Source organism: Nothobranchius furzeri, chromosome 4 (genome assembly GCF_043380555.1).
Source record: "Nothobranchius furzeri strain GRZ-AD chromosome 4, NfurGRZ-RIMD1, whole genome shotgun sequence".
NCBI lineage: Eukaryota > Metazoa > Chordata > Actinopteri > Cyprinodontiformes > Nothobranchiidae > Nothobranchius > Nothobranchius furzeri.
This window is the reverse complement of record NC_091744.1, coordinates 74,917,280-74,989,368: the sequence shown is the minus strand read 5'-3', so window position 1 is coordinate 74,989,368 and position 72,089 is coordinate 74,917,280.

Here is a 72,089-nt window from a genome sequence, read left to right as displayed (position 1 = left end):
CAAGAGAAGAGAAAAAAAGAGACCAGTTATCCAACACTGTGCATGCTCCTGCAGTAACTGGCAGCAGCAGCATCTGACCAACCAGTGATCAAATGCTGTGACAGGCAGGTGGATCCATGGCGATGGAGAAATGACATCCAAATGAAAATTTAGACCGAGAGTGGGCATAAGAAAGGAAAGTCAAAACAAGAGGAGTGTGCTTCAATGGCATGTTGGAAAAAAAAAACTGTGGTCAGAAACATCTCAGATGTTGCTAATAATTACTGAAAATTACATTTTAAAGCAGCCCTGATTATCATTTATTAAAGGCCTTGTTAAATGCATAAACTTTCACATGTCTATCAGTCAATGCAATGAACAACATTATTGTAATTGGTGTATGTATGTGTGTGTGTGCGTGCGTGCAAGTCTGGATTGTGGAAGTGCTCATCATACCATCGGTGGGGCGGTGACACGGTTCAACCACAGAACTGTGAATCAGGCTCACCGTTTTTTCAACTATGTTCACGATGACAGATTTTTCTATGATGGCTGAAAAATGTCCCAGTTAGAATGGCTGTAAACAAAATTAAATTACAGTAAACAGAGAGTGTGTTGCACGTAATCAAAGTTACCTCAATAGGGATATGTAGACATTGCTGTGCAAAGAACAGCTGGTAGCTCTTTTGGAAAACCAGCAAGAAACAATACTTGTTTATAATATAATTAGTTTGTTTCAGAAAAGATGTCAGCTAGTAGATTTAAACTGGGGAAAAAAACTGTGACTTTGTGCACTTTATGTTGTGATATAACAAACATAGAAAAGATGCACAAACCCAGTCAAAGTGCACCATTATGTTATTCACATGATCTGAGATTTTCATTTTGTCTCCAAATGAATCGTTGATAACATTTGAAATGTTGTGACATACAATTTGTGTGTGTGTGTGTGTGTGTGTGTGCGTGCGTGTTTGTGTGTGTGTGTGTGTGTGTGTGTTTGTTTGTTTGTGTGTGTGTGTTTGTGTGTGTGTGTGTGTGTGTGTGTGTGTGTGTGTCTGTGTGTGTGTGTGTGTGTGTGTGTGTGTGTGTGTGCGTGCATGCGTGCGTGTGTGTGTTTCCTTTAGGAATAAAAAGGTATTTCATATTGTAATTTTACTGGTTGAAGAACATTAAGCCAGTAAAACCAATGACTTTTTGTAGCTATATAAATAAGGTGCATGAGGATTTTGAACTTTGTCACTTCAATTTATCACTAAGTGGCCTTTAGCTTACTTCTAAAACTAGACTTTTATAGCCATACACTGTTGTGTAAAGTTGTGCATGCTGCAAATGGTAAGTGCACATTTGAAGGTCAGGCCTTAAGAGGGAAAAACTCCTTCCAACTGTGCCATTTCATTAATCTAAGGCTCAATGTAAGAACAAAATGTATTGGGACGATGAATGTCCAGATCAAAGGCGTTTGCTGCCCCAAAAGCATGAAATTAAACCTCAGTAAAGCTCTAAGTTCTTTTTTTACGAGTGTAATGTAAGATGGATGCAGGTTTTAGCATTTTTATTTCCTATTTTTTTTAAATGTCACTGAAGAATGTTCAGGAACAATATTTGGAGTAACGCATAAAGCATCAGCAAACTGAAATGATTCCCACAGGGAGACGACAACAACAGAGGAGCAAAAACACAGAACATGAATGTGTTTTCTACAGGTTATTGTTCTAAAGTCTTTAAAACCACAAAGAAAAGTTTGAAATGAACTGAGAGTTGTAACTATACTTATGAAGTCAGATCAACTAGAATAGATTTTCTGTTCAAAATGTTCCCCAACAGAAATCCCGCACATAAACATTAACACTAGAAAGACAGTCATTCTGACCGTTGTGCTATTTGCATGTTTAATTGCTTTATCAAATAAATTATACATTGGGGCAAAAAAGTATTTAGCCAGCAACCAATTGTGCAATTTCTCCCACTTAAAAAGATAAGAGGCCTGTAATTTTATACCTCAACTGTCTTTGAAATATTCTTTAAAAATCAGACAATGTGATTTTCTAGATTTTTCTTCTCATTCATCTCATAGTTGAGGAAGCCTATATAGTCCCTGAATAAGACTGGTGGGTATTTTACCAGTAAGTACTGGTTAACTACCCATTAATCCCTGGTTCAGACTCATTTCCTCCTGATCACAGTTTTGCATCCCTTACCCCCTACTGCACACTGGAAGCAAAAGTGGCGCGGAACGGCAGCGGAGACTCCTGAGTCCCGGCCGCACTTCCTCCTGGCTCAACTGCTCACCTGCTGATTTGCAACATTGGCGCTCGGAGCCGCTCGCCTTAAAAAAAAAGAAAGAAAAAAAAACATCCTCCTCCCCTTTCTCCTAGTTATCTAGTGAAATGAAAGTCTAATTTCAGGCCCAGCTTTCTATTTGCTTTTCTTTCTATACATTACAACCTTGACCTGGCATGGAGATCCCAAATACAAACTGCTGAAAAAAGGCCTTCACTGGAGGGTGGCCAAGCCCAGCCTATAAAATAAATTATGTGGAGTTCTGTTATCTGAGAGAGCTCCTCCACACCAAAACGAGTAAGCTGAGGTTGTACAGCCATCAGATTAGGGTCACATTCATACGGAGGGTTTCCCAGGTATGAGGCACTTAGCCTGGGAATGCCATGGGATCTCCCAGGAGGTGCTAGAGACTGTTGCCAGGGAAAGAGATCTGCTGGTGTTCCCGGTGTCATGAATCCTTCCATGACATCTATTCTTCGTTACTTATCAATTCTTATGAGTGGGCAAACAATTTAACAATGTTCGATTAGATGGTTCTAAATTAGGAGGAAGAAGTTTGGCAAGATGATGCCGATTTGATTTAGTCGTATCAGACTTAACAGGATGTCATTAAAACATTCTATCATCATTTGAGCATGTATGCATAGTTTGTATTTTGCAGTATCTGACAGTTTCTATAATATACTTTGGTGGTTGTTAAACTGGATCCCTGAATGCCCGGTGAAACCTTAAACATCCACACAAAACCCTTAGTAAGCCCTTTTCAAACAGTCAAGCCTTGTCTTACTAGGATGCTGTTTTCTCTGAGTGGAGACAAAACAAACTTCTGCATCAGTGGAAGTGTATTTGATCATTGCTTATCATACTTCTGCTGTTTGTCTACAGTTCAATGACCAAAGATGTTGCTAGGTACTCCAAAAGAACACTAGACAGTTTGAGCAGCCATAAATCCAACAGGTGCCTTATAGAAAGTCAAAATGCCAATAGCATTTGTTTTTCTTTTTGGTGTTTAAACATGTGTGGTTTACATATCTGAATGTGTTAGTGCATGACTTTGAAGCCACAATAAAAGCTTGAACATTATGCTACCCCATCATCTGTTACAGAAAGCATTAAAGTGGCTTTTCCAAGCATCATAAATGCAGAGTTTGACTGCCCCAGCACCCGTAGCCTTTATCACACTTTTTACAGATCTGTGCATTTAAAGGATTTTGTTTCAGGCAATTATTACTCTAAGAGTCAAATGCTAGAAAGAGAGATGAGGTGGAACAGAAACTTGAGACAACATTGCCCAGAGCAGGTTTGCTACAAATACGTGGATCTACAGAAGAGAAGAAAAAAATCATGAAAACTGAACAATTTCTGGGTTTGAACAGCTGTAATTTGATTAGAGAGGATTCTGGCCTTATGGGACTACGTGGCTTTAGAGGCTTTCTGACTGTCTCATTATAGGTTTACTTTTTATATCGTCATTTAATGCCAAACACCCAAGGTTCTCAAGAATGACTCATGGCAAGTTGTCAGGAAGTTAAAGCTAATGACATGCCTCCTTTAGGGCTTTTTTCAGCAAAATAAATAATTATAACAAATGCTGCCCTGCTGAATCCCAGAACTGCTTATGGTTATACTATTGGTGGTTAGCAGTAGCTCAAGAAGTTGAGCGGGTTGTCCAGTAATCGGAAGTTTGCAGGTTCCATCCCGGCTCCGGACAGAGAATTCTGCTTTTGTGTCCTTGGGCAAGACACTTAAAGGTTGGTTTATGCTTGACGCGTCCGCGAGGTCCGCACGGCTCCGCGCGGAAAAGTTGCGTCATTTTAACAACCACGCCCCTCCACTGCGTCTCCGCACGGTCCAAGATTTCCGCAACGCGCACCTCGGAAAATTTCTAACCACGCGGACGGACGGACGCGGAAAAACATGGCGGACCGGCAAGAACTAGTATGGCAGAGGTTCGTAAATACAGACATTTGTATGACTCAGCTCTCAGAGATCACCGGGATCAACATGTTGTTAATCATTCTTGGAGAGAAATAGCTCGCACTGTCGGAAAAGACGAGGACACTGTTAAAAATGCTGAAATGCCATGTTGTAAACAGTAATTTCTACATCTACTATGGTGTAGTGTTGGTTGCATGTCGTAGAGCTCCATGCTGCCCCCTGCAGTTTGGGAGAATATTGGCTCACCGCAGAGACGAGCCGCACGAACCATAAACGCTGCGAGTTGTGAAGCGCGTTCCATCCGCAAGCCGCATCACCGCGCGGAAAGTGAATGCTTCAAGCATAAACCAAGCTTAACCCGCCTTGCCTGATGGGGGTGGTTGGAGGGACCGGTGGCTCCTGTGCTCAGCAACCTCGCCTCAGTCAGTGTGCCCCAGGGCAGCTGTGACTACAATGTAGCTCATCATCACCAGTGTGTGTGAATGGATGAATGCTTTGGAGTCCTCTGACTCTGAAAGGCGCTATACAAGTGTATCATTTATTTAACCCTCCCACTGTCCTAATAGGTGTGACCCCGCGAGGAAAGCTGACCATTGAGCAGGGTTGATGGTTTATCCCTTGGGTCCATGTGGCAGGGGTGAGGAGTGAGCACCTCCTCACCCCTGCCATGTGAACCTCAAGGGATAAACCATCAATCCTGCTCAATGGTCAACTTTACTTGTGGGGTCACCCATAAAGACAGTGGGAAGGTTAATTAATTAATATTTCATTAAATACCATTATCACATATAACTAGGCTGAGTAGTGGAAGCTCGAGCTGAAAAGAACCTCAATGCCCCCTAGCTGCTGGCTGAAATAAACATTATATTATTCAAATACAATTATAGTCTGTGTGAAAGCATTTTTGGTCATTTATTCACTTATGCACTGATAATCTGGCACCAGCGTGGACACAAAAGGCATTTGAACTATTACACAATGAAGTACCACAATAATGACGTTAGAAACACAATGTATTAGTTAGTGGATTTGAAACAGTAAAAACTGAATATCTGACAAATCTAACGACAAAAAAAAAGTGTACAATGGATTATAAACTATGCCTGAGGTCTTCACCCAAAACTGAGTTAGAATTTTTTTAAATGAAAGGGATATTTTGCTACTATTTCTTATTTTTAAATAATTTTCTTGAGCCAGTATGTGCTAAAACGACCCTTTACAGGGTTATTGAAAGGCCACCCTGCCCTTATCGCCCCCTGTGGCCAGAATATCACACTTGCAACATCACAGTTGCTGGTTTTCTCTGTTGGGACTTAGAAAACATTGAGCTGACCTTACTGGCACTGCTGTCTGGCTTCAGCATGTTCCCTGCATATTTTAGATCATGAACACAGCTGATTTGTTTAATTCACTGATGAGTCACTCAACAAGATGCCTAGGAAGGCTGGGAGACATTTCAGCTGTTCGATTAAGGTGTTAAAAAGACAAACGCACAGTGAGAAGATTTTGAAGGTTTTGGTTTCATTTTGGACAATGGGGGTGCTAAAAGCAAGAAAAATTGCCTAGTCTCCCTTTAAAGGAAGATGAGGCAGCTCAGGCTTGCTTTTAGCATGTAGGAAACATGCTGGAAGCAGACTGCAGTACCTGACAGACCAGACCGGCACTCTGAAGTTGCAAATGCAGTATTCTGGCCACAGAGGGCAATGGGGGTCTGAGTGACATTTCATTAACCCTGTAAAGTGTAACTTTAACACATACTGGCTCAAGAAAATGGTTTAAAAATATGGAAAAATTGCATATATATATATATATATATATATATATATATACACCACCTTTTTGTAAACCAGCTCTGTTTTTTATGCGGAAATATTATTTGACCAATCAAATGTAGCCCTTCTTATATGCGGCCAATCAGATGGGTCCGTTCACGTAATACGCCCGCCCCCTACGTAGACCCTTAGGATGGGTGGAACGCACAACCCGAACTGAGTTAGCGGCACCGTTCCCTTGTTCGTCATGCTGGCTCAGAGCAACGAACGCACTTTGTGCTGAGGTTTCTGGAATCAGCGCTGCTTTCAAACGTGAATGTGAGTCCGCTTGGTGTCTTTAAGCAGCTGATAGTAACCGGGCTGACTCCGACACGTGCCGGTGAACCAACCCACCTTCCTCCATGTCGCTAGTCTTCCACCGGGTGGTGATGTTAGCCCCAGGCTCCGGTTAGGTTCCAGCTAAAAGGCTACAGCACTCTCCTCCCAGTCCCACCCTGAGCTGTAAAAAGGGCCTGGAAAAATTCCCCCACACATCAAAGTGATTTTTCATTTATGAGCTTTTATAACCTTGTTAATCAGGATAGTTGATTTGCTGCTGCACATAAACTGTCAGTCAGAAGCTCTGCTAGCCGGTTATCTTAAGAGGAGCTAGTTCAATTTGTTAGCTTGTTATCAGAATCATAGTTGCAGTTTCATCATCTGAGCTGCTTTTTGAGGTATAGGTAAACTTGTTCAATTTGGGGTTAAAAACAAACATTTTCACATATTTTCCATGTAATTTTTTTGCCAGTTCCTCTTCTGAAAGGTAGATAATTGTTTTTCTCTTTCCCTCAGAAAATCTTAATTTTCTCCTAGTTTGGCCCAGCACAGTTCACTTCCCAATTGCAGCAACAGCCTTATATCATAACCACATAAGTGGAGAAAATGTTCAGTAGCAATGAGAGAATTTGCTGTTGCATTTAAGTGATGTGAACTATTATTTAACATTAAAACTTATTTTCTGATTTTTTCATTTATTCCAAAAACCCTGGTAAGGGATGTTTTTCTGTATTTGGAGCATCAGAAAAAGTTTTATGGTGGAGGTGATGTTTTAAAGTCACTGAGAAACTGCATGCATGCAGTTTGTTGTTTTGCTGCTAATACAGGAGCAGGTGCAGCTGCATATTTTTGCAATAAAAATGTTATGTTGTAATGGAATTCATGCATTAGTTTTTGTTTACTTTGAACCCAGAACAGACATCACACGCCAGACGTCATCAACACTGCATACTTTAGTATTTGTTCATTTATCGTGAGTAATATCGATATCGCAATATTAAGCACTGTCATCGAATATCGCAAGTTTTCCTAATATTTTCCTGCAGCCATTATATATATATATATATATATATATATATATATATATATATATATATATATATATATATATATATATAGAAACTCGCACTCTAAGTAATCACTTAAACTTTTGCACTTAACAAAATTTCATTTAGCTTGCTTTTCAGTTTTCTGCCGTCCTGAGAGCCTCACCATGTTTGCCAGCGTCATCTGGAAATAAACTGTGTTCTGGACATATCCTTGTTTGTCTTCTTCACTGTCTGAATTATTGCAGCCATCTTTGCTGTTTGCTGGCTTAAAATGCATTGACTCTAGGCATTTTGGATCGACTGTAAGCATTTTGTTTACCAATAGAGAATAGCCCAGATGGTTGACATGCTTTGACTAATCACTTGAGGCTATGTTGGTGTTTGGATGAAAATATTTGTAAGAGCCTCATTAATGTAACCATAAGAATGATGGAGAATGGAAATAAAATAACTGCACTCACCAAATTTGAAAACTCACCTTCACTGAGTATAAATGTCCACATGTTTAACAAGTGTTTTTGTTTTTTGTTTCATCCATTGTTTTATGGATTGTCTGGGTCTATCCATCTGAGTCCATATCTCGTCTGTCTTAATTTATAATTTGTGTCAGAAGAAAAAAATATAAATAAATAATCAACAGCTGCCTTCCAACATTTGTTAGTTCTTTACTAAGTTTAAATCTAATTGACTTTCGGCATTTTTACAATTTGATATCAGTAAATCCCCCATAAATGGTTAAAACTAACTTCTTCTCATCATCTCTTCAAGATTGTGGATATTATTTCAAAGCTACTGCAATACAGCAGAGTTCAGCTTCAATGCAGGTTGTTTAAATTTTTTTAAGTCAATTTAGATAGAAAAACAAACAATATTGTGTTTCCTCTACCAATGACACATTCATGATATCTCAGTGTCTCTGAATCCTTAGTGTCTGTGACATGATGCATCATTTTTGGCAGTAGTTGGACCGGATAACAACTGCTCCAACAGCATGCCTAATTGTGTGCCTCACCAAGCAGCAACGGAATTGAGAGGCATCTGTCTGCAGGTTACAAGGCCAACGCACACAAAACCTCGGTCCAGGAAGACGTTGTCAGCAAATGTCAAATCATGTGGATAAGTTGGATTAGTGAACATGAACTTGGACTTATCTGTCAATTACTTCAACAACTGAGAAGTCTTTCCACAAGACAAATAATTTAAATAACTGGTTCAGTCGTATGTAGAGAGAATGAGCACTAGAAATATACTTTCAAAGGTTGGCATTGTCTCCTGTATGTGGATGACACTTCATGGTTACTAATCTTGTTGTGCAGATGGTCCTTTTTTAGGAGTTAATGGACTCAGTGAGATAGGGATATGTTGAGTTGCTAAATCTACAAAAACATAAAATAGACATTTCTGCTGATCTCTGGTGCCATCCTTTTAGATGTTGTACACTAGGTATGAAGGGCATGCTGTGATATACAATACACACCAAATATAATGCAAAACTTTAAAGGATAAGAGTAAGAAAAGCATGTTAAAAAGAGTGATCAACATTTGAACATGGAATTAATGTTTATTATAACTAGTTCAAATCACTGTGTGTACATGTTAGTTTTGCAGTAAAGCTCTTTGCTTTTGTATGATTTCTAAACTCAAAGGAGGGGCCATCAATCTAATGAACACCACCTGTCACTGCATGAAGCAGAGAATCCGAACCTGTAACATTGTCTCATATTTCATGTTACTAACGCTCTTTCATTCATCTCTTCTCTGTTGTGAACCGGTGTCCTGTGTGCCACCCACTCGGTACGACTGACTCTGAGTGATTAAACTATTTATTCTCTCGATGTTCATTGATTTTGTTCAGACATATCTAAAGCCTCTCATTTTGTTCCACTTCCTTTTAAAAGTTGTTCCTTCCGCTGTGTCAGATTTTAAGTGGATACAATCTTTATGCAATGGTGTTTTATCTTGTGAACCTTTAGAGGTGCCTCCTTTTGGACTGAACGCCCCTAAAACTTAAAGACGTTTTGTAAATTCAAACTTTATGAAAACATTCCACTTGATATATCTGTTAAAAATAATAGATGAACAGTGCAGAAGAAAATAATTTGAAAGAATCTGCTAACAGAACACAAATATGTCCTCATTTCATGACATTATATCTTTTTTTGTTTCTGCGTTTTCTATATTTGAAATCAGATTGTTCTCAAATCGCATCTGTGTAAATCCCGTCATGTTTGCGTGAAATGTGTGTGTGTGTTTTTATTCCACTGTGAGGACACATTTTGACTTTTAACCTGTAACGTTGGGACATCTTGAAATTATGAGGACATTTGGCAGGTCCTCACAGTGAAAGAAAAATCCCTAATAATTGGTTTTAGAGGTAGGCATCAATTAACTTTTAATTTAGGTTAGGGTTAGGACTAGAACAGCAATGTTAGGGTTAGGGTAAAGATTAAACATAGTGGACTCGCTAAAATGAATGGAAGTCAATGGAGTTCCACGCAAGCGTGTGTCTGTGTTCAATTTTATTCATTTATTTTATCTCTTTTGACCATGTTATGAACTGCCAATCTGTCCAGGATGTATCCTGCCTCTCTCCCGCTGATTGGATGTTTTCACCAATCCACTGAGCTGCTTGGTGCTTATTTCCCTGACAAAGGACAGCGTGGCATCTGGAAAAACAATACTGGTGTTATTTAGATCGTTGGCCAAACATTTTCTAATTTAATTGTTGACCAGAATTTTTCTAATTCAGTCAAAAATAACTTTTACAACTATTTTCAACATGCCTCTTTACTGACTGTGTAATGTTGTGACCTGTGACCCTGGTGGTAAGGCGTTTCCTGTTTCCTGTTTTCAGTGTTGCACTACGTGTAGCTGTTTAGTGTTTGTGGCTTGCTAAAACTGATTTAATTTCTCTGTACTAGGATATCTCTGAGTTATTGTAGCACATAAGCATGCTAAAACACACATTTTCTGTTGTTCCACCTAGCTTTTAGGGAACCATTTGAGTTTGCACACAGTTTATTTGGTGTTGAACAGTTTACTGTCCAGTTAGCTTAGCCTCAGCACGGCTATGGCTACTTCTGTCTCTGCTTCTCCGTCTCCTATCTCTTGCTCTCTGTGTCAGATGTTAAGTTACTCCTCTGCCTCCTTTAGCGATAATGTTATGTGTAATAAATGTAGCATTTTTGTAGCTTTGGAGGTGAGGGTGTCGGCATTGGATGCCCGGTTCTGTGCTGTTGAAAAGCCCATAAACAGCCGTAGCTACTTAGCTAGCGCGGGGCTAACTAGCTTAGAACCACCCTGTAGCGACCCTCCAGCAGAACCCGAGGAGCCGGGACCTCAGGCCGGCTGGGTGACGGTACGCAGGAAGCATAGAACTCAGCCTGTGGGCCACCACCAACCTGTCCACGTTTCTAAGATTTTCCCCACTCAGTGACGCACCCACTGACAAGCCGACTCTGATTATTGGCAGCTCCATAGTCAGAAACGTGGCATTAGAGACTCCAGCAACCATAGTTAAATGTTTACCTGGGGCCAGAGTGGGTGACATTAAATCTTACCTGAAACTGCTGGCTAAGGATAAGCGTGAATACAGTGAGATTGTTATTCACGCTGGCGGTAATGATACCCGGTTACTCCAATCGGAGGTCACTAAAATTAATGTTGCTTCGGTGTGTAAGTTTGCCAAAACGATGTCGACTCCGTAATGTTCTCTGGCCCCCTGCCTGATTGGACCAGTGACAACATGTTTAGCCGCATGCTGTCCTTCAACCGCTGGCTGTCTAGGTGGTGTCCTGAAAACAACGTGGGCTACATTGATATTTGGAAAACTTTTTGGGGAAAACCTGGTCTGATGCGAAGAGACAGCATCCATCCCTTTTTGGATGGAGCAGCTCTTCTTTCTAGGAACATGGCCGGTTTTATTAGTCCTCCATGACAACCCAGGGTCCAGACCAGGAAGCAGAGTCGTAGTTTAACACACTCCTCTGCAGCTTCTGTACTGTTACCCACCCACTACCCCATAGAGACAGTGTCCTGCCCACGGCCAAAATCACACAGATTAAATATCAGGCTTAATAAAGCAAATCGTGGAAATCTCATAAATATTAGAATAAATTCAACTGAGCAGAAAACTAGAAAAAATTAAATGTGGGTTATTGAACATTAGATCTATTTTTTTCTAAGACAGTTAATGACTTGATTTGTGATAATCAGATTTCTTTGCTCTCTCTCACAGAATCCTGCCTGCAGCAAGAGGACTATGCTAGTTTAAACGAGTCGACTCCTTTTAATTATTTAAATCATCATATTGCTCGAAGTACAGGGTGAGGAGGAGGAGTAGCAACCATTTTTCATTCGGACTTATCAGTCCCTTACCAATTAATAGCTACAGTTCGTTCGAACATCTTATTCTTAGTTTTCCTGATGCAGATTGCAAAACTGTAAAACTACTCTTGTTTGTAGATTTATATCGTCCACCAGGCCCTTACTCTGAGTTTTTGGATCAGATCTCTGATTTTTTATCTGACTTGGTGCTAAATACTGATAAGGTCATTATAATGGGGTATTTTAACATATACGTGGACACTGACAATGATAGCCTCAATGTAGCCTTTAGTAATATCTTAGACTCAATTGGTTTTACTCAAAGAATACATAGCTCCACCCACTCCTGCCATCATACATTGGACCTTGTGCTGACTTATGGCATAGAGTGTGAGGAAATAACAATCTTTCCACATAATCCAGTCCTCTTGGACCACTTTCTGATAACCTTTGAGTTTTTTATAACTGAGTTCTCGAGACATGAAAGTAAATTTCACTATAGTCGTTCTCTATCTGACAACGCTGTTGCATCTTTTAAATCAACTATTCCATCTTAACTGTCCTCTGCATCTCAGAGGAACGTAGCAGAGGGCAATATTTTCATTTCTAGCCCCTCACAAATTGATGCCTTAGTTCATCATGTTAATTCCTCTGTATGTGTGGCATTAGATGATGTTGCCCCTTTAAAAAAAGAAGGTAATTAGGGACAGGAAGTCGGCTCCCTGGTTTAATTCTCGTTTACAAGCTTTAAAACAAAACTCTAGAGAATTGGAGAGAACATGGCGCTCTACGCACCATGAGGAGGCCTACCTATCCTGGAAAAATAGTATTGTGCTTTATAAAAAATAAGCTTCGACAAACTAGAACTGCTTATTTCTCAGGGTTAATTGAGGAGAATAAGAATAATCCTAAATTTATTTTCAGTACAGTTGCCAAACTTACACAGAATCATAGTTCTGAACCATCTATTTCCTTAGCCCTCAGCAGGAATTACTTTATGGGATTTTTCAGAAGTAAAATGAATTCTATTAGAAACAAAATCTTTAGCATCCTCCCTAATGCAATTTCTTCTTCCTCAGTAAGTGAGGCAGCATCAGAGGTAACTGTAGAACCTAATCTGTGTTTGAACCGTTTTGATCCAGTTGAGCTTTCAGAGTTATCAAAAATATTAGATTCATCTAAACCTTGCACTTGCATTTTAGATCCAATCCCAACCAAATTATTTAAAGATGCATTTCCTTTGGTTACTGCCCCCATTCTAGATATAATCAATCTATACTTAGTAAATGGATATGTACCACAGGATTTTAAGGTTGCTGTAATCAAACCTTCACTTAAGAAGCCTTCTCTGGATCCAGGTGACCCAATGAATTTAGACCAATACCTAACCTTCCATTTTTATCCAAAGTCCTAGAGAAAATAGTGGCCATCAAAGTATGTGAGCATTTAAACACTAATGATCTGTTTGAGGAATTTCAGTCTGGTTTTAGAGAGTATCACAGCACTGAAACTGCAATAGTGAGAGTTACAAATGATATTCTCATGGACTCAGATAAGAATCTTGTGTATGTTCTAGTCTTGTTAGATCTCAGTGCTGCTTTTGACACAGGAGATCACAAAGTTCTTGTAGAAAGGCTTGAACATGTTGTAGGGATCAAAGGAACAGCACTAGGCTGGTTTAAATCCTACCTGTCTGACAGATTTCATTTTGTAAATGTACATGACAAATCTTCTTCATACTCCAGGGTTACTTGCGGAGTACCACAGGGTTCAGTGCTTGGACCAATTCTTTTTACTATATATGTATATATATATGCTCCCAATTGGTAAAATCATTAGGCAGCATGGGATAAACTTCCACTGTTATGCTGACGCTACTCAGTTATATTTATCCATTAACCCTGATGAACCTAATCGGTTGGGTAGATTACAGGCTTGTCTTGAGGACTTAAAAAAATTGGATGACTCTAAACTTTTTGCTTTTAAATCAAGACAAGATGGAAGTTCTCATCTTTGGACCAGAAATCCAGAAAAGGAAATTGCTTAGCGAATCGCCTGACCTGAATGGCATTACATTAATCTCCGAGAACAAAGCAAGGAACCTTGGTGTTATCTTTGACCAGGACATGTGATTCAAATCCCAGGTTTCACAAGTTTGTAGGATTTTCTTTTTCCACCTTCGGAATATTGCTAAGATTAGAAGCATACTTTCCAGGAGTTATGCTGAAAAACTAGTTCATGCATTTATTAAATCAAGACTGGATTACTGTAATTCATTACTCTCAGGAAGTCCACAGAATGTAGTTAAAAGTCTTCAGCTTGTCCAAAATTCTGCAGCTAGAGTTCTGATGAGAATTAAAAAGAGAGATCATATCTCTCCTGTCATAGCTTCCCTACACTGGTTACCTGTTAAATTCTGAATAAATTTTAAGATCCTTCTTCTCACATATAAAGCTCTTAATAATCAAGCTCCATCATACATCAGTGATCTGATTGTTCCAACCGTTCCTAACCGAGCACTTCGCTCCCAGACTGCAGGTTTACTGGTGGTTCCCAGAATAACTAAAATTAGGATGGGAGACAGATCTTTTAGTTCTCAGGCTCCTCTCCTGTGGAACCAGCTCCCAGTCTTAGTCCGTGAGGCAGACACCTTGTCTACTTTTAAGAATAGGCTCAAAACATTTTTATTTGATAGGGCTTATGGTTAAAATCTGATGTTAGCCTAGATCTGGACAAGTGGGCGAGTAGAGGGAGGTGGAGTGTACAGTTGGTAAAGACGGCTCTCCCTTGCCCTGCCTCCAACATGCCTCCATCTAAAAAGGCTAGGTTATTCAGAGTTATCTCTGTAGTTATGCTGCTATAGGCTTAGACTGCTGGAGGATACACTGACCACTTTTCACACTCTACTTCTTTCTTCTACAATCTGCTCTTTTAATGTATCATTTCCTGCTACTTCAGCTGTTAACTTTATTTTTTCCCTAACTGTTTTTCTCCCCATAGGAAGCTACGGTAATGTTCTGCTGAGCTGTGGTGGCCTCATGGAGGGGGCCATCGTCTTGCACAGTGCTGCTAACCACTTAAACTTTCTCCCTCTCCTGATAATAACTTTTTTTCCTTGACCTTGGATGTGCTACTGCTAGTTTACCCGATTAACAATAGATTCACTAGGATAAATACAATAAAGTTTATCTCTTGCCAAATAGAATATTTACTAAGCAATCACGGTGTAACCATGCACACACTGCTTGGTGTGTGTGTGTGTGTGTGTGTGTGTGTGTGTGTGTATGCGTGTGTGCGTGTGTGCGTGTGTGCGTGTGTGTATGCGTGTGTGCGCGTGTGAGTGTGTGTGTGTGTGTGTGTGTGTGTGTGTGTGTGTGTGTGTGTGTCTGCTCTGTCTTCTCGATCCCCAGTGAGTCGTGGTGGATGGCTGCTTATACTGAGCCAGGATCCTCTGGAGGTTTCTTCCTGTTAAAAGTGAATTTTCCTCTCCACTGTTGCTATATGCTTGCTTAGTATGAGGAATGTTGTAAAGTTACTGACAGTAGTCAGTGACTTGATGCAATTTGCTGGGTTTCTTATATAGGAAACATTTTTTCTGATTGGCTTAATGAACTGACCTGTATTGGAATGTTCATTATGTGAAGTGCCTTGAGATGACTCTTGTCGTGATTTGGCGCTATATAAATAAAATTGAATTGAATTGAAATAAATTGAATTGAAGTGATGAATAAGAAGAAGAAGAAGAAGAAGAAGAAGAAAGAAGAAGAAAATATCATTTCTATAGCACCTCTCAAGATAAAAATCATGAGGCGCTTCACAAAAACAAAACATGTAAAAATATGAAAAATAATTTAGAAAATGGTTAAAAATATATTTAAAATGTGCAAAAAGTAGACAATTGTGATTAAAAAAATGTTAGGAAAATAAAGAGAGTGAATAGGAAAGAGGGAAATCAGTGGACCCTGAGGGAGGTGGAATAGGTGGGTAGAGCAGAATAAGGAGAGAGTGGTGAAGGTCATACAAAATCCAGCTTGAACAAGTGAGTCTTCAGCTGCTTTTTAAAGGAGTCCACTGAGTCCACTAATCTCAGGCTCGGGGGAGAGAGTTCCAGAGTCTGGGGGCCACAGCAGCAAATGATCTGTCACCTTCGGTCTTTAGCCTGGTGCTGCACAACCAGTAGGCTTTGATCACTGGACCTCAGGGACCTGCTGGGGGTGTAGGGACTAAGAAGATCTCCAATGTAAGATGGTGCACATAAGGCCCTATAGACCATAACCAGGATCTTGAAATTAACCCTGAAGTTGACTGGCAGCCATTGAAAATGGAGGAGAAGCGGGGTGGTGTGGGTGTGTTTGGAGGACTTGGTTAGAAGCTGAGCACAGGCATTCTGAACCACCTGTAGACGGTTCAGGGAGATTTTGCTCAGACACGTGAAAAGAGAGTTACAGTAGTCTAAGTGTGAGGAGATGAAGGTGTGGATAACTGTCCCAAGTTCAGAGTGGGGCAGAATGGGACTCAGCTTAGCAATGTTCCTGAGATGGAAGAAGGAAGTGTGAACAAGAGAACTGACATGAGAATCCAGGGTGAGAGCTGGGTCATAGGTCACACCAAGATTCCTGACAGAAGGTTTGGTGTGGGAAGCAAGCTGACCAAGAGAGTCTCTGACTTTGGGAACCAGCTTGTCTGGGCACAGATGAGGATCTCAGTTTATCTTCATTCAGCTGCAGAAAGCTCCCAGCCATCCAGGTTTTAATAGAGTCTAAGCAGGTGTGTAACAGCAGCAGCTTAGACATCTCATGGGGCTTAAAGGAGATGTACAGTTGGATGTAATCTGCATAAAGATGGTAGGAGATTCCTTTGAAGGAGCTCAGGATGTGCTGAAGAGGGAGAAGATAGAGGAGGAAGAGCAGAGGCCCCAGCACAGAACCTTGTGGGACACCATGAGTAAGAGAGGTGGTGGAGGACCTAAACTTGGAGACGGCCACAGAAAAGGAGCGCTCGGAAAGATAAGAGGAGAACCACTCCAGAGCAGTTCAAGATAGGCCTACACGGTCTCTCAGCCTCTCCAGTAGCATGTGATGGTCAACGGTGTCAAAGGCTGCAGTCAGGTCCAGCAGGACCAGAACAGAACAGTCCCCTATATCACTGTGAGTCAGAAGGTCATTAGAGACCCTAAGAAGAGCTGTTTCAGTAGAATGAGCTCTACAAAAACCTGACTGTAAGCAATCATAGATGTCATGTTCATCAAGAGCAGCTGTGAGTTGTTTAGCCACAACCTTTTCCAAGATCTTGGAGATGAACAGAAGTTTAGAGATGAGTCTAAAGCTGCTATGGAGAGAGGGGTCAAGACTTGTTTTTTTTAAGAAGCGGGTGGATTACAGCATTTTTAAAGCAAGCAGGGACCTCACCAGAGACCAGAGAAACATTAATTATAGAGAGCACGCTGGGACCGATCGACTGAAAAGCACTTTTAAACAAAGATGAGGGTAAGATGTCGAGGGGGCATGCAGAAGTCTTCATAGAGTTAACTAGTTTGGTTAACTCAGGCAAAGAAACAGGAGCAAAGCTATCTAGGATGATGGGCCTGGTTGGAGTCGGGAGAAGCAGAGATAAGGCTGAGGGGGAGATGCTAGATCTAACCTTATTGACTTTGTCCACAAAGAAAGACATACATTTCTCACAGTCTGCAACAGAGTGGATGGAGGCTGTAGGAGAGGCAGGAGAGACAATACTGCTGATGGTGTTAAATAGCACCTTGGGGTTTCCTTTGCTCTGGGACACCAGGTTAGAAAAATAGGTAACCCTAGCGTCTCTGACTGCAGAGTTAAAGGATGTCAGAAGATCCTTTAGGTGCAGCAGATGGACGTGGAGATGGGTTTTCTTCCACAAGCGCTCAATTTTTCTGCATTGGCGCTTTAGGCTACGAAGGCTGTCATTAAACCAGGTAGTAGGGTTCACTGCAGGAACTGATCTGCAGGAACAGGACAGGCGTTGTACATAATAGAGAGGCAGTGCTCGTTAAACTGAGAAGTTAAGGAATCTGGGTCGTTATCACAAGAACAGGGTGGATCAAAAGCAGCAGAAATATTGCTAGCTGTGCTCTCATTAAGAAAACAAGAACTAACCATACGGTGAGCAGGAGGTGGGGACGCAGAAACTGACAAGTTAAAGAAAATGCAATGGTGATCTGAAATATAAACGTCCTCAGGAAAAACACTGTCAGCATTTAAACCCAGGGTAAAAACAAGGTCCAGAGTGTGCGCCCTGGTGTGTGTGGGGCCAGAAACATGCTGGGTAAAGCTGAAAGAGTCCATAAGGCTGGAGAAATTCATGGCAAAGTGATCAGAGGGATCATCAACGTGGAAGTTAAAGTCACCCACAATCACCAGTCCGGACAGCTTCAAAGTGGAGGATAGAAAGTCACTAAAATCCTGAAGGAAAGAACTGTTTGGACCAGGTGGACTATAAACCACAGCACAGTAGAATGGGTCCTTACGCTCGACTTTAATCAGCTGCAGTTCAAAGGAAGCAAAGTGACCAGAGGTTGTAGAGCTACATGGAAGATGGTCTCTGAAAACAACAGCTAGCCCTCCACCATGACCAGAACCCCGGGGCTGGCTAAGAAAAGAATAACCACTCGGGCAGAGTTCAATCAGACCAGAATAATCAGATGTTTGATGCCAAACTTCAGTCAGAAACAGAAAATCAAGGTTTTTAGAGAGAATTAAATCATTGAGCAGGAATGACTTATTATTAACAGTACAGGTATTTAATAGAGCCATGCTGAGTGAGGTGGAGGAATCAGAAACTACAGAAAAAGCTGGAGTTAGTGGACGTAAATTAGCAGGGTCAGATCCACGGTGTTTATAAAAACCACTGATGGAGGGAACAGGAGGAGAAACCACTGAGGAATGAGGATAAACCAACCTTAAAAAACTTGGACGGAGAAACCGCGCCGCTACGCGACCTGGCGGGAATGCAGAAGTGGCGCTCAAGTTACCAGACAAAGGACAAGAAGCTAGCTCCGGGCTCCGCCACTCAGATAAACAAACAGGGAGGTACATCCTCAGTGCATCTTGGGCAATCGTGAACGAGCTGAGGGACAAAAGGTTCTGGTTATATAGGAGATGGTAGCAAGAACACTAAAGAGGATCGCAGACAGGAGCAAGGTGGAAAAGAAGAGGTTAGTGGAGAAAAGTTTGAAAAAGTGGCCGGTGACTGTGGCTAAGCCAAGCACAGGTGCCATCTTGAGTAATAACTTATCATTTTTACATTGTTTAAAACAGGGGTTGGGAACCCTGGTCCATCGAGGGCCGCTATCCAGCATACCCAGCATATATTTAGTTTCAACCCTGCTTCAACACACCTGATTTCAATCAGCAGGTGATTAACAGGAGTCTGCAGAGCTGATGAGCTGCTGAACAGGTTATTCAACCACTGAATCAGAAGTGTTGGCGCAAAGATATGCAGGTGTAGCATCACTGAAGGTCCTCTAATTTGTGGCAAAGGGCACATTTACCCAGCTGGGTCAAGCTGGGTCAAACAGTACTTTTGAATCCACAGATTAATCAAGGAGCCATGATGTCTGGAAGATTATATCCATATCTGCTGCTGTTCCATCCCAGGAGAAGGACACTTCAAGTTCAGGATGATAATAATTAGATAATAATAATTAACACAAGTCATCGATTTTATTACTGTTCATCATAATCATCATAAATGACCACTTGGTTCAATATGAAGGTATTTTAATTACATGAAATGAATTTATCCTTTGGGTATAATAATGATTAAGATGATTATGGTTGATGACAGTAAAAGATGTGTTCAGCAAAGAAGGTCAGTTCACCTTATCCATCTAACACAGAGTCCAGATAAACGATAACTGCAACACGTGTTTTTGACACATGATCAAGTCTTTCTTGCTGAGAGAGTGGGAGTGTCCTGAGAGTTTGGTAAAACTAACCATCACAGCTTCACAGGTCAGTTCTTGAACCAACATCACAGAGGAAGGGAACAGCCGTCCCTAAAACCTCCACCTGCTGTTCTGTCACGCCGACAAGAATAGCTAAGAATAAATGAAACTGTAACCAGCTAACGAAAACTCTACCCAGAGTTGTTGATGTCTGAGTTAAGTTAAGACGAGAACGTCCATCCGCCAAACGCTCGATAACTGTGTACCCGGCGACATCTCTGGACCAGAGGATCGGACACTCGCGTCTTCCCTGCCGGACCGAGTGTCATCTTGGATGACCACATCCTCCTGATCTCCAGATCCACAAGAGAGTCTCCTGTTTGGGTGAGGTAGAACACAGGAATGCGTTTGATGCTGTTTTCTCTAAGTGAAAGACTCAGTTAGCCGCAAAACATCATTTTCATCCAGAACGCTTCTTCTCTCTCTGAAAGAAACCTCCTGATAATTCCATTCACACATCTAAACTCATATTCTCAATTTAGCCTCCATCCAGCCACATGTTTGCCTTTAAAACAAGTTTAAAATAAAAGCTGTTAAAAATTGTCATTAAATTGTCATCCATGAGTTGTCGTTTATAATTGTCGTTTCAAATCTTTACGTTTAAAATTGTTAGTAATCAAATTTCTTCATTTTTAAACTTGCCTCATTATTGAAATGAAGCAGAAAAGGTATAATATTTCTGGTTATTGACAAGCAAAGATTCAAAATAACTTTTGCTACTAAATTTAATTATGTAAATTAAACATTAATCTTTAGATTAAACTTAGACCAAATAGGTTGATCTGATTGGTCATCTTCAGAATCTAACAACTGATAGCAAACAGTGTTGATTCTAGTGTGTAGGAAACTACACAGGATATCGGCCCTCGAGGACCAGGGATATCTGAAGGAAGGTGTGGCTTTCTGAGGATACAAAAATGTTTTTAACCTTTAATATGCATCTTATTGTAATGTGTGTGTGAGTGTAAACAATGATTAGCTTGTTAAATCACACACATAGTGATTTTTGATATAAATGGATCATTGTAAAAACAATATTCACTTCAAATGCATTGATTTAAGCACAGGTTACTCAAAAATTTGACTTAAACATCTTGTTCAATCCTCACATACGGTATGATTATTGAACTTATAAGTTGTAAAGCCTGGTAGGATTCGTGTGGAGCGAGGAATCCAGCAGTCTGACTTTTAAGCAGAGAGATAAGGGCTTTTGCGGGAGACCTTGACAGTTTATTTATGTCTGCTTTGAAGAACAATAAGTGAGCAAAAGGTTGATTTGTGCGTCTGGATCCTCCAGCTGGCGTAACCTTGACATAGCAGCTCTGGCATGTATGAAAGGTTACTGTGCAAATTCGATGGTGAAAATTGACATTTTTGATTCATTACAGGGTGGTTACGAGTTTGCCTGGTAACTGGTGGTTTGATGGTTTAAACCCATCTCAGTCACTGTGTTTTTGGGCAAGACACTTCACCGTCCTTGACTGGTGGTTGGAGAGACCCATGGCACCTGGTTACAGCAGCCTTGCTTCTGTCAGAGTGCTCCAGGACAGCTGGGGGTACAATCAAGCTCATCGCCAACAGTAAATCTGTATATGACTGTAGTGTAAAGTACATTAGAGTCCTCTGAATTAAAAACAGTCCCAAGTACAGGCCTGTACCATTTACCAAGACGTGAGGTATGGAGAAACTAGATTTTTCACCTGATCATGACTGATAGAACACTATCTCCGACACAAGGTGACTGGACTCAGGCATGATTTGGATTTAAACCACATGTTTTCATTATTTCCTCACCCAACAATACCAGGTTGCTTATGAAAATGCAATGGCCCTTATTAGTGGCATTTCCTGTGGTTTGATAATAAACTAGGATTTAGGGCTCCCCTTCTCTTTATTTGATGGTTCTATACATTTCTTGATTCATTTTATGCAAGAAAGCATGCTTAATGTAAAACCTTTGATGTATATATGAAAAGCCAAAAGATGATAAAGACCGGGTTAACAAAAGAAGGTAAAAATCACGATTCAATCACTGAGAATTTTTTTTTTTACTTAGAGATGCAGTTTGTTTGTTGGTTATTCTTTTATATCTGACAGCCTTTTGTTTGAGATCATGCAAGAGTAGAACATGATGACTGACAGCTTGATTGATAACAATAATCAACATATATTTATTATTCTTTACAGAGCCCTTTACTAATGATATCCTGTCTACATTTGGTTTTACTATAATGTAGACCTGTTAGAAAGCAACGACATGCACAGTAGGTGGCCACATGAGACTGGAAGCAGTCAATGGGAGATCTATGTATGTGGGATTAGTGATATTAAAACAACACTGTGTCAGTGACACAAAGAAAAGCCAAGGGTATTGACATTTCGGAGAATATTGTTTCAAATAACTGTGCAGCAAACTGAGAGGAGGTAAGGACAACATTATACACGAAACTGTAAAATTTGTATTTCTAAATATCTATATCAAACATATTTATGTAGAGAAATAAACAAAAGAGCCATGTATTTTTTGTCTCACTTATTTTCATTCATGCTTTGGGCAGAATGAAAATTCTGTTTGTATTATTATGCCAATAACTGAGGCATAACAACAACTGTGTTCAGTTTAATGTCTTTAAGCTTGCATACAAAAAACTACAAGAGTTGTGTTAAAACAGATCCAGTCTTATTTGTGAAAGCTGAGAATTGTAATTTTGTCAGCAGCCAGTGATGTTTCAGAAGTAACTGATGAACAAGGGATGACTTTGATTAATGGATGTTTTTATTTCTTGTTCTATGCACTTTTTCACCTAACTGGTGTAGCCACATTAATTTATATCCAATCTTTTGTATTCTAAAAGGAAGTTAAAGATTTTTTTTTTTTTGGGCAGTGTATCAACCAAGCAGTTAAGGCTGCTGGCTTTGCTCCCAACATGGAAGTGCCAAAGGTTGCAGTTCCACCCTCATCCGCTAGGGCCTGTCTTCAAAACAGAACAAGTTCTCATTGACTCGCATGTAAAAAAAAAAAAAAAAAAAAGCTGATTTCATAGCAGAAATAAACATGTTTACAGCCTGGTTAAAAAAATAGGTTTGATAGATCTAGTTTCCACTCTCTGAACTTTAGTTGTGCCCTCTGTGTGTTTGGATGTTAATCGTGAAATCATTTGGACAATGAGAGCAAGCTGTGGTACTGACTTCACTAACATTTCGTCCAAGCAGTCTTTGCTTCATTTTTATCAGTAAGTAAAACTACATTTCTGGACTTTATTTCTCTGGTTGGGGGGGGGGGGGGGGGGGCTGTGCATTTAACATAACACTGCTTGGTCAAAGATGGGTTGAAATTTAATGTGCTGGTGGGGCTGGCTGGCTGACTGGGTACCAAAACGCGTAAGCTGACCAAGTCTAGCTAGAAAAGTCCTCGGGACTTTGCTGGTCCACTGCAGATTAGTGAAGTCGCCGCTGCAGAGAGGCTTGCTGACTTTCGGTAATGTGCCTCTCCATGGACGTAATTTTGGGGGGGGACAGGGGGGACATGTCCCCCCCACTTTTTCCAAAGTCAAGTTTTGACCCCTGCACTTTTTACCATCCAAAAACAATATTATGCTATATTAAATTGACACTGGTTGAGCTCTAGGACCAAGCAGAAAACAACCGTTTGTGTTGAAGCCGGTTTCCCATTAGAGAATACTGTAAAGACACCCCCCCCCCCCACCACCACCACCACCACCGTGTCCCCCCCACTTCTAAAGTGAAAATTGCGTCCATGTGCCTCTCCCTTTAACAGGGGCTGTCCTGTGATCACAGATTAGACACTCTGCCACCTCATCCTGCGGGGGCAGCCTAGCGACTCAGGTGCCCGGCCTCTCCTTTCTCTCAGATAGCATCAGCTGCTTCACACAGGCAGCACGCTCCCATCACCCGAGGGCGCCAAGGCATGCCACATGTCCGCCTGGCTTACATGCCAGACTGTAGTTGTGCTGCTTGCTTTTAAGGCTCTCTGAGGGAGATTACAGAAACAGTGCAGCTCTTTGAGTTGTTTTTGAAGTTTCTTTACCACGTATCTCTCACTAAAAGCGCCCGAAAAACATGCGTTAGATAGAGTTAACTCGTAACTAATCTCCCGCTGATAAGCGGCCAGGGCACCTGGCTCCAGTCGCAGTGGCCTGAGGCTCTGCTTGTATTTTAATTATTGCTCCACAGGCAACCAGCATGACTACAGCCTCACACGAAAGCCAAGTGGCCATGCAGGTTTGCTACCCTGGAGCTGTTAACTTCTTGGGTTAGCCATGTAAGCAAGTAGAAGTGGTTCATTTGTTTCAACTGTAACCCTCAGCTCCACTTCTTTCCCCCTTTTTGGATTGTCTGGGCGTTTCAAGAAGTGTGACATGGTCAAAATGGCGGTGGTGGGAATCTCTAGCCTAGTGAACTAGACCAAATTCTTGCTTTGCAAAGTTTGGTCTAGGCATGCACCATTGGAACCTCCGCAGCTCCTACCAGGACTCTGGCTGGCCAATCACAGCTCTCTAGAGGGGTTTCAAACACATAAAGTGCTGTGATTGGTGGTTTCAAACACATAAATTGCTGTGATTGGTCCATAATGGTGGGCCAATCATAGTGCTCTACCTGCTTAGTGAACAAATCACAGAGCTTTATCCGCTTTGTGGGCCAATCAGGGCACTCTATATGCCTGGTGGGTGGGATGATGCAACAGAGTGAAACAAGAGTACGTCACATTCATTGTCCAGTGGAATGCGGAGATCATTTGAAAGACAACGGTAGAACCCGCCCCACAACCGAGAGCCGTCAATGGAGCGTGGCCAGACTAAATAATACATTTATTTAGTCTGGCTTGCCAGGCTAGGGAATCTCAAATTTTCTCCAAAAAATGTATCAATTGAGCCTATTAACATTGTTTTTCTAGTATATGTTGATGGTAACTGCTGCTAAACTTATACTGCATGCTTTATGTCATAAAAACTGAGTCCCTTGTTTTCCTTCTTAACAAACACATCCCATCACTTGAGTTCAATAAATCGACTGCATGATGGGTGGTTGCAGAGGACTGCGAGTTTACAGCAGGGTTCTTAGTTCTGGGACTTAATTGGTAATAATAATGAGAGAAAACACTTTACTGGAGTCATTCTTAACAATAATAAAAACAAGGCTATTCCAATCTGTTTTAGTATTTACCATATTTTAATTCAACACAGCATAATCAAAAGTTTTATATATTTTGTCAAATTGCAGCATAAAATACTACTGGCACCTGCTAGTGTAGAATAATGCTGTGTGCCTGAAACACAAAAAGTAAAACTGACAGGTGCGCTGACGTCGTTAGGTCCGTTTTAGGGGGGCTTCAGCCCCCCTAAAATAATCACAAGCCCCCCTGTCATTTTGGTTTATTTTATTTTTTTCAGTTAACTTTTTTTTATTTGTTCACATCTACATAGTGAACACAATCACGACACGTGTAGTTGGTACATTAGTTTTTTAGTCTGAAACAGAAATAATAATTAATGAATATAGAACTACACCGTCGCACACAGGAAGTATCAGGAAAGAACTTCCTCCACTTCCTTAAGCCCGCAGCTTTGTTGACAAGTCAGGGGGCGGGTCGATACAGAAAAACCTATATATCGATGAGCAAACCCTGCTCAGCGCTCATGTAAGTCACTCAACATCACATTAGGGTAAGACAGCAACAGCAGCATACCGTTAACATTTCAAGGTTATAGTTCAGACAAGAGTGGAAAATGCTACCGCACCGACATGCTAATGCTAACTCCGCTAGCATGTTTACATGCCGCAAACCATAATGAAAAGCTTTGATGTCAAGTAAAATGGTCGGAAAACTCCCCTGAAGTGACATGATTAATGGGTCAGCCAGTTCATTGAGTGACTTAGTGCCACCAACTTGAGCGTACAGTAATGAGTCTGCACAAACAGAACCTGCTCTGCGCTTGTGTGCAGGAGCTGCAGCCCTCTCTATGGGATCAATTCTGTCTCTGCGCATGCAAATCTCTCCCTGCTCTCCTCAACAAGTAGCCTCTCCAACAGTCAATCACAGACAGCTCTGTTTTATCCAATCAAAGCATGTCCAGGAAACACTGCTTTACAGAAAAACACCCATTTAACAGCTTATTGAACTGCTTTCTGCTGCTGGTTAGCTACCAGTCACCATCCACTGCCTGCAAAATAATTTGTTGTAATTCATGTGTCATGATTAGGGTGACCATATTTGACTTCCAGAAAAGACACATTGCCCATTCCTAAAACTGTTACACTGCACTCTTTTCAGTTAAAAGGACTTTTAATTTTAACATATAAAGTGTTTCTTCTCTGCTTGGTTAGACATAAATGATCCCTTGATGTGTAAAAGGAAGTGAACAGTGGAAATGTCCCAGGAAAAGAGGAGGGTTAATCAACCTAATTAAATATAATGATATAAAGTCCTCTTTATCTGAAAAAAGTGCAATTTTCCTGCCAGTATTTCCTGGACATGCTTTGATTGCATAATGGAGAGCTCTCTGATTGGCTGACAGAGAGGCTACATTGCTTTGTAAATTGCAAATTGAGCAACAGCAGGGAGATTTGTGCAGGCAGAGACGGAGATGAGCATGCAGAGAGAGGGCCGCATACGACGTTGTGCTCTTGCAGATTTATCACTGCACACTCCAGTTGGTGGCACAAAAATCACTCCACACTAAAAACCTGAATCAGAATATGGCCGAATGTATATTATTGACCGTTTTTCTATATTATATATTTTTTCTATAATATATATATATATATATATATATATATATATTATATTATAGGTACATATATGTATCTATAATAAACAGCCAGTTTTATATATGTCACATATATTTAAAAGCTATATCAAAACATATATTAAAACCTATATGTTTATATGAATTCTTTCCATGTGGGTTGTCAATTGCTTAATATTTCCTATGTTTACCTATGGTAAAGAAAGGAGATGTTGTACCCGTCTAACTTTAACATAAATTTTGGCAGCTCGATGTGATGTTATGGAAAATGCCATCATCATGAGCAACCAAACATAGGCTATATTAGGCTAACAGTTGTCCATATTCTGTCCCATTTATCCACCAATGGCTGTTTCAATTATTGTGAGTGAAAACTAAATGGCATAGTAGCATTTGTCTTGGCATTAGAAATTGAAAATGTTTTTCAATGTGTTGGCTAGATGGATATACGAAGATTTTTTAACAGAGTGAGTGAGGAACAGGAGAGAGACCAGGTGGTTGATGCTGAGGAGATCTGCATGGTCAAGGTCAGTGATCTACACACTGTAAACCCGAATAAGTTCCCAGAACTCAAAAATTTTGAGGCAATCAATTGCCTCAATATTTTTGAGTTTTGATACTGAAAATTTTAAGTTTTCATAAATAAAATTTCTTAATAAATTTTACTCATACATTTGAAGTTTATTAAATTAAAATTGCTCATCCAATCAACTCAAAAGTTCAACTGTACACTGTAACCTCGAATAAGTTCACTGAAATCAAAATTCATGAGGAAACTGATTACCTAATAATTTTTAAGTTAACTTATCTAAAAACTATAAGTTAACCATAATTTAAAAAATATGACCTGAATAAAATCAAAGCATTTAACTACATCCAACCTATAACTTAGCACGTAAGCAACTTACAAAGCTTTATTTCACTAAACTTGCATATTTCATTTTGATTGAACTTTATTACATGTTTTTACTAACTTAATAATATAACTTATACGAACTCTAAATGGACCTATTAAACCCTAACCCAAATAAGCTGAATTTACTTAAAAGTGACAATGTGGCAGGCTGGTCAAGGCAGTAATTAACACCAGATCATGAATCACACACCCCTAGATGCTAACAGCCAATAAAAGTGGAACACTCAAAGTCAAGTCAAGAGTATCTGGTGTGAACAACCACAGTATTAAAAACAATGGGACAGCACAGCCGTACAGCATTACTTTGACCAACCTCCTCACTTATGGTGCCAACATGATACAAAAAGTAACATCACATCTGCAACACTGAACGAAATAATAACTGAGAACAACAATCATCCACAATAAACATGCATAAACACCCCAAAATAGAGCAAAATAACTGAAAATATGACTACCCACAATGCACCACGCCCACCAGTTGTTTATTGTTCCTGAAATCCAACACAATTGCTAGTTTGTGGTTGTTTTTCTTGTAAATCCACAAATATTTAAAATAATATACAAGTCTGTTTATCAGACACACTTTAGGGTTGACGTAAAGATGAATGGAATAATATAGAAACATAACATAATAAATCGATCTTTCTTTGGTTAATATTACTCATTAAAATTAAGTTAAGTTTACTTAAAAAAAAGAAATAGTTCAGATTAATTAAAACGTTTGAGTTCTATGCACTTAAAACAAGAAAAATGTTGAACAAGCTCAACACATTTGAGTTCTAAAAACAGTTTTTTAAATTATGAGTTTTATCTACTCAATATATTTGATCATTTAGAACTTTAGGGTTTACAGTGCAGAGAAAACAGGGGCAAGCGCACCGTTATGAGCATTTACCTGAGCACAAAGTTCCCAAGCAAAATTGAACAGTTTTCTATTTAGGAGTGAACATGTAAGAGACCTTGAGAAAAATATAACTATAATTATCATCTGACCTGCAACCTTATGTCAAGTTGTATCTGTATAGTTGACTTTTCTGTATTATAAGTTCTACTACTTGCTGGATATTTTTATATATACTGTTATTTTGTCTTGTAATTGTTAATTACATACTCCTTTATTCCATATCATAGCAGTGTTATTCATATATTAAAACTGTCAACTGCACACTCATTTGGCAGAAAAAAAGTTTTACAATTATTCATTTGTTCTTGTCACATTTCAGTAACAGTTATAATTAAACAAGTTGTAATTAAACAAATAAATGACTACAACATTTCCCCCTGTTAAGTGCAGTAGACCGAAATGAATAGCTTTATTTGGAAATATAACATATCTAATTTTTAATGGACTTACATACAATCTTTCTTCAACATAGACCCCACTAATGAACTGATTAAGTGTTATTTTTTATGAAAAGAAGAGAGAAAATGCACAAAAGTAGGAAAGGAAAAGAAAGTGATAAAATAATAGGTTTTGTTAAATGTTCTTCAGATAATGAATTAATTGACAAAGTTTTTGCAGGGTGTGACAAAAAACGTTCGAGGTCAAGCTCCTGGGGCTAAGACCCCCCCTATATCTCAATCCTAGTGACGTCCATGGACAGGTGAAAGACATGTTTTGTTTAAAAAAAAAAAGCCAAAAGTAAAAAAAAAAAAAGAATAAAAAAATAACATGAATTAGCACAGAATTTAAAAAACCCTGCTTTAAATGTAAATTTGCTTTAAAACAAGTACTAGTGCATTAAAACAAGCAGGTATCGAACCTAGGTCCACTAAGAAAATTGTGAATTTATCGTTTTTTTTTTCCTCTTAATCCCTTAATTCTTTTACTAAGAGTTCAAGATCTCCAAAAATATATCTGACTACCTGACCACAAGTAAAATATTCTGTACCACCTTTAGGAGAGGTTACTCAAGCAAAGAAGATGCAGTCCCCTTGTGACACATGGTGACAACAACCATGTGCCGTGACTGTCTGTGACATTTAGGTCTCAAGTTCCCCTTGGTAGATCATTCCAAGCCAGCCGGAGGTCAGCCTCAGGGCACATGTGTCTAGCTTCACCAGCCACTTAGTTCTCCAATCCAAGCACTGGGCTTTGGGAACAAAGCAACAAATTACAGCAAATGCTGTAGCCACTTTAGAGTGTGTCTGATGTTGTTGTTTTGTTTTTGGACAACGTTCAGATAGCAGATTAAGACAGTTTAAAATGTTACCTCTTGCTGTGGAATAGGAATAGATGTATGATTCTTGAACACCTTGTATCAATATTTCCCACTTTAGCATCAGACATGAGTGAATATTTTAAACAGAGATGGTACACAGTTTAGCTTCCTTGAGGCAAATTTAAAGTAACCCTTAACTCTTTTCAACTCCTCTCCTACTGGCTGAAAGTGAAATTACAGCAGCTTATAACAACTGCAGCAGCTTGCTGTAGCTAGCGCTAATAACAAGCCAGCTGTAACTTGAGCGAAGTCTTACTAAAAAAGCCATGAAGTCAAAAGATCCACACTGTTGGACAAAAATATGTTATTACTTACAAATCCAGTAGTAACACAGCCAGGTCACTGTCATGTTCTGAGGCAAGAGTCTAACCCAGGACATGAAGAATCAGGAGACTGAGTCGGATTGAATGAAGAAAATAATATTTTTTTATTAAAACGATGAACTAAGGGCACACTGGAAATTCAGCGGGAGAGGAGACGGGAAGCAGCGTCTAGAGGGGAGCGCAGAGGTGAGTATGGGAGTTGTAGTATGACAGGGGCAATACTGACGGAGGGACTTACGGCTAGGGAAGAGGAGTAGTGTGTGGGAGGGGTGAGCCGGAATAAAGTCCAGGGAATGAATGAAGAGCGGTAGAGATGAATAGTGGGGATGGATCCGGACCGGTTTGGTTCTGGAGAGGGAGCGAGAGGTGGAGGAGATCGGGTCGGCACTTGGAGGATGGTGAACCAGGAGACGAACCGGGTAAAAATCCAAAACAGCGTTGGGATGAATCCTGATGAGAATCAACCTGAGATGAGTAAATCCAGAATTTCAAATTAATCGAGGTCACAAGAGAAAATACATGAGAGAATTTGAACTAGAGAGCAAGCGAAGGCTAGAGACTACCAGTCAGTAATAATCATCTGGTATCGAGTCATGTCCACCTTCCTCCTTATAAGCCGGCCCGCTAATCAGCTGATTAGGAACAGCTGTTGCTCCCTCTCCTGAAACCAAGCACTCAGAGATGGTGAGAACATGAGACGAGTACTCACCCCGGCTCATGACAGTCACCATCAGTTGGGGATTTCGTAGCCTCCTTTAGCTTCCTCAAATGAATGTACGCTGGGCCGGTTTTCACTCTAAATGTAGCTCTTTACTTCAACTCCAAAGACTTTTACTTCCAAGCTCCATGATGCCAACAAAAAAGCAAACTTCTTTTTTCTTCTACTTTTACTCGTGTTTTTTAGTGTTGGTTGGCGAACTGAAAACGTTACAAACGTCAAATACATAACATGGACAGGCGCTGCCTATTGCATCTTGGATGGATCTCCATTTGCCCCATTAGAGTTTAAATAAATGTCTGTATATTGTGTTTTATTTTAATAGAACACTAATCATTAAGTGTGTGTGGGTGTGGGTGTGTGTATACTCGCCTATTCTAAAGGGTCATTAGCTGTAATTCATGTTATTGCCTGATGCAGCAGCTTATGTTGTCTTAAACCATACAGTTAGTCATGCTGGCAAGTGCAAGCACATCTAAACTTTATTTGAATATTGTGAAAGGTTAAAAATTTTTTGTCACTCTTCAGAAAATGAAAACCTTAGATTTATGAGACAAAATAAATTATTTCAAACATTTATTTTTTGTAATTTAGATGATACAGAACATAATAAAATTTTATAATTATGTATTTATAAACTGTATTATTATTATTATTATTATTATTATTATTATTATTATAACAATGAGCCTAATGCCAGTATTTTTTTTCTAGGCATTCTTAATTTTATAAAAACAATATCTACACCAGTCAGCTGTATAGAAAGGAAAGAATAATCACCAACAATACTCAGGGCTTTCTAACGGCATCTCCAAGAAAAAAAAATCATCTTTAGGGAGGGTGGTGGTACCTCAGTGACTTTCTCTGCCGCCCCCACATCAAATGAGTCTCAATGTGTCAGAACCCAGGTCCCCAAACCAGCCTCTCCCAGCTAGCCGAACTCCACCATGGACCACAACTCCCAGCATGCCCCTCGTGGGGATTCCCTCTATGTCACACCTACGTCACTAACCACGACTATATACGGAAGACGCCTCCCCAGCTCACCACTCAAATGAAGAAGAAATGGCAAAAACAATGGGAGGAGGAAAGGAGGGGAAGATGGTTGTATGAAATTCAAAGAAGGGTAGGAGAAATGAGAAACACTGGAAGGAGTAGGAGAGAGGAGGTGATCATTGCTAGGCTAATGTTTGGACATACTGGGTTAAATAATACATTATTCATGATAAGGAAACATAATACAGGGAAATGTGATTATTGTGGAGAAGACAAAACTATAGATCATGTTATATTACATTGTCAGAAATATCAGGCGGAAAGAAGGACAATGGTTCACACTCTTGGTCAGTTGAAAGTGAAACTGGATCTTGTTGATTTATTGAGACAAAATTCAAGAAGTGACTGTTTTCAGATTTTATTTCGGTTTTTGAAAGAGATAAGGGTGTTTGGGAGACTTCGAGGTTTTTATTTTTTATTTTTATTTTTCCCTGTTTGGTTTTGTTTTGAGAACGCTGTTCCGGACCACACTCCACACTAGTTGGTGGTGGTAATGCACCATTCGTTGTTTGCCAACCGCTAATAACACCACAAAAGAAGAAGAAGAAGAAGCTCACCACTCAGTCATCATTTCTTCAGATCCATGATCAGAGTTTCCAATCAACCGATCCATCTTACGAACTATCTGCTCACAGTAAGTGTTCTTACTTCTGGAAAACCCAGCATTTCCATGTCACTTCATTGACGCTCAAACGCTTGGGGATTCCTAGATTAAACTGTGAGCCGGCGTTTCACCGACGCTATCACTTCCGCGGCTGTGAAACCACGCTCTCTACAAGCTCAACTCCCGTATCCAGCCGACCAGTCTGACACAATGTTGTTCTTGCTTCAGTTTGCTGGATCAGATAAGCTGAACCATCAACAGTCCTTATAACTGTCTGAAGTAGTTCACTTTTTGCCTTTCTTCCTGGCAGTGTTCATTTGCAGGTCTTTATAATTATGTTCATTGAGCCTGTTTTTAACTCCTGCTTCAAAGCAGGCCATTCTTGAGTCAGTAACAACCTGTGATGTTGTGATTGGTCCATGCATAAATGTACATTACTTAGCAAAGTTAAACACTCTTCCAGGGCACACATGACGGCTTAAGTATAACTCCAAACTACTGTTGCATATGCTTGCTATGTCATGCTCTTATTTGAACATGTAGAGCACAAAGAATACATATTTTTCATCTATATATTTACCCCAAGGCTCTGATTCTCCTGGTCTATTTATTCATAACTTTCATTCAAACTCTGTCATAACTTTTAAAACCAGCAGCACAAATCTGCAGTACTGAAGACAATGCCCTGGTCTCGTGTGGAAAAGAGAGAGGTGAGCTGAAAGGTACGGCTCTTGATATACATGTCTGTTTACATCCCAGTTCTGTCCTGTGGTCATGAGATTTAGGTCATGACTGATTTTATGGGATATTGATACAAAGAGCTTCCTTCATAGGGTGGATTGGCTCAGTCACAGTAAAGAGGTGGAGACTTTGTCATCCAGAGGGCACTTGGAGTTAGGGGTAGACCGATATCCGGCTGATATTTACCTTTTTTTATTATATCGGCATTGGCTGATATTTGCACTCACTAAAGCAGACTTAAAGCAGGTGCATTGCCCGACAGCCCAGTGCTTTTGCAGAATTTGATTAATTTTTTACATTCTGCAAAATAAATATTCTAACTTCGGTATCAGCTGAAGAAAAACCAATGTCAGTCGACCTCTGGTCAGAGTACATTTCATGCTCCTCTACATCAGGAGGTGCTTTGGGCATCTGACTGCAATGCCTTAATGTTGCCTTCCTCTGAAGGTTTTTACAGGCATTTTGAGAAGATCTGAAGGGAGACTCTTCTTGCTGACCTACTGTAGGAATCAGTTTGAATGCTCCAGGAGGAGCTAGAACAAGTTGATTAGAAGAGGGATGTGTAGTCTTCCCTTGAGCAGGGTCTAGCCAGCCGTGGGGCGTTTCTGCTTGTGCTACAGAAACACCTTAATGGGGGTTACTGTAGCTTTTCACTAACCAATCAGAATGGGCATCAAAATACGTTATTTTCCCTGCTACAGTTGTCAAAATAAAAGTCTACACTAACTGATTGTGTCATACCGCCATGGCAAAATAAAAGCTGCCACATCTATTTTTGTTGATTGTTTTCATATTGTAATGACTCCAACTTGTTCTTTCTGTTTCTGACCTTTATTATGGGTTACTTTTGGCCGCAGCCCACTCCTTAACTGCAGGAAAAAACATTGTTAACAATCTCTGTTCAAGCTAGCTCGTTTTCTCTTTCTAAACAACTGAACCAGAACTCTCCACACAACTGGCCAAGAAGACCCCCTTCAACATAAAAGTCCAACCCTAACAAATAATAACCTGTTACACTATGGTAAAACCATGTAAAGTGTGTTATATATAGCCTATGTTTGTGCAATTATACTAACCATAATCATAGTTTGAAATTAATTTAAATATTCTTAAGCATTTAAATTTTACTTTATTTTGAAAAGCCACTGGCTTCTTCCTGTCAAGCTGCAGTGCTTCGGGTGCACTTCTCATGAGAGACAGTCCGGAGTAGAAGAGAGAAGTCTTTGTCCTGCCTTACTGACGGTCTCCCATTTTGAGTTTATATTTTACAAACTGTGTAACGTCCAGCAATGGTCAGTTTTTAGGTACAGTTTGACCGTTCAACATCTGGTCAAAACGGAGACACGAGACTGCATGTGTGCCCTTTTAATCAGCCTGCCTTCATCCCACCAGCTGGAGCTCAAAGCCCGCAGCTCTGAACACAGATAAAGAAATGTCAACAATAACATTTTCTCCTCAAGGTCCAATCTTTCAGGATTCTTCATGCCTCCATATAAGGAACACTCGCAGCTCGAATTTCCTAAATCAGATATGAACTTCTACAACTTATAAGCTAGATAATGATTAAATAAATGTTTGTTTATTGCTACTTATAATAATTGTAATATAATGAAATGTTTCATTAATCTGTGCTCAATGATTGAAGTTTGAAATGAATGTTATGTTATGATTACAGTGATTGAAAAATGTTTCAGCATGTTAATATGGCATGGTCATAACCATTTGCACTCACACAAGAACAAGTAAGGTTAAGTTAAACTCGTGACACATATATAGTCCTTTGCCCTGATCAGAACCTCCGTATCAAAGAAGGCGTGTTTCTGAGATTCTTGGTAACATTCCTCAAACCTGTCAACCTCTGGTTGGCTATGCAAATCATAACATGAAAACCTTAAAACTGGATCACTCTGGGTGATTCCTTCATTCTAGAGAAAGTTTCAGACCGGCCGTCTGAAGCAAAACCTCTTTAACCCATCAAAGCTTTTGACACGTCGTCAAAATCTTTTTGCACCTGCGAAGCTGATAAGCAACAGTTCAGGCAGAACGAGCTGATATTGTTCCGACTCCTTAAAGAGTCCCAGACGCGCAGATCCATTCACCTGTTGTGACCTGGAGACAACTCTAAGACCAGTTTAGTGGGGCCGCAGTTTCTTCTACGGACCTCGGTGACTGGAAGTCCGATGACTTCAACATTCCCGATCTATCACGAGGGTCTTCGAGTGGGTATATAGACACACAAATAGCGTCTGATGTGTTTTGATAATAGCCAACTCCATAGCTTAATGCAAACCAAATTATTTTACATCCAGAACTCAGCTTTCCTACATACAGAAATTTTGACTAACACCTTTAACACATAGGTTCCTACATCACATCTGGTTCCATCCACTCACAGTAAATCCTTAGTTAACTTGTCATGTTTTAATTGTTTGTAAAATAAATTCTTACTTTTATAAACCTGACTCTTTTCTGAATCAAAATGAAGTGTGTACAATCCCCTGATAAAGCAAGAGGGTGTGTTTCTGAGATTATTGGTAATGTCTCTCAAACTTGTCAGCCCCTGATTGGCTGGCCAAATCATAATATCAGTTCATTCAAACTAGATGACTTTGAGTAATTTGTCATTTCTAGAGCTTCAGACCGGCCATCAGCAAAGATTTTGACACGTCGTCAAAACCCTTTTTAAACCTTTTTCGCACCTGCGATGCTGATAACAACAAGATAGTTTCCTGCAGAACAAAGCTGATATTGCAAAAATCCTTCAGAGTTATTTTTAAGATGCAACAAGTTTCATCAGTCGCTGTGACCCGGAGACATCTCAGGACCGAACTGGTCGCACTAAGTTTTCTCTACCCATCTCGTGCTTGGGGTCATCACTCCTCCTGACATCTTGGATCCAGACGGGGGTCTCCAGAACGGGTGAGGTAGACACTTCAGACAGATTGCGTCTTGATGTTTTTAATAAGAAACAACTTAGCTTATTTGCAAACCAAATTATTTTAAGTCCTGGGCTCAACTCTCTGATATACGGAGATTCTGATTACATTATATTTACACATAAGTTCCAGACACCATCCTTTACTTCACATCCACTCACAGTAAATAATAGTTTCTTGAATCAAAATGAAGTGTGTACAATTCCCTAATGAATAAAATAATCCTAGAATCTTCTGATTAAAACAAAGTCCAGGCAAAGTGATATTCTATATTTAAATAGAGTATTACAGCTTATAGGTCTCAAGTGGTGTTAATAATACATTGAGCTCTTAAAGCAGTTTACCTAACCCAATATACATACTGAGATAAGTATCCAGTTTATCTAACACTACACCTAGATCTTCTGATTAAACACCGTAAAGACCAAGCAAGGTTGACATTCTATATTTAGATAGAGTATCACAGCTTATTGGTCATAAGTAGAGGTAATATATACATTGAGCTCTTAAAGCACTCAATTTGCCAAGCCCTACTTATGGAAAAAGCAGGAAGCGGAGAATGTGGAGTCCACTCACGTCAAACCAGCAACACAAAATGAAAGGGCTGGGTGAGCACAGATGATCAATAGCTGCCAGCTCGATTCCTGACTGGCACCAGGCAACGAGAACACATCATACCGGTTTTGTCAAATCTCCATTGGCTCCCCATTTTTCTACTAATAGAGTTTAAGATCCTGGTTTTTGTGTTCAAATCCCTCAATAACTTAACACCTGGCCACTTGTCTGAGCTCATTCACCCTTATGTCCTTACGCAATCCCTCCGATCAGCTGACCAGCACCTTCTTCCTGTCCCTAGCTCCCGCAGTAAGTCCCGCAGGGAGCCCGCTTTTTCAGTTTGTGCACCGAAGCTCTGGAACCACTTGCCCCTCCTGATCAGACTCTCTTCCTCTCTTTCCCTTTTTAAGTCTTGTTTCAAAACTCACTTTTATTCTCTGGCTTTTAATTCAGTCTAACATATTCTCTTTTTCCTTTTCTTTTCTATTTGAATTACTCGATTTTAATGGATTTAGTTTTTATTTTTGATTGTTTTTATTATGTGTTTTTGTTCAGCACTTTGGTCGGCTCTCATGCCGTGTTGAAATGTGCTATGCAAAGAAACTTGGTAGGGTATGGTATGGTATAAATAAGATGGAGAATAAATACATGTGCGGAGAAAATATTTTATTCTGAAATACCGGAGGTGAAGTAACATTTCAGGAGCAAATAAGAAGTGGTGTTCCTGTTTAAAATCTACAAACCAACCTTCATGCATGGATGGATGGATGGATTCACATTGAAACCAAAACAATGGGTGGGGTAAATTTAGGTAATTTCAACCTATCAACATTGTTTTGCAGAGCTCTTTGTCGTGTGTGGAGTTGGGCATTCAGACATGATCCTCAGTGAGATAGACTCCTAAAAGTGTGGTGCTGGTGCCCCTCTCCACAGGAGCACCAGTGAATTTCCTGCTGAGGTGGAAATAGCAGTTGTCAACATTTTTGGCCTGTTATCTTGTCTGTTTAATAGAACAGTCACCAGGGGGTGAGCAGGGGTCTGACTTCTTTGTCTTTATTAGTGTAGCAACTGCTCAGTGGGACTGTTTGGCCTGAAGACATTGGCTTTTCTGTGTTTTCACTGAGAACCTGCACTGAGACCAAACCTATTTCAGGAACAAAACACACACACACACACACACACACACACACACACACAAACACACACACACACACACACACACACACACAGAAATGTGATAATGAGTGGCCGAGGTAACGTAGACTATAATGAGTCAGAATAGTGTTGCTTTAATTATAGTAATTAATTTATTCATATTTGCAGCATCATCCTCTCTGTTTGATAATATGATTACATGGGTCTGAACCTTTTGTTACAATTCAAGTTCTAAAGAGCTGGGTAAAACGAGTCTCATAACAAAAGCACACACTTTTCCTAGAGCATTTAGAGCTGAACGTGACTCCGTTGTTACATGGATGAACAAGCTTAGAATGATAAAGTAAAAACACCAAAAAATCAGATTTTCAAATGCTCCTATTGTTGTTTTTTTCTCTCCCTTTTTTTAATTATTTTTTTACTTTTTTTTTTTTTTTTTACCGTGTCCTGTCTGGCTGTGAAACAAACAGAATTGATGTCTGAATGCGGGAAACAAGCCTTACAGATTTACTCTCAGGTGGAGCATCAAAGAGTCTGCTTTTAATGTCACGCCTGATACTTAAAACTTTATTGTTGTTGTTTTTGAATGCTTTGTAATTCCGACCAGACACGGAGTCAGAGGTGAAAGAGAAAGGAAAAGACAAAAGGTGGGGAGAAGGGGGGAGGGGGTTCCACAAAAATAAACAATAATTAACAAGAGTCTGCTTCTAGACCTGCAGAAAGAGAAAGAGCAGAAAAAAATGGGACACACAAAAATACATCAGGTGCAAGCTATCACCGCGTCAACCTGATGGTGAAATATAAAATCAACATTATTTAACTGAACAATCACACGATAATAAATCATAGTGCATGTAGTGGCAACGACAGCCTTAAGACATGTGTTGAATGTGCCCAAGCCCATACTTTTGAGAGCACCCTGTGAGCACCTGTGTGTGTACATGCGCTTGTTTATTTAAGGTTTCTCTATAGGAGCGTCCAATAGAGAGTGTGAGGGACCACAGATCTGCCCCCCAAAGATGCGTAGGAGATGGGGGGAGCTCCAAGTCCCAGAGATCCAGGCGCTGCCCCAGAACGCAGGAACCCCAAGGAGACTGCAACCAGAAAGGCCCCCGCCCCCCTCGAGAGGCACAGAGGGGGCCCCGGGGGGCCACAACCAGCAGCCGGCAGAGCCCCTGGAGATCTCAGCGGCAAGCCCACAGGCCCGCCCGCAGCCTCCCACCCCGTAGCCGGCCGTGCCCGGGACCCAGGGGCGACCACCCCCGCCGGGGACCCAGCAGAGCCCAGGGACCCAGACCCCACCAGGCAGCCACCGGGACTGACCAGGCAGGCGCCAAAGATCTTAAACCCCCTGACCCGGGTGCCACGAACAGTCAGGCAGACCAAGGCACCACACCCCACACCAGGTGTGGTAGGGGGAGGGGAGACAAAGATCTATATCATAAAAAGAAGTCCCAGGAGAAGGGAAGAGTCAAAGGCACCACCTGACATATACAGTCATACACAAACACAGTCACACACTCCCTCCCTCATGCTCACACATGCACATACAACCAAAGACGTACAAAAATGCACGCCGGACACCCACTCATGGTCCCTATTCACTCTGGTCCCGGTACTGCCGCACATTGGGTACAACCATCACCGGTTACCAGAGTTTGACCCTTTCTGCTGGGGTGCTGATGAGCAGGCTGCCCCGCCCAACGCTGAGCACAGCAACCCACCACCCTAGACCCCAACCGGACAGCCAGATCTCCCTCCTAGCCTCCAGCCCCAGGAAGCCAAGCGACAACAGAGGTGTGCTAAGACCCCTGGTCTCCCTCCGCCTGCTCCAATATTGGCTTTTATCATTCTTAGCCTGCTCCAATATAGTGGACTCTCTCCCTTTCTTTTAACGAGGACATAAAATATCTTGTTTCACAATAATCCCTGAGCTACAAGTTTTTTATGCAGCCAAAAATATATTGGGCTCGTCTAGCCTCTGCTTCAGTGCCTCTCTCCTCAGGGGAGTTTCACACTGGCTGGAGCCCCGACTGTAATGAGGTGGTAGCAGGATCTGCAGAAGAGAAATACTGTAGACCAGCACACTTTACTCTAATAAACAAACTGAAGAGAAGTCAACTTGAGTAAACGACCATTTTGTTCTCTTTTGACTAACGTATCATGACATTTAAGGGTTCTACTCCAAACAAATGACAAATATTTGTTTCAACAGGTGAGTAAGACATCTCTGCAATAAGTATTCATTTTGACAATTACCAGCCATTTTGCGGCAAATATAGATCCCAATTCTACATTTAACCTGATGCAGTGCAGGTCATTTGCTGCTGTGGTCCCTGAGATCGGTGGACTCAGTGGTCTCCTTTAAAAAGCAGCCGAAAACTCACTTGTTAAAGCTGGCTTTTGCGTGACCTTTGTCACCACCCTCTCCTTATTGTGCTCCTATTCCACCTTTGCCGGGATGCACTGCTTTCCCTCTTTCCTATTCATTTTCTCTCCCCCTTTCCTTACATTTTTTAATCATAATTTTTTTCTCATTTTAAACATATTTTTAATAATTTTTTAAATCTTTTTCATACTTTATTTTTGTTTTTGTTTTTAAGAAGTGCCTTGTGATTTTCATCTTGACAGGCGCTATGTAAAAGACTGTTTACTTTCTGTCTTTCTTTCTTAGTGGCGCTGCGAACTGCCTGAAAATTTCCGTGTCATTCTGCTGTCGCCCCGCACCGCTGATGCCTCCAGTGTGCACTCAGATTAATTTGTGACCTTTAGAAAATAAAGTAGATTTTTTAACAGATAAAGAGCATGTGATAATGGCAAGCTAGTTAAGTTTTTTTTTCGTAAGCGTTCTGTAGTAATGAACAGGATGAAAACCAGCAATAGAAAATAAACCACAATTGCAACTAATAATAATAGTAATAATGTGCAAAGTGCACCTCCTTTTTTTTCTTTTTTTTTCGTTGGCAGTCTTTACAATGGGTGTATTTTTAATCTTGACTGATGTTAATGTGTTTGTCATTAATGATCTGTCTTGTGAAAATGTGTCTGACATTGCAAAAAGGATTGCAGTGCCACATTTGTCAGGTCTGACTAACAGCTACTCATTAGCAGCTTTCAATTGAAGAGATGAAAATTGTGAGTTGAATTTTTCTGTTTTTAATTAAAAAAACATCTCTTTAAAAAAATTGCCAGGTGCAGCTATGTAGTTATGCCATTGTGTGTTTCATCTAATGCAACTAATTGCTCTTGCCTAGCCAGAACTATAATCAGTTGACTAATTTGCACATATTGAAAAAAAGAAAAATGACAAGTTGGCAAAAGCTAATACCAAAAAAGTCAATTGATTTAATATCTTGTGGAAACCAGTTAATTAATTTTTTTTTTTCAAATTCAGTCATGTTGGCATTTTTCCGTCTAAAATGTTGCCTTTTCAAGCTCTTATTTTCTTAGTGCATTGATTTCCCACAAAGGTCAAAATTATCAATTGCATTTAATTCTAAAACTTTATTTTCAAACATTCTATCAACATGATGCACACAAGATAAAGTCAGACTCTGTTTTCTATCAACAAGTTTTACAAGAAATAACATTTTTTATATTTGCTACAAGAGGAACTCCACCCATACGTTTGTCTGTGCTCTTCTCCCCTAGAAAATTCAGCCAATCAAACATTCTCATCAAGTCACTAGTTTTACCCACATGCCAGGATCCAACTCCACCATAAATCAACAGATTCTCTGGAGCTCAGTTAGCTTTCAGTTGGGCTGAAATCCACTTTGTTAATGCAAAAATTATGTATGCTTGTGGGACTCGAAAGGTGGAGATATATCCTTGCACTTTTTTTTAAAATAAAACCAAATTCATGCAGTTGATGTTGAATTGTGCTTTGGGGGATATTTGATTCAGAGGGACAAGTACACCGTATGCTTCCTCCCATTTCCCAACATCTCAGTATGAAACAAAAAGTTTATGTAGAAATATCCAGTTCAAGTAGATCAGTGACTTCTCCCATCTTTCTTGATCTGTTTCAGCAAACGTGTCAGATGTCAGTAAAGCCTACTTTACCAGCACACCATGAATGGAATCATCATAGCTTCACACTCAAATAGGTTAAATCACAGAGTTTAAGATTTTTGGCATCTGCCTGACCAATCCCGTTAGCTGCCTGGTGGGGTCTGGGTCCCTGGGCTCTGCTGGGTCCCCGGCGGGGGTGGTCGCCCCTGGGTCCCGGGTCATTGGGTCCCGGGCTCGGCCGGCTAGCGGGTGGGAGGCTACGGGCGGGTCTGTGGACTTGCCGCTGATATGTCCCGGGACTCTGCTGGCTGCTGGTTGTGGCCCCCCGGGGCGATCCTCTGCGCCTCTCGAGGGGGGCGGGGGCTTTTCTGGTTGCAGTCTCCCTGGAGTTCCTGTGCTCTGGGGCAACTCCTGGATCTTTGGGACTTGGAGCTCCCTCTGTCTCCTGCAAATCTTTAGGGGGCAGATCTGTGGCCCCTCTCACTCTCTAGTGGACGCTCCTATAGAGAAACCTTACATAAACAAGCACTTGTACACACACAGGTGCCCACATGGTGCTCTCATAAGTATGGACTTGGGCACGTTCAACACATGTCTTAAGGCTATGGTGGGCACTTAATGCACTGTGATTTATTATTGCGTGATTGTTCAGTTAAATAATTTTGATTATATATTTCTTCATCAAGTTGACGCAGTGATAGCTTGATCTTGTTGTATTGTTGTTGTGCCCCATTTTTTTCTTTTTTTTTCTTGTCTCTTTCTGCAGGTCTAGGAGCAGATTCTTGTTCATTATTGTTTATTTTAATGGAAACCCCCCCCCCCCCCCCCCATCTTTTGTCTCTCCCTTTCTCTTTCACCTCTGTCTCTGTGTGGGGTCAGAATTAAAAATCATTCAAAAACAATAACAATAATGTCATGGTCTGCGTCTGCCCCTTTCTTCATGTGCCTCCTGGTGTCCTCCATCCCTCTCTAGATTCCCTTTTGTGTCTCTTGGTGCCCTCATGTGTCCTTTGTCTGCGTTTCAGTTAGGTGTCTTATGTTGTAAAGTCAATTCCTCCCAGGTCCTGTGCCATTCCCCTGCTCAGTGTTTGTGTGTATGTGTTTGTGTGAGTCCTTCCCTCAGTTTTAGGTTTAGTTTTGAGTTTGAGGTTATCTGCCCTCCATTGGTTCTGTTTCCCCCATTTAGATAATTGGTGTCACCTGCCTTCCCTCCAGCCCTCACTCCACACAAGCCCTGTCTTGTCTCTATTTGGTGTCGGTCCATTGTTTGTATGTTGTCAGCGTTTGTCCGTGCTCAGTGTGAGCTCATTGTCTCCAGATCTTTGTGCTCTTGGTTGAGCTTTTGGTCTCTAGGTTTTTGGTTCTCTAAGAGAGCTTTGGGAGTCCTGTGCTCCAGGGCTTTTTGGACTTTGGCTCGCTGCCTTGGATTTATTTTAGTTCCTTTAACCTGCAAATAAAAGGATTTTTACTTTGAACCAACTTCTGCCTCGTGTCATCCTGGGTATTGCATTTTCGGTCCAAACATCCCCAAATCATGACAAATAAAGTATCAGGTGTGACATTAAAAGCAGACGCTTTGATGCTCCACCTGAGAGTAAATATGTAAGGCTTGTCACCAGCATTCAGACATTAATTCTGTTTGCTTCACAGCCAGACAGGACACGGGGAAAATAAATAAATAAAAATAGGTTAAATCAAAGCCATCATTTTGGCCATTCTGAAAATTTGAATTGTCAAATGACTCAGAGACAAGTTTTGTTAAATAGACTGTTGCCAACATCTATTGGTTTTCTTCACTTTTCAATTGTTAATACATCTCAATCAAAAAAAAAAAGTAGTTTGGAGCTCTCAAACTATAGATCTACAAATCAGGACTTCAATAAACTTCATGAGCATGGAATCCAGTCTCCCGTCTCTCTAAATGTTCTCATCTTTTTCTTTCAGTAATGGTGAGCAAGGGAAAGACTCAAGTATCTAGATCACTAAAAGGAGGTAGAAGCTGAAGCTGACACAAAAGTGGGTTCTAAGATGAAAGAAAACCACCTCGTTCGGCCTGCAGCTCCTACATTGTGTTAGGGGAAGGAACGCTGCTGTTCATTTTGATGGATACATCATCCCTCACACTGCCGGGCCGACTAAACGGTCTTTGATTTAGCTGAGTCAATCATGTCCAGGTTGTACTTTCATGGCGGGTCAAGTGCATGGATCAGAGAAAAGTTGAAGTGAAATCCAACAGATGAGTGTATTGGCAGGGTAGGGGTCAAATTGAGCAAGATATTGTCAGTGAGGCAAACTTTGTAGAAAGGATGTTTGGCAAATGCAGAATCAAAGAAGAAAAGAAAATTACTTCAATTGTTCACAGGTACGCAGGAATGTCAAAGATCGGAAGGTAAAACATAAAAGTAAAGAAAAACTGTGGTAAAATGCTATTTTATATGTGTTTTACTAAAGATCTTCATGTGTAGAAAGCATACCATTTTCTGAGGTCAGAGAAAAATGAAAAATGTGTACTGTTATTTTTTCATATTTTTTCTTACTTAATGCTATGAATTATTATTATACTATTTTATATTACTTTGTCGATATTATTCCTGTTTTCTTCAGGAGTTTATAAGTATACAGATAAATGCATATATGTGTTGATAGCATTACACAAAGATTAAAGACTTGCTTTTATGCTCAGCCAAAAACTTCACTGTGATGTTTTATGACTTACTGTGTGAGTCACTAAGGGTTTTCCCCACAGCAGTAAATCAGGAGCATGCAAAATCAAATAAGTACGTCTACATTTAATTTATCTTCTTTAGGCATGAAAATGTGAAGAACTTTGTTTTTGCTCAGAAAAGGATGTAAAAAGCATATTAAAATGCACATCAAATGATATGGCTTGATAAAACACAGCTAAGCAAAGTTTGTATTTTGGCTTTCCAGCTCTGGTGTATGGAATTACTTTTTCCCTCACTGACTCAACAAAAAAGGCCACCGAACATTGCTAAATGAGCTTCATTGGGTTCATCCAGCCATCCATCCATTGTCGTGACCACCTATTCCTCACTAGTGTTTGGGCAAGGTTGTGTCCGACTGTAGAAATCATCAGACAGATTGCAGGTACATCGAATCCAAGCCAATTCAACCTTTTTACATTAGTATAAGCTAAGACCCATATGCATGAATGATGACATTCATCCAACTTATAATAGATAAGACAGGAAAACAAAAAAAACATACCCTACATGGGTGTAAGCAAGACAATAATGAGCTTAAGCACTATAAACTACTAAAATCAGCAACTCCTAAGACAAATTGCAACATTTTTCACCCTCTGGAGATAGGCAACATTGAAGTAACGGCAGAGAAGAACTTCAGTTGTTTCTTTTAAGAGATGCATACATTTGACAGTGATCAAAATAAATGTTCTTTTTCCTTATTACAAACCCAAGTGGGAGCAAATACAGTACAAAAATAAGTGAAACCAAAACTGATCCCTGTGGAGTGCCACGTGAGAAGAGAGCCAAAGAGGACACATGATCACCAAGATGGACACAGAAAGGCCTACCCACCATCTTGGACTCGCACCAATCCACAGTCACATCACAGAGACAAACATTCACATATTCACTCATGTATAGGGACAATTAACTGTTGCCAAATAGCCTGACATGCATATGTTTGGTCTGTAGGAGAAAACCAGAGCACCGAAAATCCACACCTGCATGGGGAGAACATGCATACTCTGTGCAATAAGGCTGCAGCCGGCATTCAGTCCTGCAACCTTCTAGCTGCGAGGCAACAGCACCATTCATCACCACATGGGCAATGAATGTATAAATTTTTATTCATTGACATTGTTCTTTAGTTGTTTGCAAAACTGAGTTCAGTCCCAGTGAACTGAAACAAATACGATCAAATCTTGGAGCAAATAGTGAAATGGTATTCATTCTAATTTCTCATGTAAGTAATTATGTGGTACAACAGCAGTTACTGTTACTAACATGTTGATTCAGCATGCAAGAAGTCCATCATGATTGATGTGACGACTATGTAACGATGGGTAGTGTGCTTCTTACTTATGAACCATAAAATGTGAGATTCCATAGAAATACGAAATATCAATCCGATGGATCTTTGAATATTTTAACCAGAAGATCAGAATTTTTTACTGCAGGTAATTCTTGACACTTCGTATTAACTCCGAGGAAAGACAGAGAGTCAGGTTTATAATAGTTAAGAAATTTATTTCTACACATTTTAAACAAGACTAACTTTAAACACTCGGTGGACTGATGGAACTAAGGTGGAGTGAGACGTGAGATGATGGTGTACGTGTGGAATGTTGCTATCAGAACCAACGGATCCGGAGAAGCAGTTAGTTCTGAGTGGGAGTGAATGTTTTCCTCTAAACTATAGTTGGAGATTTATAACACACATGAGACACCATCTGTCAGTCAACGTACCCCAGGGGAAGCCTCCGTTTAGATCCAGAATGTCGAGGTCCTCTTGGACCCTCCTTGGAACCGAAGCCGGTAGAAAAGCAGCAGTGCCAACCAAACTAGTCTTGGGATGCTTCCAGGTCACAACAGGTATTGGCGTCAGCGAGACCCTGAAGGGGCCGTGACGTTCAGCTTTTATTCTGAAGGAACCGTTGCGGTCAGGTGTAACTTGCAACAGATTTTATCCAGCTTGTCGAGGTTCTTTTGGCTGAAGAGGAAGTCCGGATGGCTTGTAAGAGACTTCTCTAGAACGCTTTGAACTAAAGAAAAGGTGGTGTGGGATAGTTTTTATAATTGTCATATTTTGGTTTACTGGCGAATCAGAATTTGACATGCAAAAGAGGGCTTATACAAATACCACAGAAAACCACGCCCCGTGTCAGAAACGAAGGTTCTGATTGGATCAGACAAAAAGAAATGTGTTGTGTGACTTTAGCATTACGTGTCATCAGTGCCTAGTGCAAAGTCCAGGATTATAATTAGTAAAATACTACTGATCACAGGATTATAATATCAAGTAATAACATTGTCATTTCACAGATTGATTGAACATTGGGCTCACGTTATTATTGGCAATAACAAAGTTGTTTGATTATGAATTTATCAAAAGAGTTCTTTGTCTTCGTCTTGAGCTGTAAAAGGTGAAGCAGTTCAGATGAGCAGAGGGCATGAAAGACCTTGGCCAATATCTCATGTAGATTAGGCCTGTGTCAGAGACTTTGTCTCCACTCGAGCAGACGCAGCAGAGCATGACCTTTAGGTCAAAAACAGGACATTTCATGACGCTACAACTACAAGCAGCTATACAGCATCATTTGGTTTAAAACCTGAGTTAATAAAACAAAGAAAGAGCTAAGATAGACTAGAAGTAAGTGAGTTACCAAAACACTGTTCATTGTTTTATTAGATCTTTTTAAAATGTCAAAATTTGATTAAAAAACCTCTTGCTAAATGTAGAAAACAGAGACCCTTTTTCATATGAACACCTCCAACAAGTTCACTTCCATTTACTTAAAGAAAAAAAATCTATATTGCCAAGAAACAAAGTGAACCCGTTGGGACATCTTCACGTATTGTTGTATAGCATTGAAAAACAAAATATTTTGTTGGAAAAATAGAAAAGATATCATTTCATCAGTAACATTTGCATATTTCTGTCTCAAGAGGAAAGCAATTGGCCGACCAGAGGTTGATTAGCTCTCTTTTCTCTTCTCCTTAAGGAGTATGTCTTTTTAGAAAAGTCCATTCGCCATGCCTTCAGGGTATGGACCAACAGCTTTCAATCCCGCTTGACTCACATCGCCTCTAAAGAAAAAGAAAACACATTGACACATCTAATGCTGCAGAAAAAAACAAATGTACTTAAACTACCAACGTAGTAGACAGCTTGATGAGAGTAGGCGCTTGAAACAAAAGCTGCAACGCCTTGATTACAAAAATGTAAATGGATGTTTGGATGCTTTATTTAATTAAAATAAGCAATTATGTCTATTTAAAGATTTACAACGAAAGTGTTCCTTGAACATTCATCAGATGCACACAATAATTCAGCTGCTTAAGGCTGATCAGGGACAGGGATGGAGCTGGAAGCCAAAATGTTGTCAGAATATGACAGATATACAAAGAGTTAAGCATTGTCCTCAGAAAAGGTCTGCTTTTTCATGATCACAAAATAAAGCATGTTAAAGATGTGGTTCACCCGTTTAATCAGTACATTTGCAGTTGTCTCTAGTAAGAATGAAGGCCTTGTAAGTCAAATTTGGAGGGAGGGGGAGCTCAGATGTGCCTGTTTCAGAAAGTACAAGTCAGCTATAAGAGCAGGCAGCTTCAGACGACTAGATTTGGAGTCTTATTTCCTGATATTTAGCCATTGTGCCTCTGAATGACTAACGGCAAAACAACTTTACCACTGACTATGTTTGCTTCGCAACATTGATGTTTTATCTCCACAAATAACAGAAGTTTGAAGGAGTTCTGCTGTGTGAAGGAGTTGCTAATGCTAACGGTTAGCTTCTACAATTCGAGACATTCTCTGCTGTTTCCTGGATGCTAAACCAACAACAGGATGGGTGAGTCCATGAACGTTAAGAGGCAATGTAGATCTGTCAGACTTTGCAAATCCTAGAATTTCACTGCCTATTTTGATCAGAAGCTAATGCAGGACCCTGCTGAAAAAGAAACAGGATAGACCAGTGGGAACTGGTCCAGCATTCTAATTCAGCACCGCATGCTGGACCAGCGTACCAGTACCAAAACACAACATATGTTAGCAACCAGCTATGCTGATGCTGTTTTTTCAACAGGGGAAACAGGGTTAGAAGACTGTTTTCATGTTCAGTCTGCATGGATAATTATTAAAAACACCTTTAAATAGAAAAGAGCACTTCTCATTTACACCTCTCCTACTTGAGGGCTTTTAGACTGACTGAACAAGAAAAAAGTCAAAGAAGTAAGCTGAGTGAAAATGGAGCCTATTGCCTTTACCTGGACACAGAAAAAAATCACTTACTCTAAAGCCATATCTCCGAAAAAGTCAAAGGCCAGATTCTTGAGACGTTGTACAGAAAAGCCTTCTCTGAGGTAATGAATACAGCTTTGCTTACACTTACTTTTTTACCCCAGAACTGTTTGTGCCTCCAGGCAGACAATAAGAGTCTGCTCAGCTTTCTCCCTTTTAGAGCTGGCAAGTGATTTATATAGCAAGTGAAAAGCCAAGTAAGGTGACCTGTTGAAGGATGAGACTTTGATTCCAATTAGTCTCTCTTGTACTCAAAGTGAACGTTGGGATGTGTCTTCCGGCTGTGCTGAACAGGAATTAACCTTATCATTCTTTCTTCTGTCTTAGCGCATAATAAAAATGCTGTGATCTTTAACACTCAAGACACACCACTTAAATCCTTCCTGTGAAAGGATCAAATGACTTTTAGTTTTATGTTGCTGTGGTCATTGGCCGACCATGAAACCATGCTGCTGGCCTCACCTCTTTCTGTTGTGATGACCATACCTGTTGTTCCACTATCCATCCAGATGAAAGTGTTTTACCCTAGGAAAGTGCAAAATGCTCAGACATTTAAATATTACAAGTTTTTTGTGCCATATGGGTACACATATTTTGCCCAGTTGTATAGGAGATGGTATAAAGAGCTTTAAAAGTGACAGTGTGCATTTTTCCTGGCGACAGGGGGCAGTGGATACCTAAATCACTGCAAGCAAGCTGTATTTTTGTGTTGGAGTAAGACCTTACCAATGGATGCCCATTAGGGTCAAAAAGCCCTGGGGAGTGCAAACTTCAGCAAAATAATGAGCACATCAGACTGCCTTTCATTACTGGCAACCAGGGGCGGACTTAGGACTGAAGAAGATCCGGGGCTTCACACACACACACACACACACACACACACACACACACACACACACATACCCGCGTGCACACACACACACACGCGCACGGGTGCGCACTCACGCGTGCGCACACACATGTGCCACGCACTAGTCAACATCATATATATTTGTCTTGTACCACATAATTTTTAATCTGAAGCTACATATTAAGCATATTCAGGGCAGAGTAGTGTTCCTGTTAGTGTTTAATGAGAGATGATAGTAAATATTCCCTTTCTTTCTCCAACAACTTTACCTGATAAGCTAACTTTAGGCAAACCAGCAGCATAACAAATATTTTCAAATAAAACTCACAAACCTGAGTCAACACCAGTTTCATCAAAGCTGGGGTTCTGTTGTACTTTTTGTCTAAACAACGTCCTTATGTCCATCTTCACTCATGCGTTTCAGGCAGAGAGTGTAGAAGAAGCCCGCTGCTGTAGGGCTTCTTCTTCAGTGGTGGAGGCTCAGGGAGGCTGTATACAAACTACTGCCAGCTGCTCCCTCTCTGTTGGACTTTGATACTGCATGTTACTTCCGCGATTTAGATCTGGGGCTTTTCATAAAATATCCGGGGCTTCAGCCCAAGTAGCCGGGCCTAACTCCGCCCCTGCTGGCAATTAGTGAAGAGGTAAATGTGTAAAACAACATTTAAGAATGACAAAAGTTTTGTAACCATTTCAGTAAATGCATTTTGTCCTCATGGGCTCCCGTAGAAGGAAATATGGCATCTAATATGGCGTTGCCCAGCGACTTAGACCCACTCCCATGTATTTTAGACCTGATTTTTATGGTCATATGTTACGAAGCCACCAATATTTTTCAACAACTGGGCTTCATTTCATTCATTTTAAACAACATTTTGATGGATATTTCAAGAAATGAATAGTAAAAACTACAAAATGGTGTATAGCACATTATAAAATAATAAAAAGCTTCATTTGTCATGCACAATAACATCCATTATCACAGCAAAATAGCAAGGTTGCTTAAAGGTGCTGATTCTTCAATGAACAAAATAGTATAACGTTTTAAAATGATACTATAAAGTACAATGCATATTGGTGCAGGCAAAGTGTGTTGCAAACTCAATGTGTATACTTTCAATTTACTCTGAAAATCAAATTTATTGGCTGCTATTTTACCTATAGTACTGTGCAGAAATTTTAGGCAGGTTTGAATAAAATGGAAGTGTTAATCATTTATTTTAATCAAACAATGAAAAGCAGGGAATGTCCAAAAGATAAATCTAAATCAAATCAATATTTGCCTCAAAACAGTATAAAATCTGTTAGCTTGGAGAACTAAAAACAGATAGGAAGTTTGCAGCCGCAAATGAAACGTAGCGGGAAAACAGGTAAACAAAACTGCTCTGTGTTTTAAAAAAGAACTACAGCATAGAATTAGATATTCAATCATTATGTATTTATTCAGTTTTTTTTAATGACCAATTAGTCAGCCATTACCCAGCCTTCAATTCAAAAGACTGACAAAAATACTTAAAATAGTGTCCCTATAGCCCACACATTCTCTAATTTCCCTCTGGGATTAATAAAGTATTCATTGATTGGTTGATTGATTGATTGATTGATTGATTGATTGATTGATTGATTGATTGATTGATTGATTGATTCACAAAAAGCAAACATCACCTATTTAAAATTTTACTTTGATGAATCAGATTTCACTGTGTCCAAGCAGTTGGATAAAAGGTATGTTTGAGCCTATTTGTCCTTGCTGCAAATGTCCTGTACCGTCTTCCTGAGGGTAGTATCTTGAATAAAAATTGGCCAGGATGGGATGTGTCCCCTGCGATGGAGCTAGCTTTTCTGAGGCAGCGGGAGCTGTGAAGATTGTCCAGTGATGGGAGTAGGCTGCTAATGAATTCTGGGTGTGTTAATGACCCCCTTGAGTGCCTTCCTCTGGGCTGCTGTACAGCTGCTTTACCAGATGCATACACGCTATGTTAGAGCCTGTTTGATGGAGGCTTTGTAAAAGGACACCAACAGTCTCTGAGTGATGCTTTTCTTCATGAGTTTTTTGAGGAAGTACAGTCACTGTTGGGTCTTTTTGAGTCCTGCCATGTTAGTGTCATCCACACACTTTACATGGGATGTAGAGAGAAGAGCAATGGACAAAGTACACAGCCCTGGGGGGTAGTGCTGAGACTTGGGTTAGACTAGTTTGAGAAAGAACATGTTGAGTTGTTGTGAAAAACGCTTTATAAAATGTATGTATGTATGTATGTATGTATGTGTGTATGTATGTATGTATGTATGTATGTATGTATGTATATATGTATGTATGTATGTATGTATGTATGTCTTCAGCTGTATTGTTCTTTCAAGCCTTCTGACGTTAAAAAATTGCATTCTCTATTATCTTGTTTTGAGCGAATCAAACAGTGGCTCGGTGCAAATGCCTTACGGCTGAACTCAGACAAAACTGAAGTACTGGTGATTGCCCCCGATGATGCTGTTCCAGGGATTCACCAGCAGTTAGGTGATTTGAGTTTGTCTGTAAAACCTACCCTTAGAAACCTTGGAGTTTTCTTTGACAAGGGAATGTCTCTTGAACATCACTCAAAGCAGTTAACTAGAAACTGTTTTTACCACTTGAGACAAATTTCTAAACTCAGAACAATGGTGTCTAAAGCTGATCTTGAGTTGATTATTCACGCGTTTACATCATCCCATTTAGACTACTGTAATAGTTTATTTTCTTGTCTAAACCAAAAAGAGCTGTCCCGCTTACAACAAGTCCAGAATTGTGCAGCTAGAATTCTGACCCGTGAAAACAGAAGGGCCCACATTACCCCCATTTTAAAAGCTCTTCATTGGCTTCCAATCACATTTCGCATACATTTTAAAATTATTGTGCTGACTTTCAGAGCGCTGCATGGTCTGGCTCCATTGTATGTTCGAGACATGCTCTGCCCTTACACGCCTTCTCGCAGGCTGAGATCACTGGATCAAAACCTTTTAATGGTCCCACGTACTCAATTCAGGACACGAGGAGATCGCTCATTCCAGGCCGTCGCTCCTAGGCTCTGGAATGAGCTACCTCTGTCTTTACGCTCAATCGACTCAGTTGATGTTTTTAAGAGCAATCTTAAAACCCATTTGTTTCTCCAGGCATTTTAAACTTAGTCTCATTCAGATTGGTTTTATTTGACACTATGTATATTGTGGCTGTATTTTACTGTATTTATATGTTGTTGCCTTTTAACTTGTGAAGCACTTTGTGACCTTTTTGTCTGTGAGAGGTGCTATAGAAATAAAGTTACTTACTAACTTACTTACTTACTATGTATGTATGTGTGTATGTATGTATGTATGTGTGTATGTAGGTATTGTAGTGGAATATAGCTGACATATTCTTACACTTTATTAAGGTCCAGAGATTAATCTTACCTTAGAATCAGAAGAGGTTGTTTTTACCACAGGGAATTTTATTCAAACACTTTTTATTGACTTAGAGACAAGAAAAGAGAAACAGGGGACGGTTAAGAATATTTATTTTATAATTATTCAAAACAATCACCAGGACTAACTCTATAATGATGGATGCATATGGATTTGGATGCTGAAGTGTTGGTGTGTGTGTCAGTTCAGAATCTCCATCTGATGCGGGGCGAGGCTGAGTGTAAGATGTTTTGACTAACTAACCACGAGGGACTTCAGGAGGAAGAGACATGAAACGCCATCTATGCCGAAGTACGTACATTCGGAGACTCCCGTGTATGATCTGGAATGCCTGGTCCTCGGACCCTCCTTTGGTGCTGGAACTGATAGCGCAGTGTCTGCAGCACGACAAACCAGTCTACGGATCGACTCCCGGTAGCAACGGCAGGTGTCAGCGTCACACAGAGAGTTCAACTTTTATTCTGAAGGAACCGTCGTCTTGTTGATGAAACGACAGAATTTTCCAGCTTGACAGTTCTCAGCTTAAAAGTAGAAAATACAACTGGCCAGTCTGTACTTCTCTTAGCGATGATGGATTTGAGAGCTGGTCAAGTACTTGGTTGGAACTGCGTTGAACCAAGTTGAACTACATTGAAGAGCTTCGTTGGAACTGACCTAAAATGGCGTTGTTCTGTTTTATTAACTTAGTTGTTTATAATTCTTAGCAAATCAGAGTGGACAGATTAAGTAAACACCTCAGAACTCTGCCCCGCAACAGAACGGAAGTTCTGACTGGATGAGTGAACAATGTGTCATGTGTTTACCTTATGTGAATCAGGATGTCTAGCTCAGTTAGTCCTGTTATTCATTAAACACATAAATCATAACATTGTGATTTCACAGATCGGTCACCTGATTATTATTGACCAACATTTGTTTTGATTAGCTTTATTAAAAATAAAGTTCTTTGATTAACTAATGAAAAGCGTTCTTCGTCCTTCTTCTGTCTTCTTTGCTGTAATGTAAGCATCAAAAGCAAGCGCATGACCTTGGCAATTTATGCACACTGTCACTGTGTCAAAGGGCAGCTGTTAAGGGCAGAAATGGCATGTTCATAACGCTACAGTATGTATGTATGTATGTATGTATGTATGTATGTATGTATGTATGTATTATTATGTTTTATATATTTTACTTTGTGTTATATAAGGTTATAAAGAACATTGTTTTTTTTTTTTTTTTTTCTTGTAAAGGGATACTGTTAAGTACGTTCGCCACTAGATGGCCTCCGCAGCTCCCTCCTCACCCGGTTCCCTTCACAGCTGTTCTCTATTTAGTCATCACCTGGTCTCTGTGTTAAAAGGCTCACCTCTGCTTCCATTCAGCGAGAAGGTCCAGGGTAGTGTAGACTGTTTTGAGTTTATACTATTCTCTTCTCCTCGTGTGCTTTTTGGTAAAACTCGTATCGCTCGTTAGTCTTCGGTTTACACACTCTTTTGGATTAGGATTTCGGATTTGGATATTAAGGATTTGACCATTTGGCTTCTCGACTTTGGAACATCCTTGACTTTGACTTTGGATCTCCCCTGAGCTTTCCTGCTTATCAGGAAAGCTCTTAATATTTACGGTTATGTAATCCCCAACCCCTTCTGGGTTGGCGTTTTCCGTCCTTCCCCTTTTTTGTATATAGCTCCTTTTCGTTTTGTATATATTGTTATAATCGTTGTAAATATTCTGTTTGTAATAAAATCCTTTGTTTTAGTGACACGGCACTCCCTTATTATTCCACCCACACACCACTTTTCTTACTTCCCCCAACCTCATCTCTCCTAGAAAGCCGGGGTCGTAATAGATACTTTTTAAAATCTTCATATTTTTAAATCATTTTCTTGAGCCAGTATGTGTTAAAATGACCCTTTACACAGTTAATGAAAGGCTACCCAGCCTCTCTCGCCACTTTTGGCCAGAATGTTCCTCTGCCACATGTTTCTCTACACAGCCAATGAATTGAACAAGCTCTTCAATAGCTTCAGTTCAGGAACAACCCAGCATCCTCCTCACCTGTCCCCAGCCAATTAGACATCCCATCCTCCTCTGATCCAACATTTTCCTGTCACACGCCAGCTCTTTTGTCCTCTAACGCAGTCATGGACTCTTCTGGTTTTATAAATCTGTCTTCAACCAAGTCAGGAAATGCTGCTGCCCCATTTACCTCCCCCTCCCACCTGTCTGTCTTTAGAAGTCAGGTGAAGAGGCAGCTGGAGAGACTGAACAGGAACACGGCTGCAGGTCCAGATTGTGTCATTAAAGTATTTTTGAATTGAATTGAATTGAATTGCGACTTTACACTGGCAGGCTGCTCTGATTGAACTGACATACCTGGCAAAGCAGTCTGATTCCAGCAGGTTTCCTATGTGTTTCAGATCATGAACACCACTGATTTGTTTAATTTAATGATGAATCACCCCTGTAGACTCTAAGGAAGGCTGGGGAGACATTTCAGTTGTTAGATTAAAAAAACAAATGCACAGCGAGGAGATTTTGATTTAGACCTCAAACGCACATTAAAATATAAAAAAGTGCCATAGTTATTCCATAGTTATCCATCTGATTGCTTTTTGATGTTTTGGCATAAAGTTTGTTTTTTTGTTAGCTGGAAATACTTTGCAAAGGTGATGTGACACACATTTCCATAGTAGTATTGCTTTATTTTCAATATAATGTACAGTGTTATTTGTGGAAGATGCTTGGACAGTGGACACACAGTCTCTAAAATAAAGCCTGGGTCACTTTTACATGACTCCATAGCAACTGGGCAAGGGTGGAGTGAGTGGCTTAGAAATCACACTGACGCTAATGGAAGCGTATACTTCTGGCTCTGCAGAGAATAACCAGCACATCCCTGCTCTCAAGTGGCTCATGACAGAAAACAAATTTGAGTTGAAAGGAGGGTGTTTCCATGTCCACACTGCTGCCTGTCATAACAGAAGCTATTCGAGGTTGTGTTTGATCTCATGGTTGAGGAAAGCCATCTATAAATAGGCTGCTGTTGGATCATTTAGCATCATTTAAAATGATTATAGTTTAGCTTCATGCACTAGTTTATGCACAGAAATGTACAAAAATAAATTCATAGCATGAGGTTGCATGGAGTTCTTTTTATTTTGTTTATACTTCATGACTAAAGCACGCGTATTTGCTTGTTTTTATTTTTTTCTGTTTGTGCTTGATTTAAGTGCTTTCATCAGAAAAAAATATGAGTTCACTCTGAAAATTCTTTCAGCTTAATCAATTCCTTTAAAAGCAGAGAAAGAAAAACATGCCATATATATATTTTTTTTTTTAAATATACTATAATGTAAACATGGAGACAACAACTTAGAAGAATACAAAAAGACAGATGTTTATTTTAATGCAACAGTGAAGAGTTTTTAACACTCTATGAAAGGAAGACTAGTGGGAGGTGTCTACCTGATTTACGACAACAGCTTTTTTCTCTGCTGGTAGCTAATATAAAGGCTAGCAGTTAGCTTTTTGTTGGCCGAACATCAACAAAGCACAAGAAGAAAAAGAAAGAAATATACATTATATACATATATATATACATATACATATATATATACACATATATATATATGTATATACATACATATACATATATATATGTATATACATACATATACATATATATATATATATATATATATACATATATATATATATATATATATATATATATATATATATATATATATATATATATATATATATATATATGTATATACATATATATATATATATATATATATGTATGTATATGTGTGTGTGTGTGTGTGTGTGTCATTTGTATGATGTGCTCCTCAAGTTTTTATTTGGCCATCATTTTCAAGAAATGTTAGTTTCACATGGAAAATTAATTCCTATACTACAGCTGGTGAAGTACTGCATGGCAAAATATTGCTGACATTTCTTTCAGGTTCTGTTGTGATTTTTACACTCACTCGCTTACACTCACTAAACTCTGTAAGAAAAAAATATATATAAATATATATATATTCCTCTCTCCTTAAATTTCTCACTAATGCAATATTGTTAGGTTAGGGTTAGTTAGAGATGAAAGTTGATCCTCTTAATCTTTTTTAGTGGTGAGATCCTGGGAAGTGTTGACTGTAGGCTAAGCCTAACCCTATGATGTCAAATAAACAGTTGTTTATATTTTACATTAGGGGGAAATGTGTATTTTCACAGCATCAAGTTAAAATATGTGGTAATACCTGGGAGGTAAGTAATTCTTTTCCTCTGGAGAAATGATGGCCCAAGAAACATTTTCTTTTCTGCAGTGCAAAATCATTGCAAAGATCCTAAAAGGTTTCAGCTGAAGTTTTGACAATAGTCATGAAATGGGTTTTTGATTGAAACCTGATCCTTTTTTCTACATGGTCTGATGTCTAATGTCTAGTGTAAATCATTGTTTATTGGAGTCCCTGATGTAGAAAGCTCCGTGCAAATGTGCAATGCTAATGTTATTTTCATCATTCAGACTGATTTAAAAGACTTTGTCAACATTGTTTTTTTTAATACAGTACTTTTGACAATAATGACAGACTGCCTTCAGTCTGAACATAATACTGAAAAAAAAAAAAAAAAAAAAATATATATATATATATATATATATACACTGTGTGTGTGTGTGTGTGTGTGTGTGTGTGTGTGTGTGTGTGTGTGTGTGTGTGTGTGTGTTCGCACTGATGGTGATTGTGTTTCAGGGCATTTTGTCCTCATTTATGGTGGATTAAAACAAAATCCTGTTTTCTAAGGTATATAAGCTGCTGCCTATTGTTGGTTTTCAGTTCATTCTACTGATCTCTACTTGACAGTGTCTATTTTGCAAAGGCATTGTACAAAGCTGTCCTCCTTATGCTCTCTCCTGCTGCTCTTTACTTGTACAAATGTAACTAGCCTAATACTATTTTCTCACAAAAAGCTGCAGAATTTTGCAAGAATAAAGTTATGCAATACAAAATCCATGTGTCAAGACCTGGCAATTATTTCCCATTTATAATTGAAGATATGCAAATTAACTGGTTTGTACCACAGAACCTTGTTTAAATTTGCATGCGTACCTCATCACTTAGCTCAACAAAATACACTCAAGAAACAAGTGTGAGTAGAAGACCTGGGTTAGAAGTTAGGTCACAAGGGTTTCACTTATGGTGACTAATTATCGCAGGAAAGGCATGCCCTACTCCTTTCCCATTCTGTCTCATGAAAAATGGATGAAACCAAGGTCGTGTTTGGAGAGGCAGCTCACAGTCTGCGCTACAGTGAGAGTTGCAGAGAGAAGCCAAGGGGAGGTTTGCAGTGATTTAAACCACGCCTGATGGAAGACATTAACCTTGACCCAAGCATCACATCATCTAGTCATCCCTGACTGGTTCCTCGGACTGATTTACCAATCAGTTTTTCAAAGCTTCGTAATGTGGAATCACATGGACAACACACATATGATCAAAGACGTGTGACAATTGTGTGAAGCAGGTTTGCAGAAAGCTTTAGTGCATCTGGACAATCCCTTGTTGGAGTTTACCAATTAAATAGTGTTTTGTTGTAAATTGAAAAAAAAAATAGGTTCATGTTCTTAAAATTATTATTCTGATTCTTGAGTTGTTGACAACAGTGCATACACCTTAAAAGAAGATTACTCACCTCTGCTGCACACTGGAAGCATTAGCGGCACGGAACGGCAGCGAAACAGCACAGTTTCAAATAGAATCCATTGTAGTCTATGGAGTGTCACAATGCAGCAATTTTCAGACTCATCCCAGAAGAGACATGGCGCTAAAGATATGATCAAATTCAATATTTGCAGGGAACCACTTCTGAGATGTGTCAATTTCCACAGTTAACATAGGGTTAAACCGGAAAACACACATTTTCAGTGGAAAATCACTGGTAAATTTCAAAATAAAAGTACTGCAGTGATGCTATTTCATATACTGTATATGAAGCTCATATGTCAGCCAATGGCTTATTTACTCACAGCATTGTTCCAAAAGAGCAGCAGTGTCTTTTTCATGGCTTTATTCAGTGGAGAGAAACAGCATCATATATGACATCAAACCAAGCCCCCACAATCTGGTTCTGAAAGTGAGGCCAATGTGGAAATGAAATAACTTGCAGTTCCACCCTCATCTGCTGGGAACCAGGGATAATGGGTAGTCTTCTTTTCACACATCTCCTCAAGTGAATCTAGTGGGCATCCCAAAACCGAGCTAGCTTTGTTAACTATCTTTTTCAGTCTCTTCCTGTCTGGGTCAGAGCTGCCTCCACCCCAACAGACCACAGCCGAGTGAATAGCAGAGCCAACAACAGAGTGATAAAAGGATTTTAGATCAAAAACAAAACAAACAAATCATAATGATCTTAAAACAGAAATAAATTAAAATCAGAAAAACAAAGTAAAATACCATAAAACTCTTGGAAGATGGTTTCAAATTTGAATCAAAAGTAAGAATACAAAATATTTATGTAAGAGTTGCTTTAAATAAAAGGGCTGTTTTTAGTGTAGAAGGTGAAGAGAAAGGGTGAGAGCACCATGCCCTGTAGAGCTCTTGTACTGCTCACAACCATCTCAAATTTACAGTTGTGCAGCATCATGTACTGTGGCCATTTAGTGAGATATTTTATGATCCTTTTGTTCAGTGGCAAACAATGGTCCATGCAAACATCTCAGTTCTCTTCTCACCTGGTCAGATGTAACCGAGAGAAGGGAGTGAGGGAGTTTGGTGCTGTGTAAGGTTGAAGGTGGGGGCAGACAGTGTTGCATGGTGTGCAATTTGGAGGTTGGGGGACACTGGCTGACTGATGGGCCATTCCCATCTGTACCGGGTCGGCCCGGGCCGGGTAGCGTAGGTTGTTTACATATCTGGGTGGCCTGGTATTTTTCCGGGCCAACCAAGGCTCATTCTCAGCCCTCTTCTCGAGGGGCTCTGCTTCAGGCCGACCAGGGCCAACACACCCACTGCTGACAGCAAATTCACACCTTCCATTAGAGCAAGCCTCTGATTGGTGGGTAGAATCATCCCACATGGGCTTAAGACAAGGATGTGTGGAATCAACCGGGCCAGGCTGGGGCCGACTGGGGCTACCCGGCCCGGGCCGACCCGGTACAGATGGGAATGGCCAATGAGTTAAGTTAATTGGCCCAGTTCTGGTCCCCTTCAGCAGACTCACTGGCACCACTCCTCCCATTGTGTCCGGTTATGTTTCTGAGTCCTCTCCATGCACCACAAGCATTCTTCTGCCCTAGCTGTTTCTCCAGCTTCTTCCTGTTGCAGAGAAGCACATAATCCACATTGCTTGACATCCAGTGTAAAGTTTCCACAGTCAGTGATGGTCTGGAGTGCAATGTCATCTGCTGTTGTTGGTCCATTGTGTTTTCTGAGGTCCATGGTCAACGCAGCCGTCTACCAGGAAGTTTTAGATCACTTCATGCTTTCTGCTGCTGACTAACTTTATGGAGATGCAGATTTCATCTTCCAACAGTACTTGGCACTGGCACACAGTGCCAAAGCTACCAGTACCTGGTTTAATGACCATGGTATACCTGTTCTTGATTGGCCAGTAACTTGCCTAACCTTAACCCATAGAAATATATGAGGTATTGTGAAAAGGAAGCTGCAATACACCAGACCCAACAATTCAGATGAGCTCAAGGCCACTATCAGAGCAACTTGGGCTCTAACCTGCAGTGCCACCAATGGACTCCATGCCGCACCCCATTGCTGCAGTAATCTAGGCCAAATGAGCCCCAAGATTAAAAATACATCGGGCTATATGTAAAGAATGCATGAATATAATATACAAGTTTCACTTTTTGAATGGATTTACTGAAATATATCAAATTTGTCATGATATTCTAATTTTATGACGAGCACCACTGGTGCAGGCAAAGACACTTACACATATTGACATTGCTGATTTAACCATGTGATGTGAAATGAATGAACTTTGATGGGAGAGAACTCCGTGGGGAAAAAAGTTTTAGTTCACAGAACAAAATTTGGATAATTTTATTTACCTTGCTAGGCTGCACAACCTTTAATCAAATCAAAACATGTATTTAATGAGTGTTGTGAGCTAATGCAATGTACAAAATGCTAAAAATACAATTTTTTTGCATGTTTAAATGGTTTTAGAAAGTCTATCTTGGGATTTTAGGTTAATTTTGTATCTAGTTTTATCAGATGGATATGCAAAGTGTGCAATGAAATTTTCACAATGCTACATATAATGCTATGATATCAAAAAATTACCACCTGAATATTTTTCCATTTTTCCACTGGCTTTACACCACTTCACTAATTAGTGTAACCTACTGTTTCCAAATTTCTACATTTTACTAGCTTTATATGTTAAGCTGAAAGTGTCTGTTAAACATCATCATCTAATACATTGCAGAATAATATTATTTTAAAAGTGTCACACTGATATAAAAATATTCATTGTGCTTTTAGGAACTCCCCTCAAGAGCAACACAATACAAATCAACAGATAAGAGAAGCATAAGAGAAAGCTCACTTTGGAGCTTTTAAGCCACTCGCACATCTGTCAGTATTAGATTTCAAGGAAACCAGTACAATTTTTACTCTGGTTTTATTTTGTTCATACTGTATGCTTTTAGTCATATAATATGGTTTATTCAGTGCAGAAAAAAAATACAGGATGTTTGTGGAGCGGGCACTCAGTTACACTGGTTGTATACAACATCTAATGATGGACCAAAATTGTCAATTTAAATTTCCCAAAAAATATAATTGAATGGAGACAAAAACTGATTTTAACACTTTTACTAAGTTTAACATGTATTACAATTTATTTAATTTTACAACATATTTATCATCACAGGTGCCAGTTTTTATTTGTTTGTTTTTTAATTCATAAACATCTGAACAATTAAAAAAATGTTATTCCAAAGTAATAACATGACAAATTATACAAATGGGGTGCATATTAGCATTATGTAATTATAAAGAAATATATTTATTTTGTCTTGCTTCAACATAAATATGCTAAAAATGTATCATATATTTTTTTGCATTATATCTTTGCCAGTTTTTCTCAGGGCTCAATTTCATGATGGCCTCCAACAAGTTTTGGAATTTGCTGAATTTTGTTATGTCCAAAATGTTTTGGTTGCTCATCCACTTAAACTCTGAATGTCTGTGAGAGGAATCTTCTGCCACCTCTCGATTTTTGTTTTCAGAAACATCCTATCTTATGGGATTCCACACTAAATACTCCATTGGATCACAGTCCATGAGTTGCTGTTTCCATGCATCAATTTTCTACAAATGCAAGAACCTCAGCAGTGTTGTGCTGTTTTGAGATGTAAAACCAACTTGCTGGAAAATGAACTCGTCATCAGGATAAACACAATAACTCTCAGGGAGAATCCTACAGAAATAGTGATCAGTCGATAAATTATGTTTAAGGTGACTCAGGACAAAATCTAAAACCACATTTTTATCACTCATTCATTGATTCTATACAAAAATGGCTAAAGATGAAAACAGCTGTGAGCACCTGTACGCTGAGTAAATGTCAATTCAAGTTTATTTATATAGCGCCACATCACTACAAGGCACTTCACATAGTAAACATTCCAATACAGCTCAGTTCATTAAGCCAATTAGTAAAAAGTTTCCTATAAAAAGAACACAGCAAATTGCATCAAGTCACTGACTGATGGTGTCAGTGACTTCACAGCAATCCTCACACTAAGCAAGCATGCAGCGACAGTGGAGAGGAAAACTCCCTTTTAACAGGAAGAAACCTCCAAAGGATCCTGGCTCAGTATAAGAAACCATCCACCACGACTCACTGGGGATCGAGAAGACAGAGCACACACACGCATACACCAACCCACCCACACACACAATATACACTCTAAAAAATAAAGCATTGGTTCAACAAAAAAACATATGTTAACGTTTTCCACTAGAATTTTTAAGTTAAACCAACTTCTGGCAGAATTACATTAAATCAGCGCAATATTTTTGAGTGTGGTGAAGTAGCCTTTTCGTGACTACAAAGCACATTCCTAAATTACATTAACTTAATAATTGTCAACAAGAACTCAAGAATTTAAGTTGGTACAACATAATATTGATGTATGTTGACGTAACTTTTTGGCTACATTAAAACATATTCCTAAGTTACATGAACTTAATAATTGTCAACAATTACGCAAGAATTTAAGTTGATCCAACATAATATTCATTTATGTTGAAGTAACTTTTTGGCCACATTTAAACACATTCCTAAGTTACATGAACTTAATAATTGTCAACAAGAACGCAAGAATTTAAGTTGGTCCAATATAATATTTCAGTTATACAGTAGTGTAGTAGCTTTTTGGTCACAAAAAATAAACTTCAAATATTAACTCAATTATGTATGATCCCTGCAGGAGATTCTATAAGGGCATTTTTCTGTTTCTCAGGAGGCTAATTTGCTCCAAAATAGAACCATGATGATTTGGTCGTCTCTTATAACCATGACTACCTTGTGGGAGGGTTCATCCAAGGTGGTGCCTGCCCACAAAGAAATCAAGGTTCTAAGACATAAGAAAGTTGTTGATCAGACTTTTTACCAAATGAAATTCAGCCTCAACATGTGCTTTGACTGCTCTTGTGTCATGACCTTCAGAAAAATAATAGGATGTTGTGTGTATTTTTGTTTGAAGGTGGCTGAGTAAAATCAGCTCTCAGCAAGGAGATGCCAAATACCTTCTGAATGGTTGCTAGGAGTATTCAGGGTAGGGGTGTCACTCCAGTCCTCAAAGGGCCGTAATCCCACGTTTTAGCGTTTCCCGGTTTCAACACACCTGATTTCAGTCAGCAGTTCATTAACAGGTTTCTGCAGAGTTTGATGATCTGCTGCACAGGTGAATTATCTGTGTTGGAACAGGGAAAACACTAAAAGATGCAGGACACCGGCCCCCATGGACCAGAATTTGACACCCCTTATGTAGAGGCATGAGGGAGATGTCCTAACCTGGCATCTGGACATCAGCTAAGGAACTCAGACCTGGTGCTCAGAAATAATAGAAATTCAGACAGAATTATTCAAATGAGTTAGACCCATTTAATAACAATAACAGCACAATTCTTTAACATGTAAAGTGCAAGATTTGAGGGCTTAATTTTCTTAAGACACAAAACACCCACTGAAACTTATGAGGAACAGTGTATTAAAGTGTAATAAAACCCAATACATGAATCATAATTTTTGACTTGAATAAGGGACAGTGAATCAAAACAAAATATCAAAGAGTTCAATACATTTTAATTCACTAATTTAAACATAAAATGAGCAAAGTTTCTCTCATTCAACTTTGTCAGTACTTTAGCAAAGTCATATTCATTCTCATTTATATTTGACTTTTCAACTACCAGATTAATGCCAGCTAAAGAGGGCATTATATATAAACTTCAAAACACACCACTATCCTCAGAACAAAGAGGTAATGGGAGGAATTAACCACAGCTCAAATTCCTTAAAAATGTGCAAACAGCAGCATTTAAGACACAAAAAATTAACTCAGAAGCTTATGAAGAACAGTGCTTTAAAATTTAGTAAAAGCCAATGACTGAAGTAGTGCTGCAAATGCAGAAATAAGAAAAGGTTTTGTGTCTACTTTGAAACTCCCTCATGAACAGTTCATTAAGTCTGCTCTAGAAAATACCCAACTTGAGATTCGTTACTTTAGAGCTGGCTTTTTGTCCATCAAGCTCAAGGCATAGCTTTTGAAATACCTCAAAGGTAAATTTCAGCTGCTTTGGGTAGGTAAGGTTCAGAGTGTAGATAACTCCCATCAGCAAAACACAGGATCTGGCAGCATCAATCCCCTCCAGGATCTTGGATTCCTCAACGATGATCGTTTCAGGCCCATCACCAATGATAGCAATCTTCATGACTTGCATTGCAAGGTCTGCGTTGAGCTCCTCCACATCCTTGTAAGAGAAATTAAAAGAAGTTAGGATGTATAAAATACGTAGCTCAAGCTCTTCAGGATGACGTGAATCAAGTAATGAACTACGACTTCAGGTATGAAAATAAGCTAAAACAGGTTGTCTTTTGTGTTTATCTTTCAGTGATTTTTCTTTGTCATTCTGCAACCCATACAAGCAAAATCAAAGCAGTTTCAATTTTTTTTAATCTCTATAACGTTTGAAAATTTTTCTATTGCCATATTCCCCAGAGTTGGAAAAGTGAGAAAACATTCTTTTGTAACCAGCGCAGTAATTCTACTGATCTGACAGCAGTCCATTTGCTTGAGCATAACATAAATGTTAGAAGTGAATAGCAGGTACTAGCATTGTGTGCAAAAGTGATTAAAATGACTCAATAATGAAACAAACTATTCCTGGGGGTAACATGTCTTTTAGCTTTATGCTAACTTTTTAGGTTCAAGCTAATGTTTATAGCTTTAAGATCATATTTTTAGCTTTATGCTAACTCTTTTAGCTTTAAGCTAATGTTTTCTACTTTATGCCAACATGGAAGTACTGCCGGTAGCACGCCCTCTCAAAGTTTCTTCAGGAACTTTTCCAGTTGGTATCATTATTGTGTCATTTTAATCACTTTTACACACAAAATTCTACTACCTGCTATTCACTTCCATTGTTTATGCTCAGTTAAAGCAGACATATTACTGCCAGATCAAGAAAATTACTGTGCTGGTAACAAAAGGTGTTTTTCTCACTTATCAAACTCTGGGGATTATGGCAATAGACAAATTTTCACTTAGGGGTGGAACATCCCTTCATTACTCAAACTTGAACAGAAAATCCAATGAACAAAAACACACAGAACCTACAGACACATATTTCAAACAAAACAAAAAATTGAAAAAGTAGTCAAGTACTTACGCTGTATTGTTTGAAAAGATCCTCCTCCTTCTCTCCAATATAGACTATGAGGCAGCGAATGGTAATCTCTCTGCGCTTTTCAACTGTGTTGTCCTGATTGATAGAAAAAAATAGATAACGCGTTAAAAAAAATCAGATGCAGGTAGGGCTGGGCAATATGGCAACAATTTCATATCCTGATGCGGCTGATTTTCTATGCTAAAAATTATATACATAACGATATAGCATTAAGTCGCCGTCTTCCTCCGCTTATCCGGGTCCGGGTCGCGGGGGCAGCATCCCAACTAGGGAGCTCCAGACCGTCCTCTCCCCGGCCACCTCCACCAGCTCCTCCAGCAGGACCCCAAGGCGTTCCCGGACCAGATTGGAGATGTAACCTCTCCAACGTGTCCTGGGTCGACCCGGGGGCCTCCTGCCGGCAGGACATGCCCGAAACACCTCCCCGGGAAGGCGTCCAGGAGGCATCCAGGCCAGATGCCCAAACAACCTCAACTGACTCCTTTCCATCCGGAGGAGCAGCGGTTCTACTCCGAGTCCCTCCTGAATGTCCGAGCTCCTCACCCTATCTCTAAGGCTGAGCCCGGCCACCCTACGGAGGAAACTCATTTCGGCCGCTTGTTTTCACTGTTGTTGAGTGAGTAGAGTGTTTCCTTGATATGTGTGATTTTAGGCTACCCCATGATTTAAATGAACAAAAACAATCTAGGTAAGGGCATGGCAGAGGCTGCACACCAGGGATATGACGTAACCTATAATGTTTCAACTACTCGTCTTTAGTGGAGGTCGCAAATTTACAGATTTTGCAAGGCCAATCCATACTTGATGTTTCTGTCTTACTCCATGTTTGTTCACGCTTACTTCAGAAGGCTGATGACGTTTTAACTTGAACCCCTTGGCACGTGACACCAGGATACCAGGAGAAGATGAAGGTTTGAGTTTTTGTCCTTGCGAGACACACAGCAAAGTAACTGAATATTTAGGTGAGATTCCCACGTTCTTTAGAAGGCTGACCACGTCTTAACTGGAACCCCTAGATCCACAACACCAGGACACTGTAGAACACCAGAAAGTCACACCTGCACAAAAACACACAAGCTGGTATTGTCAATTTCACTTGTGAGTCTTCAATACAGTGAATAAGTTTCACCTGCGTCTTTGTCAATAATTGTTGATGGACTCGGAGAGCTTCTCACCTCAGGGGACAGAGGACGGGATGTCTAGCTTGTCCTGAGAGGCTGACCTATCTCAACTTGAACTCTTGGTCTACGACACCAGGATACCAGTGTTTTGTCCTTTCAAAGTCACTGAAGACCTGAGTAGGAAAATAAATGAAGTTAAATGATTTTAAACTTGAAAAGCCTGGTGGCCCATCAGTAGCCAATATGTGTTTTTATGATATTTAACTTACTGTTATGAGGCATTTGTTTACACTTTTGAAACAACTTTTCCAATTAGTATCTTTTGCACCATTTTTAAATAGTAATATATAACTCTGTTAGATACATTTAACATTAGTCTTTTACTATATTTTGCTTTTACAGCATTTCAATGAACTTTTACAACCAGGTGGTGTGTGTGTGTGTGTGTGTGTGTGTGTGTGTGTGTGTGTGTGTGTGTGTGTGTGTGTGTGTGTGTGTGTGTGTGTGTGTGTGTGTGTGTGCGCGTGCGTGCGATGCTAGTAACATTTCTGATTCATAAAATTATAAAGTTGGGGACCTTTTCGGGGACAGTGTGAGCTGGGACCAGTCATTCAAAACAGAATACCTGAATTTGTTGAGCGCTGGAAAGCCCAACAGCCATAGAAATCATATATGCATAGATGCAACATGTAGCTTTCCATAGACATCAAATACACGTAGAGGTGACCTTGGACTGGGCCTGTCTGTTGGAGCTGGTGTACCCGCAGACCGCTATATTGGATGGGTCTCCATTTTCCCCCAGTGCATTTATTTCTACCAGGAATGTGTTCACTAAACTAAAAGCCTTTATCATGTTTTTTTTAAATAAAATCAAACGTAAGATTCAGCCATTTTCTGACAGTAAATACGGAAAAACTTTTTCATACACAAGCTAGAAAAGTCAATACTCCCACATGATCTGTTTTCAACAGTACGCTGGTTGTTGGAAGAGTGCTGGACCCATCCAATATGATAGCAAAGCATGTAGCTCTCCAACAACAACTGTTGTCTCTATGAATATATGCTCTCTATGTTGCAGCGTCACTGCCATATTGGTTGGGTTTATCATTCTCCAAAACCCAATTGGAGTCAATGCTGAGTCAGAATCCATGGTCCTTTTTATGCAGCCAACTGTTGCAAAAACTGGCATATTGCTAAAAACAGTGGGGTTGTTGACTTTTTTTTGCCTTTCTGTGTTTGGAAAAATGTTTTAACAGTTTCATTATTTACCATCAAAATTTGACTCTGGTAGCCCTGTCATGCCACTCCTTATATCTCATTTTGTTAAAAAGAACGACAACGTGTTTTAACTGGAGGAACACATTCCTTCGTAGAAAAAACCTGCACTAGGGGCGAATGGAGACCCATCCAAAATGGTGGTCCGCTACCACGCAGCTCAATTTTTTTCTTCAAACTTTATTGAGACATATCAATGGCACAAACAATCCGTGTCGCCTCTCCGTATTTCTCTTCAAAACACCGAAAGTCACCAAAAATCACCCTTACCCTACCATAATAATAATAATTACCCTACCATTGTGCGGCAATGTCCACTTAAGTCTGGCATCTTTCATGGCTCGGTACTGGGTTGAACTCCCGCCCTTAACATTAACAAGATGGTGGCGCTGTTGACGTAAATGTAGAAGCGAAAAGCGGCATCTAGCTTTAGCATTTCTTAATGGTTATTAACATAAAATGCTTCTCTTTACAAAAAATAATTCCACATTTAGATAATAAAACGTTTCAATCGCTGCTTAACTAACAACAAACACATCAGTGATAGCTACTTACCTTGGCTAGCATCAACATTATAGCTCACATCCTACAGAACCCAGCGTTAGCATAGCAGTTAGTGCCGTGGCTAACAATATCTGTGATCTTTTAAACATTAGACAATTACAATGGTCTATATCAGAGTAACGTTAGTATTAGATGTTTCAAAAAGAGCCCAACAATTTCTACTATCGCAGAATTTGCGTCTCCGTGTATGTTACAGCCGAACTGCTATGCACACAGATGTGGGTGAAAGCTAACTGGAGCGTCTCGCTTGCTACCGGGAGAGATAATGTTACGTCCTTGTTTTAAATTAGGCTATATCACTAACAAAATCCAGGGTGACTGTAAAATATGTGTAATTCCGCTTAAATGTACTTACCGTTCTCCACCAACACAGTGCTTCATATCCTGAACATGTGCTGTTGAAAATGTCCGCCTGAGAAAAAGTGAGGAACTGTGGGAGGTTTACACGTCATCAAGTTTTATTTTACATCGACACAACTTAAAATTATATTGTGTTTTGATTAACTGATCATTTTAAATTCAGACTAATCATAATTATATATTGAGTAAAAAGGCTAAATTTGTGTGTTACCTGAACTCAATATAATACAATTTCTAATTAAGAAGTCTAACAGTGTTTATGAACTTGATTTTTCATTTCACAACAACATATATATTTAAGCAATGACTAAAGGTCCCATTAATTACTTTTTAGGGTGTATACAGTGGTGTGAAAAACTAGTTGGCCCCTTCCTGATTTCTTATTCTTTTGCATGTTTGTCACACAAAATGCATCTGATCATCAAACACATTTAACCATTAGTCAAAGATAACACAAGTAAACACAAAATGCAATTTTGAAATGACAGTTTTTATTATTTAGGGAGAGAACAAATCCAAACCTACATTGCCCTGTGTGAAAAAGTAATTGCCCCCTGAACCTAATAACTTGGCTCCTCTGCTGTCCCATCACGGGGAGGGGGATGTCCAGGAGGGGGAGGACCCAACCTTACCTGGATGTCCTATGTCTTATATATTCTGGAAGTTGTGCAAATGCAGGGATGGGAGTAGATATTCTGCGGGGGTGGGGCTGGGTTGGTGCCCTCGGACTCTGTGAGGCTCTGCAATGGTGCTGCTTTGGGCCCTGGCAAGATGGGCTGGGGTCTCCATGCCCTGGGTGAACGCGCATGAAGCAGCTTGCTTGACCCGAGCAGCTCTCTTTTTCTGTGATTTTACAGAAAAATAGGCAATCACCGTAAAAATGCCAGGGCTCATTCTACAGGACCAGGGCATTGCAGGAGAATGTATGAAGAAGAAATGTATTATTTCTATACATGTTTTGGCTGTCAAACTTCCATAATGCCCCTTTAAGATATGATTGAGCTTCTTCATTGGGTGTGTTTATTTAAGTGTGACATCAATATTTTATTTTTCGTTAAAAATGTAAAAAAATAAAAATAATAAAAAAAGTTTTCCTTTTTCCACTCTTTCAAAAAAAAGATAATGTTCTGAAAGTAAAAAAAAATATGTGTATATTTTTGGTTCTAGTCTGAGCTCTTGTTAAAAGAGAATCTCCTGAGTTCACAGGGCACGGTTGAGGCTCATTTGGCTCTGAAATTGTTGTCATGTCTGGTTGCAGGCATTCTTATGAATGATTTTGCTTATCAGTTCAGCACACTTCAGAAGTATCCCATCTGGTCTATTTCTAACGGTCAGCAAGCAGAGATGAGTTGGACAGGGATACCATTAAAAAACGATCAATTTTCATAATACAACACTCTGTGCAGCCATAAAAATAAATAAAAAATTATAAATCTAATTACCACACCAAAATAAAATGACATGCAGCTTGAAAAAATGTTAGAATGTTGATTGTGGGCCAGAAAAAATGCTGTTTATTGGTTTGACAAGACCTACAATTATTTGCACAAAACTTTGTATTTTTATGGATTTGCTTGTGTATTACACAAAAATATTTCCCAACATGCACACACATACATTAACTTTTTAAGATGATTTTTTTATTTTACACTGCATATGCATGATTTATTTACTCATATATTTTACATTGTTGACACTCCTCTATTATAAATAAAATGTGAGCAACATGAGTAATATTTAACCAAAATCAAGAGAATAGTTTACGTTTACACAATATAACACCTAAATTAGAGATGGGGAAAAAGAAAACAGTCTGAAGTTGTGGATAGAATAAAAACAGCTAACAGGAAAACATTTACTGAAAACAATCATCTCTGTACTAACTAAGTGCAAAGGTTATTTCATGAGCGGAGACTATCCAGTTTCGGTTGCAAACCTCTGTGACCAAAGGCTTTCCTATTCTTTGTATTGGAGGGGGATCTAGTGTGCATGCACTAGTTATAGCATTGATCTATGGTAAATATTACTGCCCAAAAGGAAAAGGAAATACATCAGAATATTTGTTGTGGTGAAAGTGTGAGAGAATATTTTTAAACTATGTTTAAATTCAGATTTGACAAAGCATTCATAGTCTGGATGATGTATTAGTTTCATTTTCATGCTTTTTTTTTTAAATATGTTGTGATTCTTATCTTATTCTTCCTTCCTGTGAAACTGGTGGAGCAGAACCCTAGCACCCCCTATGGACGAGCTGCCAGTGGACAAATATTAAAGTTATGACAAATCTGCGAAACAAGCTAGCTTGAAACATTGGTTCACACCTCTTATATTCTAACATAGTATAGCTATAAATATATAAATTAAAGAAGTGTTTTCTTCGCATTTGTCTAAAAACATCCACCAGTAACATGGTTTGGATTGAAACCAACTATTGGACCACCCGATTATCTCTCACCAAACACAGCACTTCTGCATTTACCTGGGTCCTCCACTCATTACACACTTGAGCATATTGCTACAGAATACCACAATGTAGAAATGGTGACTGGTGTTTAGTGATCCCTTCATTACTCTGGCAGTGCGGGCTCTGGTGTCAGGCCGACGTGGCATGATGATGATAACCAATTAGAGGCATGAAAGTTCTATGACCATGTTGGTCTTTAAAAGCTAGCTTATTTTACAGATTTGCTTTTACAGCTTTAAGATGTTCACAGTGTCAAACTTGTATAGATACAAGTTTATGTTCAGAAAAAGATAGACATGATAAACCTGGGTTTTGTTGATGTACATGAATGGAGATGGCAGTGAGTCTTGAAAATGGTATTAAGTCAAAAAAAGACGGAGTGATGCTACTCATGCTTAAAGTTTCTTGTCTGCCAGCCTATGTCCCTGGT